The sequence below is a fragment of the Chelonoidis abingdonii genome, chromosome 25, assembly GCF_003597395.2.
Source record: "Chelonoidis abingdonii isolate Lonesome George chromosome 25, CheloAbing_2.0, whole genome shotgun sequence".
In the NCBI taxonomy this organism is placed as follows: domain Eukaryota; kingdom Metazoa; phylum Chordata; order Testudines; family Testudinidae; genus Chelonoidis; species Chelonoidis abingdonii.
Window position 1 is genome coordinate 9,805,312 of NC_133793.1, and position 70,245 is coordinate 9,875,556.

The 70,245-nt window shown below is 54.5% G+C and overlaps 2 protein-coding genes across 3 annotated transcripts in view; both read right to left on the minus strand.

Annotated features, from left to right (window-relative positions):
• CRYBG2 (crystallin beta-gamma domain containing 2) overlaps window positions 1–1,177 on the minus strand; it is a 24,567-nt gene extending 23,390 nt beyond the window's left edge. The window contains exon 1 of the mRNA XM_032802939.2: window positions 1–1,177. This exon is cut by the window's left edge and continues 3 nt beyond it. Within this exon, the coding sequence (XP_032658830.2) occupies window positions 1–983 (983 nt within the window). The 5' untranslated portion in view covers window positions 984–1,177.
• Window positions 1,178–15,966: 14,789 nt separating this feature from the next.
• Window positions 15,967–38,115, minus strand: ZNF683 (zinc finger protein 683). Of its 2 annotated transcripts, none has more exons than XM_032802937.2 (7): window positions 38,032–38,115; window positions 29,066–29,283; window positions 25,005–25,124; window positions 22,340–22,592; window positions 20,218–21,230; window positions 18,894–19,022; window positions 15,967–18,425 (listed from the first exon to the last, which is right to left on the minus strand). In XM_032802937.2, exons 2-7 carry the CDS (start codon window positions 29,234–29,236, stop codon window positions 18,015–18,017), a joined length of 2,097 nt encoding a protein of 698 aa, XP_032658828.1. In that variant the 5' UTR covers window positions 29,237–29,283; window positions 38,032–38,115; the 3' UTR covers window positions 15,967–18,014. The 2 variants fall into 2 exon arrangements, with proteins under 2 accessions (XP_032658828.1, XP_074916908.1); XM_075060807.1 differs by lacking the exon at window positions 38,032–38,115 and adding an exon at window positions 33,485–33,570.
• Between the last annotated feature and the right edge of the window lie 32,130 nt (window positions 38,116–70,245).

Consider the following 70,245-nt stretch of genomic DNA (forward strand, 5'->3'; position numbering starts at 1 on the left):
CTGGCCGGGGCTCCTGCCACACGGACGGCTCTCCCCTCCGCTACCAAGAGATCCCTGCAGTGGGACAGGTTCTGTTCCTGCCAGTCCCGTGTCTGCCTGGGGCTGGGCACTGATCCTTGCAGCGGTGTCACCAGGCACCCTGTGCCTGGGCGGACCTGCCTGGTCACCCCAGCAGTACCCTCCCTTTGCAACATGAAGTTTTGGAATTCCTTGCATGCTGCCAGCTGGGGAGCCGGTCTGGCTGGTTCCCCATGACATTGCTCATCCGTTTTCTGCAAATCAGCAACCTCCTGAGAAACTCTTGCTTCCCCAGCTGGCTTCGCGGCTCTGTGGGAACCCAGTCCATTCCCACATACTCTAGGCAGATCCTCTGCTCTGCTCTTCACAGCCTCTTCCTGCTCGTTGGTCAGAGTGATCATTACCTCGTAGCGGATCTTCGCAGGCCTCTTGGCAGGGGCAGGTTCAACCCCCCGGATAGTCTCCAGAGGCCGTTCCGGGCTTTCCCTGCCTATTGCAGGTTCCTCCATCCTGCTGATTTGATTATAGGAAGGACTGGCGAACGGACAGGTCTCGGGTTCAGAGATAGATCCCCTATGGCCATGGCTCACATGGTCTGGCTGTCCCGCTGCCTTAGGGCGGAAGGTCTCTGAGTCTAAATACTCTTGGAAAAGGCTTTCAGCCCATTCTGTCAGAGGCTCTGGGGCTCTGCTGGGTTCCTCCTGGGAGGCTGGATACTTATAGTCTTCCCCCTGCATCTTGGGGCTGGCAGGGAAGTCCAGGGAGGTGCTGCCAACGGAGACAGATTCTCCCCAGGAGCTCCCATCTTCTTTGTCCAGCAGAGAGTCAAAGGATGTGAAGATTTCCACCTGGCTGGGTGTGGCTGGCTTCGAATTCCCCGTGTCCATGGGCCAAGCAGATGGCTCTGGAGTCTCCTGCTCTCCGACCAGGTTCCCAGCAGAGCACAAGTCAAGCTGGCCTGCCATATCCAAATCACTGCCGACCGCAGGTCTCTGTAGCCGTGTGAAAGGCCAGGACTGGCCCAGTGAGCTCCCCAGATGACCCGTACTACCAGTGCCAGTGCCTGAGAGCGCCAGCTGGCTGCTTTGCCGCCTCCGCCAGGGCAGGGTCCCAAACGTCCGCAGGAGGCCATTCCTCCAGAGGTCGGACTCCGAGTAGCTGAGAGCATGCAGCTGTGGGGGGAAGGAGAGGGAATCATGAGCGGGTGCACGGGCAGGAGGCAGTGGAGGCTGGTAAGCAGCCACTAGAGCTCTCCATCCCCACACAGCAGCACATCCGTGCTGGCTAGCAGGAGCATCAGCGAGAGCCCCTGCCCTGAGCGCCATGGCTCACGAGGGAGGGATCCTGCACACGACTGGCCTAGAGGCTGGAATTCTGTCCCCTCCCTCCCCCCCCCAATGCTTGGGTTCACCTGGGCTCTCCTGGTTCTAGAATTGATTCACGTTCATGGGTTAGATCTGAGAAATATGGGAAACTATCGGCCGGACAGCGGCAGCATGAGCAGCCTCGCCCGGCCCTGCCTGTGCAACTCAGGCACTGACCCAGACAGGCCTGCCCCGTCTCCATGGTTCATTCAACCCTTAGCCTCCGCTGAGTCTGCAACACAAGCTCTAGTTGTGATGTAGCTTTTTCACAGAACACTGGACTCGCCCCCCCCGCCCCCTCCTTCCCCGTTTGCTTCACACCGATGGGGATGAGATTTGGTTTCTGGCTGGCTTGAAACTGGCAATTGAGAAAAGATTGAGAACCCAGAACCCATCTCCTGAGCCACCCGCTCCCTGATAACTGCATTTCCACAGTGCCTGGGGCTTGCCAACTCCTGCCTGTGGGTCTTCTTCAGCTGTGCATCGGGACCCCTATGCAGACAGCTCCCACATGGGGATCTCTGTTAACAGGGGCAGGCGGGCAGACCTGGTTCTCAGCCAGATTCTCCGGCTGGTGAAGGAGGGAAGCGGAAAGTGTGAGCTCAGGAAAGAGCTGGTCCAGCAGTGGCAGGATCAGAGTGTCCTTTACCTTGCTCCCGCAGCATCAAGGCAACACCAAGAAATGAACAAGAACTCAGGCCCAATAGGGGAGGGGATCCAGGAGGCTGGCCAGCGCCCGTCACTTTGTCTTTGACTGGCAGTTTCACGCAGCTGCCCTGGGAACGGCAGCGTCCATGCAGATCAGTGGTGCCGTGTTATCACAGCAAGAGGAGGGAGGGCCTGGTTCCAGGGACACAAGAGAAAGCCCTTCTCCCAATTGCTGGGGAAGTGGAGGAGACCCCACGAGCTAGGTGCTCCTGTCACTCAATAAGGCCTGTCCCCGTCCCATGGGTTAGGTCCGGGACTCCATGTCCCTGGGCTATGGGAGCTCCTAGTCACTTCAACTCTTAGGGAAAGTCCTAATCTCTGACTCAGCAACTTAGGCGCTGGTCCCTGCGTCACTGGATTATAGTAAATCCTGCTCACCAGAGGAGATCCCAGTCCCTGGGCCAATGCTGGAGGCCTGGGCTCCTGATCCAGCAGATAGGAGGTAACCCCTGTGTCCCTGTCTCTGGGGACGTGCTGGCTGGCAGCAGCAGGGATCTGACATGTAGCAGCAGAGTGAGCAACAGCCTTACATAATCCCCATTGGCCCCCACACCATACCAAGCAGCTAGTGGTTCGACTTGCCCCAGCTGAGCCAGGCGTTCCCCTGGGGCAAGGCGCTGGCTTCTGAGCAAACAGCCAGAGGGGCTCCACCCTCAGGAGTCACTGGTGCAGCAGAAAGGAGCTAAACTGAGCTATTAGACACAGGCCAGCAGAGCACACGTGTTCCACAGACACCTGGGGAGATTAGATCCACCACCTTCACACGTTCCCTCACCTACCCAATGGGCAGCTTCCAACGAGAACTGCGCTCATACCGGAGGTGATTCACGCGGCCCAGAGCAGGGACATGGGGGGCAGGTTTCTCTCTCTTAATAGACACTGTGTTGTTTTCTGTCCTGTAACGTTCCTAGGCATTCACTGAGCTGATGGGTTGGAGCCAGGCTCCGCGCAAGCTCCCTGCCAATGCCCCTCAGCCCTGATGAACGGGCCGGCGTACCAGTGCGTTTGCTGAAGTCTGAGGATCCCTGCACCATCCCTGAGCAAATTCTTCTCTGGAGTCGCAGACCCCTGCTCTGATGGAATGCAGGGAGCAGAGCAGGTGTGTTTCTAGCAGAGGCCTCAGGATGTTTGCCATGGGAACAGGCCAGGTTGTGGATACAATCAATGACTGCCATAGAGTGTTGCTTACTCTCATGATTTTATCACAAAGCTTGTGACATTTGGTGGTGTTCTTAAAGCCCCAGCTCCTGGAGTCAGGTGATCACACGAGATTCTCCGTTTCCATTAAAACAAAAGTAAGTTCCTAGCCCTTATGACTGCTGAGAAAAGCCCTTAAGCACGGACAGAGGGCCCATAAAAAGAACCCATTCTTTATTGGTTTTTAAAAATCTCATGAAAGTTTAAGCCCATCTCATGATTCTGGGAGGCTGACGTACGACTTTTGGACACTTGTGATTAGCAATACTGGCTCCTCTCTCTGGCTGTGCTCCAAACCAGCTGCAGTTACCAAACTACTTCCAGTTCAGATCTTCCCCCGATGGCATCTGCTCACCTGCTTGCATTGGCATCACAAACACACACAGAAGGAACATCATGGTGAGGCGGTTGCGGGCCCCATTCAATGATGGGAAAAATCCCTTCCTCTTACAACAAAGCACAGCCTATCATAGAATATCAGGGTGGGAAGGGATCTCAGGAGGTGTCTAGTCCAACCCCCTGCTCAAAGCAGGATCAACCCCCAACTAAATCATCCCAGCCAGGGCTTTGTCAAGCCTGACCTTAAAAACCTCTAAGGAAGGAGATTCCACCACCTCCCTAGGGAACCTATCCCAGTGCTCGGTTCCTGCCGCAGGGCCAGGCTAGGTGTCTTGCAGATATTATTCACCATGATGGATGGGCAGACAGGTGAGACACAGGGAAACACAGACACAGAGAGCTGGAGAAAATATATAGATGTGCACATCCTTTCCTCAGTTAGGAGAGCTCCTCCCTCCCCAAAGCTGTCCCAGCTCAATGGCTTTCAGTGGGGTTTAGTGATGGGCCCATCAGGACTGGCGCTAGGGTTTCTGGCACCCTAGGCGCCTGGACATTTCGCTGCCCCGCACGGGTCTCGCGGCTCCCTGACCCCGGGGGGCTGCCCGGCTGCGGCGGCGGCTCCCTGACCCCGGGGGGGGGGCGCCCTGGGCTCTCTGAGCTGCGACAGGCGGCAGCTCGCTGCCCCAGGGGGGCGTGCGCCTGGGCTGCCGGGCTGCGGCGGCCGGCAGCGGCTCCTTGACCCCAGGGGCGGGGGGGCGCCCTGGCTGCTGGGCTGCGCGGCGGCTCCCTGACCCCGGGCAGGGGGGGCGCCCTGGGCTGCCGGGCGTGCAATGTGGCGGGCACTGACTCGGGGCGCGCTGATAGGGGCGCGCTGACGGGCGGCGCCCTGGCCCCGGGGGCACCTTGGCGCTGCCGAGCGCAGGCAGCTGCTGCTGCCGCGCCAGTCAGCCCTCGCAGCAGCGCGGCTACAACCATTTTAAAATTTTTTTGGGGGGCGCCACTTTTTGGCGCCCCCAAATCTTGGCACCCTAGGCAACTGCCTAGTTCGCCTAAATGGTTGCACAGGCCCTGGGGCCCATGTGTTTCCCCCAGACCTCCCTGTTTATGGCTTTCAGATGCCAGCAGGGTCAAAGCATGGACAGAATTACATGGGAAACAGGAAATCCCAAGGCACCGCTCTTACTGTCATGTAGCACTCACGAGCTCCCAGGAGAGGGCACCCGCACCCCACGGGAAATGGCCTTCAGCCTGCTGCTTCTGCAGAAGTCAGTGAGATCAGCAGGAAGGAAGGCCCCAAGAGCAAAGATACCGTGAACCCCAAGGGGGTCTGGTAACCAGAGTAAGGGACGGATGGGGAGCCAGGACTGCTGGGTTCTGTTCCTGATTCTCCCCTGCCTTGCGCCTTGTGTCACCAATGTGCTCCTGTGCAGAGCGAATGTTAGACACAACCCGGTAACAATAGTGTAAATGACACTACGCAACTTGGGAGAATCTGGCCCCCAGGGTTGCTGACCCTGGCAAGTCATTTCCCGCCCCCGTGCCTTAATTTCCCCATCTGTCGCCGGGGAAATGAGACTGCCCCACCTCCATGGGGACAGGCCTGGGGCATCACTCATTAACGTTTGTGATGCGCTTTGAGAGCCTGGAGCATCTGTCTCTCTTCAAGCGCAAAATATCATTCATCAGTGATGCCCCATGCCCACATGCCTCAGTGCACCGACCCTCGCCCGCAGAAAGCAGCCAGACAAGCCTCTGGGATATTCCCCTCCCTGGATGGAGGAGGCCTCTGATGGGAGAGGCACAGAAGGCTGCAGTTCTGAAAGCAGGGTCTCACCTCCTGGGGATTTCAAGCACTATTATCCCCATTTACAGGTGCGGAAACTGAGGCACACAATGATTCAGCGACTTCTCCAAAGTCCCAGAGCAGGTGAGTGGCAGAGCCAGGAAAAGAACCCAAGTCGCTGGATCCCCTCTTTAATCACTAAACCACACAGCTGGAGAACCTGTCTCCTTAAACCTCACATGTGCCGGGGTGGCCGGCTCCAACAGCAAAGCCAGCCTCAGGCATGTTCAGTGGAGCAGACTGGCCATGGCCTTGCGCGCTGAGAGGCTTGGTGTCCGGGGTCCCTGCTGCCAGCAGCACAAAGGGCCGAGTGACCCCATGGTTACGAGCTAGAGAATCGGGCAGGCCTCTGGGTATCAGTTACCAAAGGAAGAAGAATGCTACAGCAACTGACGTCCCGGCTCAGCACAGGGGATGCTCACAGGCCCCTCCGGAGCTCCTTCTGCCCCAGGAGCTGAGCAAGCCCGCATACCCCAGGCCAGACACAGGTCCTTTCCACAGCCATTCACACCAGAGAGGCCTCACCTTCGAAGATGCCTTCTGGGGCCCGCTGGAATGGGGGGGCTTCTCGCTGCGTCTTCCCCCAGCTGAGATCTTGTCCTCCTCGGTCATCCTAGAGTGAAGCGCAAAGTCCATGGGAGACATTTGTGCTAGTGACAGGCCCAGAGCCTGATCTGCCAGATCTTGGGGAAAGCATTGAATCCAAACTGCCTGGCTCAGACCCCTCTCCAGACGGAAAGAGGGGAATACCTGGGATTTTCAGTTGTCTCCCAATGATCTCAGCCCATCATGAGAAGAACCATCTCAGAAGGCAGAACCCTCCAGTCTATGAGCACAGGCTCCCGTGACGCTATCTTGAGGGACTTTGCCTCCCAGTTCCCCATCCCATAGGGTAGAACAGGAATGCACCTTGTTTGGACTGGGTGTACTAGGGTAGGGAGTTGGCCTTGTGAATCTACAGCCCATTCTGAAGGGTACAGGCCGGACACCTTGACTTTGAGCTTCACATGGACTGAGCACCATGGATTCAAGCTATGTACAGACCAGATACTGCAAACACAGATCATGCTGACTGTAAGGTATATATGGACCAGGCAGTGGGACTGTGTCCCTTGTGTATGGACCAGATACCCTAACTGTGAGATGCACATGGACAGGATGTATTGACTGCAGGGTGTGTGTATCGACTGGATGTGCACTGATTAGATTCTGAAACCACCAGGTTGTATATGGTCTGGACATGGTGACTACAAGCTTGGACCCTAGCAGGCCAGAGAGCGACCCGTTCACACAAAGGAGACACAGGCAAGAATTCAGGCCCCTTCCTCAAGCGCGCCAGCCTAGGGGCTGCTCTCGCTTCCTTATGGGCCAGGACTGAAAGACAGACCCAGATCCTAGTCTCCTATCGAACCTCCCCAGGCTGACTCAGCAGCAGGCCTGCTTCCTGAAAGGGCTCCTGTAAACACACCAAGAGCAAAGGAGACACAAGCTGTATAGCCACCGCTCAGTACATCCCTGGGTGGGGAGGGTGTGAGGGGGATAAACATTCACAGCTAAACACGGAACATGCCCCAGCGCACACACACGTAAACACACACCTGTGTGCGTTACAATCGCAACATGCACATGGACAAATGTGCCCACCAGATGCAACACGCCTTATCAGGCACATGCAAAAACACACCTCTCCAGGCATGCCTGTCACAGTCGCTCACATGCATGCACAAACCCACTCGTGCACTGATGGGCAACCCCCCCCAAATGCCCACCTCCGGGGGGCTCACCTCTCCAAAGACCCCTGCAACTTGCTCCTCTTCTCTTTCCTCCTGTCCTTCCCTTTCCCATCCTGGTGGGCTGCAGCACCTGGGGCGCTGGGGCCATCCCTGATGCCCTGCTTCCGCTGCAGCTCCGTCAGGCTGATCTCACTTCTGGAGAAGAGCCGGGCGAGTCGCCTCCTGATGCCCCCTTTCTTGGCTCTGGGGGGGTCCTGCTGTGGGAAGCCTGCCTGGTCTTCGGCCCTGAGAGACATTAGCAACCGGAGGGCTAGAGGCCAGTGGAGGGCCCCCCACTCACCCAGCTGCCAGGGACAGACAAGCCTTCCCTCGCTCCTTTCTTAGCTAAGAGCCGGCATCCACGTCCGACCCACCTGGGAGAATCCGTGTGTGTGTGCTGGGGAGGGAGCGGGGAGTAACACCTGCTGCAGCAGTGCTGACAGATCCTGCCGTGCCCAGCTCGGAGCACTGCCAGAGCGGCCCTGGGAGGACTGTGGGGCCCAGGCAGAGGGCCTGTTTCCCAGGGTTGTTACCTGGCATTGGCAATTTGAGCCCGGTCACATGAGCATGACCGCAGCCTGGAGACAGGTGTGCAATGTAATCACCCAGAGAAAGCGGGAAAGCGTCCAGCCAAGGCCTCGGATGGGGTGGGCGGGAGGGTGCCAGGTGTGGGGCTGGAATTTGAGACTCAGTGGCTCTGGGAAAGGATCCAATCTGCTGCGTGTTTGTTTAGAGAACAAACAAGGCAGATCTCAGCAGCCTGGGTCCTTGGGGAAAGTCACCCAGGCACTGACTCAGTCAACAACAAACAATGAGACAGCAAGGGACCGAGCCTGGGACCGAGGGCCCCGGGGAACTGCAGCCTGGCCCATAGATTCACCGTCGACGCACCCCCCAGTTCCACCTTTCGGAGGCTGATCCAAAGGCTGGGGGCTGGATCAGGCCCATCTCTACTAAACAGGCCAGGGGAGATCGAGTGGGTGGTCTCATGGATTTTTTACATCCTTTACTTGGGTAGAGGAGCCCCCTCTAAGGAGCCCCCTTTCCCTGCATTATCAGGAGGGAAAGGGGGGTACATTTGATCATCGCCCCCATTTCCCAGATTTTGGGGTGACTTCCCAAGTCTAGTCTGAGACGCAGGACCTGAGAGGGGGTAAGGGAACCCTGGCTCCCAGCCCCACTCTCATTCGACTAGCCCTGTCTTCCAAACAGCCTATCTCTCATGAAGTGACAGAGCCTTATAACAAATCTTCAGTCTGCTGCTTCTCCATATTCCCCCCGGGTGGTGGGGGGGAGTGGTGCCCTAGATAAAGTCTGAGGAGGGGTCTTTGGGGCATTGTTAATAATAAATAATAACTTACATTTATATATTTACCTGAAGGAGCCTAAAGCACTTTATATACTGATCACTTCATCCAACGTTAGAATGCCACCACCTCTGGGGTGGAGCACAACAGCTGTTTAGCAACACTGCATAACAATTTAGGACAGGAAGTGAGGAGGAATACTGTATCCTTTCCAAATCCTAGGGGGATTTCGGGCGGCAGCCTGCAGTTTCCTGAGTTGGAATTTAGCCACAACAATGGAGTTAACATCTCCACGCAGGGAAGAAGTGCCTGGGATATTTTATGGCCATAGCTATGCAAAAGATGGCTCCTCCCACAGCACTGCACCCGCTCATGGAGGATGGGGCACTGGCTCAGCACCCACTCACAGGAAACAGACTCACCAACTTCAGTGTCTGCTGCCATGTGGGTCTCCCATCCAGGGGCTGAAACCCAGCCCAAGCCTCCTTAACACATAGCACCGGAGCGGGTCACACCCCAGGCTGATGCTATTGCACACTCACTGCATGGAATGACCATGTGGAAATTACCCCATGGGTGCAAACCATTGGATCTCAAAAATCGGGGTGGGGGTGGGGACTGGCAGCACGAAAGCCCCAGAAAATGAGAGCTAACAGGCCCCGGTTAAGGCGATCCAGCTCCCCGGGGCCCCTCTAGTGGACCCCACCCCTTTGCCAAAGCTCTGCCCCAGTTGGAGTAGAAGCAAGGCCCTGGGAGGCCTGTGGAGCCCAGGCAGAGGGACCAGTTACCAGGGCTGTTACCTTGAGCCCTAGGACAGGGGTCCCCTAGGGACACCCCACATGAGAGCCATCGGCCGAGCTTGTAGGGAGTTTACTACCACACCACTGTCGGGAGGCTGGGCTTTCCCACCCCTGCACTCCCCTGTGCGTAGGCTGGGGCTTGCCCTAAAGGTGGAGGATTTATCGCCCACCCACCTGAGCAGAAAACTCTGCATAGCATACCAGGGCCCTGCCAACTTCACCCCTGCAGGGTGACAGCAGTGAGGACACCCTCCCAGAGAAGTGGGTGTGGTAGCAAACAGCTCATTGAGATGAGTGATGCAGCTCAGCCTTCTCAGAGCTCTTGGTTCAGGCTCTCTGCGCACTCAGGAAGCCACCACTGCACTGGTTATATTCATGTCACAGCTTCAAGTTTTTCTTTGCCTCCATGAGGGATGGACCTACCACCGCAGCCATCAGACTGACCTGGCACTACTGACCCAAGTCACCTTCAGCAACCCAGATGGGAAAGACCCTGTTGGTCAGTGTCAGTCCTCTGACCCACCCAGAGCCTTGCTAACCTCTCTGGACTCATCCCTGCTGCAAGTCCTGGGATGGGGCTTGTGAGCCGTGGCCTCAGTCTGTCACTGAGTCCCTGAATTCTGTCCCAGAAGCCTGAAGAGGGGCTGAGAATCCAGCTGTCACGGAGTGTGGGGGAGTCCGGCCCTGCACCCCTCTTCCTGGGACTCACAGTGACTTTTAGCCAGCCAGTAAAACAGAAGGTTTATTGGACAACAGGAACACAGGTTACAGCAGAGCTTGCAGGCACAGTCAGGACCCCTCCATCGAGTCCTTCTGGGCTTTCAGGGTGCTTGGATCCCAGCTAGGATACCCTGAATTCTGCCCACACAGCCCCAAACCGAAACTGAAAACTACTTCCTTCCTGCCAGCCCCTTCCTTTGTCTACCTTCCCGGGCCAAGGTGTTGACCTTTCCCCCCCCCCTTACCTAGCTCAGGTTACAGGCTCCAGTATCGTCCATCCTCTGAAGTCCTCCCCTGCTCTCCCATTCCCCAATCAGACAGCCCCTACTCCATCACACCAGCTGAGAGATGGAAGGAGCCAAGAAACATCAGGAGGCCAGGCTGGGGCTGGGGTGGAGGCCAGGCTCCATACACCCCAAAGGCAGGACTCAATGGGGGCTGAATTAGGCTGAGGATGGGCTCCTGAGGGAGGCACTCCCACCACTACTGCTTGGGACTTTCAAAACCAGGCTGCCTCCTGCCCTCAGAGCCAGATCACCCTGGAGCTCTGCTGTACGCGTGGGCAATACAAGGGCATCACAGTGTCTGCAGTCGGGTCACTATAGCCCCATGAGACAAGGACAACGGGCAGCATCTTCTAAATCACTGAAAATCCCTGGCGCTCCTGCAACTGAGTGACCACGGCACTTTAGAAAACCCTTCCCAGCATCAGCCCGAAGCGCTCAGAGCTGGGCTGAGGCTGAGAGTGAAGGACCAGCTGGGGGTCGCCTTCCCCTGAGCCGGGGAAAAATAAGGTGCGAGAAGTCTCTGGAGATGGGGCAGGCCAGCAGGGTGCGGACACCCAGAGCCCCGTGAACTAATGGGAAGTGAATCAGAATCGGTGCAGGGACTGTAAAAGGGAGCTGAACCCAGCCTGGCTGCAGCAGCTGGCGTGTTCTAAGGTGAGACCCACAGCAGCTGGCACTAAGTAAAGGCAGGGTGTGGCTGTGAGACCCACCTAGCTCAGCATACTGTGCAGGGGGGGCAACTGTGCCTCCCTCCCACCAGGCTGAGCACTGGGCACTTTTCTAAAGGGACTGAGCAAAGACACTCACAGGACTGCAGGCTGGGAACTTCCCGCTGCTCTGGACTACAACCCAACAGAGCGTGAGAGTGGGAAACCCCACTAACCAAACAGGACCTACAGGCAAGACGGAGCATGGCTCCAACCCATAATACTGTGATTAACCCAGTTAACCCCGTGATGACCACTTGACTACAAGCAGATTGCCATGGGCTTTCACCAGTGCGGGCTGGGCTCTGAAATAATCCGGTGGTCTCACTTTATTCCAGTGGCTCTACCTGGAGGCTGGCAACCTCTCTCTCCACCGCAGAGGGTTGTGATGTGGGAGGGGGTGCAGGGTCCCCGTGGCCCCTAGGCACATGGGCAGCCAGGGAAGCTCCACACACTGCCCTCGTACCAGTAGGTGCCGTTCCTGCAGCTCCAATTGGCCGTGGCTCCCAGCCAATGGGAGCTGCGGAGCTGGCACTGAGGTCTTAGCCCTCGGTCCCCGCTGCACCGCTGACCAGACTGACCTGACCGGAGCCACCAGGGTCCCTTTTCTCCCAGGCGTTCTGGTTGAAAACTAGATGCCTGGCAACTCTATTGACACCCCCAGGACTGCAACCGAAGCCTGAGCAATGTAGCTTTGCAGGGGTCCCTGTGGCATGGGGCCCCAGGCACTTGCCCTGCTTGCTAACCCCTAACACCGGCCCTGGCTTTTCTATGCAGACAGCCAGTACTTGTGGCACAGGTGGGCAGTGGAGTTTTTATAGCATGCTGGGGAGCTCAGAAAGAAAAAGGTTAAGAACCCCTGCTCCAGACCACGGCAGGGAGATCTGTACTGCACCAGAGCCAGGCTGGCCGCAGCAAATCCACCCTCCTTGTGACAGACTGAGCAGATGCCAATCTCAGAGATGACTCCTTCTCCATGCCCCGCTCGCTGCCCTGGTCTTCCCTGTTGGCCTGCGTCTGCCCTGGCACTGGCTGCCCTCCCAGCACTGATGTATTCAGTAATCACTCCGCCACCGTCTCCTCCCCGCTCCGTTCTGCACTGGCTCTGAATCTGAACGCACCGCCTCCAGGTCACAAGCGTTGCGGATACAACCCCAAAGGCTGGACCCAACAGTTCTAACGTGAACCACAAGGAGGCACTGGGGGAATGTCCTTCAAGCCCCATCCTGTAGTGAAATGCTAAGCAATGAGCTATGTGCTGGTCGTGGGCTCCCCGCTTCAATCCCCATGCTGCCCCCCTGACTAATCCAGGGGGCCTGGGAACTCAAACCTGAACTCTGCTCCGCCAGATCAGGTCTGAAGTTCGCCCAACAGGGGGAACTCCAGCTGCAGATGAAGGAAGGGGAGTTGCAGGATGATGTATTAATTTAGATGAAATAACCAGGCTAAAGCTGTCAGCCTCACCCGGTCACTGTCCAACCTTACACGTTAAGTAAGGTCCAGGGGTTGGAAGTCAGAACCCTCTGCCTGCTCAGCCCCCGGCAGACACAGCATTAACAATCCTTCTAACCTTTGATTAAAGATACCGAAAAGGAGGAAAAAACAGTTCAAACCTTTGGAAGGTAAAGCTTTAAACTTAAGTAAGGCGTGCATTTCCGCCCATCCCTTGTGCCCTTTGCTGAGAGCCGGTTTTAGGAGACAAACCCCTCTGGTGTCTGACAGTCTCACATGCTAGCTCCCCTGGGCTGACACATCTCAGCTGCTGCTGAGGCTGAGCTGAGGACGCATGGAGCCCTGCCAGGTGTCTTTCCCTTCTCCCAGCCTCACTGGTTTCTTCTTCATCTCAGGAGGAAGCTTGTTCCTCGAAACACTCTGCTCAGCTCTCTGCAGAGTTATCACATCGGCAGCTGGCAGGCAGCCGTCCAAGCAGGCAGAACTCTCAGCGCGCTGCACCCAGGCAGGAGTGGGAATCAGGGGCCTTTCCCCACTGAACAGGCAGCTTGGAGGAGCCTCCTGAGCCCTGCTCCATACTCAGCTAGGGAAGGAGTCCCACCAGCCTGGCCTGCAGTCCCCACTTCCAGCACCAGCTCTGTGACACAGGGAGGGATATAACTGGTGGGGAAGTCACACTCTTCTTAACCTGAGAGCACAGATGAATCCCTCCAGACCAGCCCCTGGCTAGACCAAGGGAAATAAATGGCTTGTCTACCTCTCACTATCCTCATTTTAGAGGTGGGGAAACTGAGGCATGGAGCACTGACATGACTTGCCCAAGGCAACACAGGAACTGAGCCCAGATGTCCTGGCTCTGAGGTCTCCGGCTTAACCACTAGACCATCCTTCCTCTGGGCCTGATCCTGAAAGGTGCTGAGCAACCTTAGCTCCCAAGGAAATCTGAGAGTACCTCAGCACCTCTTCACCCCACAGTACTAGGCCACAAGAGAGAACACCGGCCCTGATCCTGCTCCCGCTCCCATCGAAGTCCATGACAAAACTCCTGTTGGTTTCAAAAGGGCAGGATCGGGCCCTGAGTGCTTCGTACTGTCACTGGGGAATGATGGGTTAATTCACTCCCGAGCCTGCAGCCTTGAGTGAGTTCTAGGAAGGTCCCAGGCCCTGTCCTTAGACAGCTGGGTACCTGCCTGCCCGCCCACCCTGTGCGCCATGCGGTGGGGATTAGTCACCCAGCCTGCTGGTAAATAAGGGGATTTCTCAGAGCGCAGCAAAGGCGAGAGAGCTTGAGGCTGCTGCTTCCTTCAGCTCTTCCTGTTGAAGTGACAGGCAGAGGGGCTGAGAGGCCAGCCCAGCCTTGCACACAGTATCTTCCCCCTCAGCCAGGGCTGGGGTGGGTCGTGGGGGGGAAGTCAGCAAAACATGAGTCACGCACCCACAAGACTCTTCAGACAGCAGCTGCCGGATGGCGAGAGCTGCCTCTGGGGGAGAGATGCTGGTGGGGGGGGATGTGTGTTATACAAAGGGGTGACACAGTCTCCATACAGCACGGGGAGCCTGTGAGCTGGGGCGACGCCTCCACTTCACAGGGGAACCCATGGAAAACACATTTCATCCCCCATTAGGAACCTCCTGCTTTGGTTGGAGCCTGAGGCTGGGACTAGAATAGGTGTGAGCTCCCCCACAGCCACCGCTCCTGCCCCATTCCCTACAGCGCCCCCTGCTGGGAGAGTCTGGGACTGAAATAGCTGTGAGCTCCCCCACAGCCACTGCTCCTGCCCCATTCCCTACAGCGCCCCCTGCTGGGAGCGCCTGGGACTGGAATAGCTGTGAGCCCGCCTAGAGTCACCGCTCCTACCCCATTCCCTACAGTGCCCCCTGCTGGGAGAGTCTGGGATTGGACTAGCTGTGAGCTCCCCCACAGCCAATGATCCTGCCCCATTCCCTATAGCACCCCCTGCTGGGAGAGTCTGGACTGGAATAGGTGTGAACTCCCCTATAGCCAATGATCCTGCCCCATTCCCTACAGCGCCCCCTGCTGGGACTGAAGTAGCTGGGACACTCCCCCCCACCAACCAGAGCTTTTGCCCTGCTCCCTACAGAGCCTCCTGGAATAGGCAAGTATGTGGGAGCTAGTGTCGTGGTGACACCTTTGTTGCAGCTCCTAGGGGTGAGCATGAGGCTTGTCGCTGAGGTTCACAGCCTGCTCCCTGCGCAGCCCAGAAGCAGCCAGTCACGTGACTGATTCCTGGACACTATCTCGCGGGTGATGTGCTCATACCAGCTGGGCAGGAAGAACTCCCTTCCCTGGGCTGCAATGGGGAACCCTGCTGTTTCCCAGGTTTGGTGAGGAAACAGGAAGCCAGGTCATGAGCAGAGCACTTCCCCTTGGACTTGAGTGGCAACCTCCCTCGTCACCTACTGCATGCAAGACCTCTCACCTCCCCACTTGGTTTGCTCAGCAGTTCTGGAAACACTTCCGAGGGCTGCTCACAGGACCCCCGAGACCCCCAAAACCCTTGACAAACAGATACTCATTGAGTAACCCCACCCCTTTGACGCAGGTGAGCATTGTAACTAATCCCTGGGCAACCAGGAAATTCACATCAACTTTGAGGTCAGAACTGAGATCCCCCTCCTGCTCTAAAAGCACAAGCCCCAGTCATTTGAGCTAAAGAAGAATCCCCAGTAGTTGTCAGCAGTATAGGGTCTATGATACACAGTTGAGCAGGTTTGATCCCAGGCAGCAGAGGGCAGTGGTGCACAGGGACACTAACCAGTCTACTACATTATGCCCATATTACTGGTGGAAAAATCAAGGCACAGAGAGGTAAAGTGACTGGCCCAAGGTCACTCAACGGCATAACCAAGAAAGGAACCCAGGAGATCTGGGTCCCAACACAGTTCCCTCTTCCAACCTCTCCATCATCGACTGCTTGCTATAGCACATGAGAACATTGGTCCACCTTAACCAGTATCCTGCCCCTGGCAGCAGCCACACTCCAGTTCTTTAGAGGAAGGGGGTGGTAACCACGCAACATTGAATGCCAGCTAAAAGTAGATTCCTTTCTGACCCTCGCAGCAATCAGCTGGTACTCTGATGTATGGTTGATTGCTGTTGGCCTGCCATGCAACGTGGCATGCTGGAGGCAGTCATCCACGCAGGCCACACGTCTGTATTGAAGTTGAAGAGGTGCCTGACAGGCTATATTACTGCCTGGTGGCCAAGCCTTGACCACCTGTGGCTGTGAAGAATCTATTGGTCAGTGGTTGGGGATGTTGGAGGAGGGGACCGCTGGCCTGAATAGAGCTCAGGCATCCCTGTGGAAATACAGCTCCCCAGAACTTACTCCTTGGGTAGCCGAGGCCTCTGCACAGACACATGGAAACCAAAAGGTCCCAGAAAACAGGTTTGTTCTTCAGAGAAATTTGTAAAAGTACGAAGGCAGAAAGTTTTATTGACTAGAAACATTGGAATCTTGGAATCACAACCCCCGGCCCTGGCCCCTTCCATGTTCCCGGGCGTTTCCGATCAGCAGACGTTTCTGCTGTGGCACCTGAGGTGGGGTTTGTCTGCTGGCTCCAGAGGGGTATGTGACTCGCCCTGGCTTGCAGGCTGTAGAGGGAGCTCAGTGGGTACCAGGGGGCAGGGAGTGGAGGGCCGGGCCTGCAGCTAGGAGGGATATAGAGGATGAAGGGTATCAAGAGGTGAAGAGGCAGGGGGCAGAACGCAAGGGGGATACAGGAGTGAAGAGTAGCGGGTCTAACGTGAAACACGCTGGCAGGCTGCTGGCCATGGAGGGTGCTGGGGAAAAGATGCGAAGGAGCTATGGGGTGAGGAGACACATCGGTGAGTGGGGAGCAGGAAAGTAGTGGGGTGTCCCATGGGGTGATCTGGGTTGGAGGGCCCAACCTATCCCATAGGGCTGGGCAGACATCCCAGGGGGGGCTGCACTAGACAGAAATCTAGCTGCTAACAGGTGCAGAACGTGGGCATGGGCTAAATGTCCCCCCACACCAAGTGCCACCTTCCTGCCCCCAGGATCAGGCCCTCGCTGGCCCCACTTTCTCACGCCCTCCATGTCGGCACTCTACGCCTGCAAACGGCCCAAGAAATACACAAAGGCCCCAGCCAGGGCTGCAGCCGGCTGAGAAAGAAATAAAAAGACCAGGGCACAGACAAATGCGAGGACGGTGGCTCCATCAGGGATACCTGAGAAGGTCACAGACCAGGAAGTGCGTCATAGCCCAAGATCGGTGGTGGGGGGAGGCACATGAGAAGTTAAAGCTCTTTCCATAGGCCAGGCTGGGGTCCCTGGCTCGTACTGAGTGCAGCTCCCTGCCCCACATGAGGGGCACTGGAGAGACTAAAGCTTTCTATAGACAGGGTGAAGTCTTGCTCCTATACACCCCCACCCCACAGGCAGGGTGGGGGACCTGAGAGGTTAAAGCTCATTCCATAGACCAGAGAGAGGAGCCCCTTGGTTTGTACCTTCGAGTCACTTGGATTGCGCTCCCAGGGGCTGTGGGCACGACCAGACGTGGCACTTGGAGGGTTCATCGCAGATTCCCAGGCTGTGACCCTGGAGGTCAGGCGAGGAGACCGCAGGAACCCCGTTCGGGCACTGAGGCTGCTTTGGAGCTGGGATGGGCTTGGCGGATCCCAGGTTTTGGTATCTCTATACAAGGCCTGGGGCCCGGAGGCTGCTGTGGTGCTGAAGGAAATCAGGTCCCACGGGGATGGCAGAGCTGACCAGAGTTGGTTCCTGGCCAGCCCGGGTTTCCTGCCACCCAAGCCTCCTGGTGGGCATGGTAGGGAGATAACCCAGACCGGGCAGACCGGGCAGCTCCCGAGTTCTGGGACAGAGTGAGTCTTGGCCTGCACCTTACCCGTGGCCTGGAGAGAGATCCCAGGAACCCAGGGAAGGGCTGGGCTGGGCTGTCCATGTTTACCCTGGATCCCTGCAGGGCGTCCTACAGGCCCTTAGGCTGAGGGTGCTGCTACGGGGCTGGAGCTCATTTAAAGCCCAGATGTCAGCCTGCCCGGTCAGTGCTGAGACTGGGGAGGCCAGTGAGAGAAACAAAGCCCCCTCCCAGCACTGCCTGCAGAGCAGGAGGTGATAATCACAGCTCCCTGGCACCCACTTCACCCTGCGGACACATCCATGGCCCCTATCAAAATCCCAGGCTTCTGTACCCCAGCCCAGGCCCTGGCACCATGGGCTGGGTTGTGGGACCCGGACGGGAAGCTACAGAGCCCACGGGAGTCTGTAAGGGCTTCGTCGGTTGCCTAGCCCTGGCCCAGAGGAGGCCAGGAGACCATAGCTAACCAAAGGCAACCAGTGGGCATGGCATCCAGTCCAGTCCCAGCAGAGCGAGCAGCTCAGGCCGGCTGCAGTGGGAAGGCTTCCTGCTTGACAGAGACACTGTAGTGGGGCAGGGGCAGGAGCGGCAGCTGTTTGTGGAGGCCAGGCGAGCAGGGGCCCTTGTCCCTGGGGAGCTACCCACGCCTGCCTGTCTCCAGCTCCCTCAGGATGAGATTCTCCAGGAGCCAGGGAGCCCGGGCGGGGTCGGCCCCTTCCCCCTCCAGGCGCTCGGTGTCCAGGTTGAAGTCAAAGTGGTCAATCATGGCGTTGAAGTGGCTGAATTGGGCGGGGGGGCCGGCGGCACCAGGGGCCAGCGGGCAGTAGCCGCGGCAGTGCAGTGCCAGGCTGAAGGGGTGGATGTAGGTCTTGGGGCAGCTGGGGCAGCGGTGCGGGCGCTTGCGCTCGTGCAGCCGCTTGTGCAGCTTGAGGTGGACGTACTGGGTGAAGCGGCAGTGGCACAGGTGGCACTGGTACGGCCGCTCGCCCGAGTGCAGCCGCAGGTGGGTCTTGAGGTTGCTGGTGCTGCTGAAGCGCTTGTGGCAGACCTGTGGAGGGGCAGACGAACTCGTGTCAGACCCACAGCTGGCTGCCTGCCAGCCACCACAGCCCCCGGGCTCAGCCCCCAGCCTGTCCCCAGGCATGGGCCTGCTGCAAGGATCAGCCTTGCTGGGGGCGACTCCAGCCCAGTCAATGGAGCTGGGCTCACTCAGCCCAGGGTAGAACTTGGTCCTGTGCCTTGGGTTCAGTGTCCAGCTGAGTCCTCGTCCCCCTGACAGCCATTATCCACCCTCCCACTGCCCAGCAACCAAGTCCCCCCTGGGTCTCTGCCCCCCATGCTGATGCCATTGCTCCTGCTTCAATACCACTCCATCAGGCTGCCCCAATGGACAGTGCCCCACATTCTCAGACCTTAGAGTCAACTGCCCCCACGCCGCCACGAGCTCCGATGGACCTGGGGGCCCCTTTTCCAGCACCGGCGCCTTTAGCAGGAGGAAGGAGGGAGCATCACCTACCAGACATTTGTGAGGCTTCTCGCCCGTATGCACCAGGTGGTGCTTCTGCAGGTGAGCCAGCTGCGTGAAACACTTCTTGCAGATGTGGCACTGGAACGGTCTCTCGCCGCTGTGAACTCGCAGATGGACCTGCAGGGGGCAGGGCAGGAGTGGGGAGGGAAAGAAAGAAAGAAAGAGCGAGCATGGGAGGAGGTCAGGGGTTTGAGAAAAGCAAGAGATCAAAGGAGAGAAGCAAAAGACATTTCCATTAGGCGATGGAGCCTCTTGCTCCGACAGGCGACTGTCCCTCTGAGTTGGGCTCCCCTCATCTGGGGGATGGATGAGCAGGGATAATGGGGGAGCCTCCCTGACCAGGAGGGAGGGCCCTTTCCTGGGCTGGCTCTTCCCTCCTGCCTGGAACTTTTGGGGCAAGACGGGGAACATCCTGGCTCCCCTCATCCAGGCTGTGCTGTGCTAATGAGAGAGCCTGGGAAAATTCTCCTGCCATGAGATCCAGGTGCCAGCTCCAGGACAGGGAGCCTGCCCCGAGCTGCTGAGATAACACAGGGGAAGGGCAAAGACATCTGAGGGGACTCTAGTGACGTCCTCCCAGACCCCACCCGTATTCATCATGGGGATCCTGATCAGCTTGAAGCCCACCCATGAAACACGATCCTGGGTAGCCCAATGTCTGGCTATTAACATAATGGAATATCTTCAGCCACAATGATTTGTGACTGGGAGACCTAGAGGGTGGGTGAGACGTGACTCAAAAGCAGTGGATCTCAAACTTTTGTACTGGTGACCCCTTTCACATAGAAGCCTCTGAGTGTGACCCCCCCTTATAAAGTAAAAACACTTTTTTATATATTTAACACTATTTTAAATGCTGGAGGCAAAGCAGGGTTTGGGGTGGAGGCTGACAGCTTGCAACCCCCCCATGTAATAATCTTGTGACTCCTTCAGGGATTCCCAACCCCCACTCTGAGAACCCCTGCTCTAAAGCTGCTGAGAGGGTTTGAGACTGACTGATTAAGGAAGATGCACAGGAGGGTATTTACCAAATGAGGAGGTACTTTTCCTCCATAGTACTCAAAGCAGAGGTGAGTCAGTATCATTATACCCATTTGACAGATGGGGAAACTGAGGCACAGAGCAGGGACGTGACTGGCAGGTAGAGTCAGGAATACAACCCGGGTCTCCAGACTCTCAAACTAGTGCCCTAGCCACTAGACCATGCTGCTTCTGAAGAGGCTAGCAGGAGCATACTGATGTGGGTCAGGAGGGGCGAGGCTGCTGCTGACAGAGGAGGGTGGGAGAATGGCCTGAGGTGGTCCTTTGGTACCTTGAGGTTGGAGAGCTGCCCGAAGCTCTTGGCGCAGATGTTGCACTCGTATTTGATCTTGCCATTCTGCTTCTTCAGAGGGTAGGGCACGGGCGTGGTGCCCAGGCGGCTGGCCGGCGGGCAGAACTTTGGTGTGCTGAGGTTGAGGGCATCCAGTGGGTGGGCAAGCAGGGAGGTAGGTTTCTGTTGCTGAACTTCAGTGGTATATGAGGTGCCCCCAGCAGGGGATGAATACTGCTTTGGTTCAAAGTCCAAGCCTGGAAAGGAGAAAGCGCCGCTTTGGAGGGAGATTAAAACATCCTGTGGCTTCTGGAGCTCGTGGGATTCCTGTTTTCCATGAGGTAAGACAGTTGCGTAGAGGCCTGGGGATGGAGATATCCCATCTCCCTGGGCACGGGCGTATACCTGCGATTCCTGCGAAGGCAACCCCAAGGAAGGGACTTCCCCCACCCTGCTCATGGGCGGTGCTGGCAGGAAGGGCGTGGCATGGGGAGGCAGCGCAAACCGGTGGTAGTGGGCAGGGATGGTGCCGTAGGCATAAAGATATGGCTGGGGCAGGTGGCCCGTTGGCAAATACAGAGGGCAGGAGGGGTAAAGGCTGCTGAGGCAGCGCTGCAGCTCCTTGCACAGTGAGGTAGTTGGGCCATACAGGCAGCAGTTGAAGACTGGCTGGTTCCTGGGGCTCGCGGCACTTTGGTGTGGAGGGCTGGACTTCTCGGGCGCCCCTTCCTTGCCAGTGGCACTGGGGAAAGGGCTAAGCCCCAGGGACCACTGTTTGGCTTCCTGGGGGAGCTGCCCACGCAACGCCATGTGTCGGCATCTTGCTGGGCTCGGCTGCAGGCCTCTGTCCAGCGCTTCCACATCAATGCTCTCATCTTCATCGCCCTCTGCCACCTCCTTGCTCTTTGTGAGCTTAGCTGTGAGGTTTGGGTTGGCGGCAGAGCCCCCGTGTGGCAGCTGAGGCCCCGGTGTGGTGGGAGCTTTTGCGGTAGATTTCCAGATACCATCGTGCTCTGGAGAGAAAGAAGCAAGCACACGTTACCACACAGTCTGGGTACTGGCTTTGCCAGGAAGTGTCACTGGCAGGGTAATCCCACCCCTACCCCTTCCATCCAGGCACTGTGAGTGACTGTTGATTTACCTGGCTGTTTATTCGTATCCTATCCTAGGCTCCCATCCCAGGCTCCAAGTGCCTGAGACACTTTAAATGCAGACAAGTCCTCAGAGCCCTGCAGCTGAGCCTGCCGTATAGACAGAACCCAGCTCCTGTTCTGAGGCAGTTGAGTTCCATCTGGTGGAAATCCCATCATCGCCAATGGTAATCTCCCAAGACCGCAGGTTGTGGGTGAGATTTCCACCCTCACAGGACCAGCTGCACCCCTCACGCCTTTCACCAGCGTTAAATTCACTTTTCAGGACAGTTCCTCAACTGGCCTGGAGCAAGGCCGATGACTAGAGATGGCCAGAGATTACTAGATTACTAGAGATGGACAGGTCAGTTTGGGTGAAATAAGGATTGAACTGGCCCAGACTCAGGCTGAGCCCTGATTGGAAGATCAACATTGGTTCAGCGAAGGTTGTCTGTTTCCCTGGAAGCAGCTGTGCATATGCACGGAGAGGAAAGCTGGGCTGGAAGCCTGCGCCCTTCAACTTTGCCTGCTCCCCTGTCACTCCATCACCTGGGGGACCAGACCTGCCCCTACTCCTCCCTCCCTTGCAGAAAACTTACCTGCACTTGATGTCCCTCCTCTATTTCACTAGGGATCAGCTGGCACCTGGAGCTCACCTCTACACCCACCCACAATCAAGGTTCAGGGCTGGGCTGGCACCCAGTCACTGCCCCAGTGAGCTGGTGCTCCTGTAATCAGCTGAGCTCCAGAGCAGAGTATGCGCTATCCATGGGCCTGGCTTAACTGGCAGGAGTTCTGTGCGAACACAGACATGTGCAGGATAGCAGACACATGTGCACAACCCCACACGCCAACCCCTCCTTCGGGGCACAGCCCCCTGGCATGACTCACCCTCCCTCCCATTACAGCCAGATTCTCTCTGGGGCTGCAGTACATCTCAGATACGGAGGCACACCAGCCACCCCAAGACCCCACCCCCAGATGCTCCTCACCGAGCTCCTCGGCCAGCTCTCCCGGCAGTGGGCACTGCAAGCGCTCAGCAAACTCGTGGTTGTACCATACCAGGAGCTCGGCACCTGTCACAATGGGCTTCAGGGTGTAGAAGTAAATCTCCAGGCCGTTCTGGCAGGCCACCAGGTTCTGGGCCGGGGAGTCAGGGGTGGGGTTGACGTAGCGCATCCAGTTACTGTGGCGGGGGTCACAGGCGTCGATGAAATGGTGAAGCTCGCCCCGCGGGGTGTAAATCTGTAGGAGGCAGAAGGGAAGAGACAGTCCAGTTAGCCACAGAGCTGGGGGCGCTTAGCGAAATGAGCATCCCCTGCCAGTGCATCTGTCAGGAGGTTTACGCTGCCTCTGGAGCCTCCTGGGTGGTGCCCACTAGATTTGTCACTGATGGTGATGGGCTGAGCTGTAGGGCACAGGGTCACCTAGTTTTGTTTAACAGACACTGGATGCTGAGGTAGAGAGGAGGGAAGTGACTTGCCCCGTGTTAGGTCTACATGGGAAAGAACCCAGAAGTCCTGGCTCCCAGCTGCAAGTTCAGCGAGCTCTCTCCCAGAGTCAGGAAAAGAACCCAGGAGTCCTGACTGTCCCCAGCCCGGAGTTCCATCCACTGGAACACAGCTGCTCCTTTTGCTTTCACATAAAGCCAACCGCTCGCTGCCAGGGGTCAGCCCCAGAGGACCTTCCGCAAAAACGGGTCCAGCTCAAAAAGCTTGTAAGAACCAATGTTCTGAGCACCTCAGCTGTGGAGCATCTGCGCCGTGACCAGCTGCTGAGCGTGAGGAGGTCCCAAGTACTTGCCACACCGTCTGTGATCTCTCTCCCTGTGGGGTTCTCATGAGTCACTACCGGAGGACTGGGCACAGGAGGAGCTTTATCCCAGCCCCTGCTGACATCACCCCACGTGGGGAGAGTTTTGGTTTCAAACTCAGCAGCCTCGACCTTTTCCTCTGTGGCCTTTTTGGCACCAGGCTCAGTTCTGCCTCCCGGCAGGAGGGCTTGGGCATAGCCCAGAAACCGTTCCCCTTGCCGCTCTGGGAGGCAAACAGCTGAGTGCCGCCTGGTGCTTTGAAGAGCAGGAAGAGCTGACAAAGGCCGGAGGGCTAAGTACAGGCTGGCTCGCAGCCATGGGATTATTTCCTTTTAAGAAACAAGAAAAACGAACCAAAGCAAAAAAAAAAAAAGAAAACCCAAACACTCCCCAGCAAGCACTGAGGCATGCTGACTGCCACCCGAAATTCCCAGCACAGATGGGAAATGCAGAAAGGGGCTTTTGCTTGCAGTCTGACCAGCAAAAGTTCCCCTCCTCTGGGCACGGGGAGGGGTTACTCTGTGTAAATAACCTAGGGCAGGGTTGTCTAATGGTGAGAGCACAGGACAGGGATGGGGGAGGGGGGCTCCTTTTCCGAGTTCTGTGCTGTGCCTGCCAGAGTTGCATCACTTTCCTGCTCCATGCCTCAGTTTCCCCATCTGTAAAGGAGGGCTAGCCATACTGCTCCACCTTGCACCGGGGACTGAGAGACTTAATTCCCTCATGTATGTAAAGTGTTTTGAAGGAAGGTGCAATACAAGAGCAAATGATCACTCAGAGGACGTCGGTCTTGTGGGCACAGGGCGTGACCCCAGCTCGGGCAGATGTTCCAAGCTAGTTTTAGCCCCAGGGACTGGAGCAGTGAAACCGTGGCAGCCCTTCAGCACAGGCTGGCCCTGCAAGCAAGGACCTGGGGTTTGTACTGCCGCTGAAGCACACCCGGCTGTGGCTTCCTGGCTCTGGAACCAGAGGTAGCTCGGGTGTGGTGGCTGGAGCTGCAGACACATCCTTAACCAGCAGCCCCTGGATGGACTCCAGACCCTGGCCAGGTGAGGGGCTCTGGTCAGGACACACAATGGCACCCAGATGTGAAGCATTCTCCTCAGCCACTGTCTGCCCGACAGCATGCTGGGGCATTGGTACAGCACCTGCTTGCGGAGACACTGCTTCCGGCAATGCTGTAGAGCGTTCCCTGGACTCTTCCCTGGCAGCCATGAGATCCCAGCCTATATGGCTACATGAGCGGAAGGCAGCGCCCCCAAAGGCCCGGCTATGGCGCTGGGGGACCAGACTGGGGATGGAGGCAGAGCGCTCTGGAGATAGCAAAACCTTCCCGCAAGGAGGTTCCCTGATTGGAGTGTCTTCCAAAGACTGCGCCAGAGGCAGGCCCACGCCGTGCCCAGCTCTGGAAAGATGCCAGTGACACTCTCTCCCAGGCACTGGCCCCCTCGCTGAGCCAGCCTGACCCCAGGAACCTGGCAGGCGACTGGTAGGAGCCATGGAGTCCTGGCCTAATAGGACAGGCTGGGGCCAGTGGAGCTGAGCAGGGCTTGGGAGGAGCAGAGGGCCTGGCAGAAGCTGGCTGTCCCAAGCCTTCTAGGGAGGGTGCTGCTTGTCTCCGTTCCAGGCACCCTTGGTAGCTGACTGTTGGAGCAGTCTTCTGCCCCCGCAGGAAGCCGCCTGCTCTGGCTGGCTACCAGGAGCAGAGAGACGTCTGGGAGGAAGGCTGCACAGATAGCCCTGAGCAGTGGGTGAAAGCCCTCGGAGGGGATGGCCTTGGGGCAGTGGAGAACACACCGACTCCGTCACCCTCCCGGCTGGCCTAGAAGGGAGCCGTTACTCACTCTCCAGAAGTGCTTCCTGTCTGCATTCTTTGGCACGTTCTCTTTGGTGTAAACCTCCCCGACCAGCGGCCCAAAGCGCGTGCCCGGCGGGATGTACTCTCGGCTCAGCACCGCCACCACCTGCAGGGGCACCAGCATGCAGTCAGCACCGGCCAGCTCTCCTCCCACACCTGGGAACAGGCTCCAGGGAACATCCCAGAAGCCTCCTTGGATCCTGAATCTTTACTCCCCACTCCCCTGTGACAGGTCTCGCCATCACCTCCAGTGCAACCCAGCTGAGGAGACCAGATTTTGGACAGCACGGTGGGAATCGGTCTGGTGTTAATTAGGCCAGGGCCCTGACACGTTATTCCCTAAACGGGATTAAGCAGATACTTCATGGCGGAGGGAAATCAGGACAGATCAGCCACGTTAGACTGTGAATGAAAGTTCTTCCGACTCCCATCAGAGTGTCAGGAACTGGCTCCTGCTGTCCCTTCCTGGGGCCAGAGCCTCCCAAAGATCCCCAGAGCCCCCCCCAAAACACTCCAGTCTTGCTACACCCAGAGACACCTTCAGTCCTGCCGTGAGGGGAGACGGCTGCACACAGGGCAGTGTCTCTCTTCCAGCAGGCCCAGAGACAGGCCTGGGCTGGAACAAGCCGGATCTGGCCTCCCCCGGCCCAAAGGCTGGTGAGATGCAAGGGCTGGATGCAAACTCTGCCTGTGCGACCGGGCCAGGAGGAATTCCAGCTGCCAGCAGGCCCACACTGCGAGGGGTTTGGACTGGGATCTGGCCACTCGCACCTGTAGCTGGCTCATCGCAGGAACGCACCCTCTTCTGCCTCCTCCCGCTGGGCAAGGGCAGGCACTCGTGGCCTCAGCATCGGCCACCAGCAAATGCAGCGTCTGTGCAAGCGGAGCCTGCAAAGGCAGCTGGCGTGGGGAAAGCTGCCCCTCCGGCCTAGCAAACGGGCAGCGTGGGAGTCGAATCCCCTCCCTTTGCCGCACTCTCCCTCTGGCTCATTCCTGACCAGCGTCCCGCCCTCTCCTGGACTGCCCCTGGGTGCACAGAGCGGGGGGGGGGGGGGGATTTCCTCCACATTGGAAGGAGATTGTACAGGAGGGAAGTTTGTCCTCTGCTCTGGTTCCCCATCCCCCATCTCTCCCCTTCCTCCTCCTCCTCCTGCTCCCGATCCAGCAGCACCCCACCCTCCCTACCCCCCAGCACATGAGAGCCGGGAAGAGGAGCAGGCATATGTGTTAATCAGAGCACTCCCCTGGTGGGTTCCCAGCTGCAGACCCATGGATCGGGCAGAGCAGGCAGCGGGAGTGGGGGCAGGGGAGGAGTGGGGGCAGGCTCAGGGGTGGGGGACCAGCAGGGGTCTGGCTAATATCTCACCCCGGCTTGTCACTATGGCTTCTTGCCCCTTCTTTCCCTCTCCACCCCTCAGCTCCCTCCCTGTTCCCCACCAGCCACGTGCTTGTTGCACAATGGGACGGCCAAGCTTGGTCAGTTGCCTCCTTTTAGCCTGGGAACCAGCAGCGCCCACAGCCCATGTGGGCTCCGCTCATCTGCAGGGGGTGAGCACGGCTGCAAGGAGGGAGGGGCACCTGCCCAGGCAGGGGGCAGGGTCCCGGAAGAGGCTGATGGGGGGCCTGCCCCAGTTCACTCCATGGTAATTTTGCCGTTTGACCTGGTTGGGCCCAAGCTGCGTGAGGCTCCCATCAGCTTGGCTTGGCATGCCCAGGACTATCACTGGGTGGCAGAGGAACTCCAGCCCATGGGAGCATCCCACCGGAACCTATCCCAGCTGGGCACATCAATGCACCTCCTGCCCCAGCTGCGTCAGCAAGTCTGGCGTAATACACCAGGGCCTTTCTCCCATGGGAGATGCAGGAAAAACCCAGCCTGGCCTTGCTCGGATCCCAGTGCAGGCCTGGCTAGCTCACCCCTTCCACCCGGGACAGCCTGACCCCGCAGGAAAACCCCAGCCTGGCCTTGCTCAGATCCCAGTGCAGGCCTGGCTAGCTCACCCCTTCCACTCAGGACAGCCTGACCCCACAGGAAAACCCCAGCCTGGCCTTGCTCAGATCCCAGTGCAGGCCTGGCTAGCTCACCCCTTCCACTCAGGACAGCCTGAACCCGCAGGAAAACCCCAGCCTGGCCTTGCTCGGATCCCAGTGCAGGCCTGGCTAGCTCACCCCTTCCACTCAGGACAGCCTGAACCCGCAGGAAAACCCCAGCCTTTCCTTGCTCAGATCCCAGTGCAGGCCTGGTTAGCTCACCCCTTCCACCCGGGACAGCCTGACCCCGCAGGAAAACCCCAGCCTGACCTTGCTCAGATCCCAGTGCAGAACTGGTTAGCTCACCCCTTCCACCCGGGACAGCCTGACTCTGCAGGAAAACCCCAGCCTTTCCTTGCTCGGATCCCAGTGCAGGCCTGGTTAGCTCACCCCTTCCACTCAGGACAGCCTGACTCCGCAGGAAAACCCCAGCCTGACCCAGCTGCTGGGAATGTCCCTGCTCCCTCGCTTTCACTTCCTCTGCTCTCTGCCTTTCCCAGCTCCTTGGAACCTTCACTCCCCCCTCGACTCACACCGTTCCTCCTTTGCATTTCCTTCCTTCCCAGCAGTAGCCCCCGCCGCTCCACCACCACCTTCCCCAGAGCAGCCACCCAGCCCACGTTCCCAGCAGCACAGGAGATGCCCTTCCCCACCCCAACCCCCTACTCTGCCTGTCCCTAGCTCCAGGCGTGGCCTATGCCCTGGGCTGGCGCTAGGCACCTGGAAATCTGCCACCTCCGACTCCCTGGGAATGGCAGCAGGGTCTAGTCTCACACCCCGGGGGTGGGGGATGCACTCAGCACCCCCACCCCTCACCCCGGATTGATAGCTGCCAGGGCCTCCACATGCCCCTGGACCTTTGTGGGGACAGAGGAAGACAAGGTGGCAAGTTCTCAGGGCATTTCCTGGGTGAAGGCAGAGGGTTAACACTGATAGGGTGACCAGATAGCAAGTGTGAAAAATCAGGACAGGGGTGGGGGGTAATAGGGAACTATATAAGGGAAAAAGACCGAAAAATCGGGACTGTCCCTATAAAATCGGGACATCTGGTCATCCTAAACACTGAGGGCACGGGAGCATCAGAGTCAGGGAGCCTGCGAGACATAACCAGGCTGCCCACTGCCATGATGTGCCACCCCACCACCACATGGGCAAACTGCTAGCGGTGCAGGCCTAGGGGTCTGAGCACTGTCGGAAGGGAATGACCCCCCCGGCACACACACCACCAGCTGGGCACCTGCCTCTAGAAGGCCAGGCAGCAGGGAGGAGAGGGCTGGGAGGGAGGGGAAGGTTAATGCCTTGGTGGCTGAGTCTCGCTCTCCTGCTTTGATGGGAGGAAGCAGAGCCCAGAGGCTGTCACTTGGTGAATACCACAGGCAGATACAGCCCTGGTGGGGCCTGCCTGGGAGCTTCCTCCCTTGCAGTCACACTCAGGAGGCTCAGGCGCCTTCAGCTCTCACCGCACCCGCCCAGCCCCTGCTGCTTTCATCTCTCCCCGCAGGAAGCAGAGAGACAGGAGCCGGCCCGTCTGCATGCAGGCCTGCTGGTGTGCCCCCGCTGATGGTGTGCGATAGGAGTGCGTGGCAGATTGCAAGTGATGAGCAGGTTCGATCCTGTCGATGACTGTGGTATGTCAGCGTTACATGTCCACACACGTATGTGTATGTGTGTGAGCATGAGCACGGGTGTGGATATGTGTGAGCACGAGCATGAGTGTGGATGCATGTGAGTATGTGCAGGGGTATGCATGTGTTAGTAGTTCACATGCATGCGTATGAGCACGAACTGGTGTGTATGCACAGTCACATGTTCACTAGCAGGTCCACGTGTATGTTCATGGGGGGGGTGTAGGTATGTGAGAATGTGCACAAGTGTCTTGCAAGTGTGCAGTTTATCTGCCTAGAGGAATGGGGAGAGGGCACAAAGGCTACCTCAGAGCCCCTCTTCTTGCCCCATTGCCTCTTGCCTGGGCCAGGGCTCCCAGGAACAGCCAAACCCTTGGTGCCTGTGACTCACCTTGTGGCTGCTGTTGCACCGGAAGGCCAAGTTTCGGGGTAAGGAGGCTTGTGCGCGAGGGATGTCGGGGCATGTGAGCATTTCGCAAGGCTGGTCCTTCACGATGTAGGTGCATCGTTCCTGGAAATCCACCTCTCGCCATTGCAGCATGGCGCGGAGCTCCCCTCGCATTGCAGCTCGCTCGCTCCCCTCTCAGTCTGGCCACAGCATGGGGGAGCCTGGCACAAGGAGGACAAGAGCAAACTGCTCACTCAGCACTAGGGCCTGGGGCCACGCAGTCACCGGCCGAGGGGGAGGGGCATCACTGTCCCTGGGGGCTCGGATCAGACTCATCAGGAAGCTAGACAGGGGGTTCACACATCACACCCTTCATCCGGACCCGAGTGCAAAGAGCCGGAATCTCCGGGTGTAAATCAGGAGTAATTCCCCTGACAGCAAAAGTTACACTGGGGTAAATCTAGTGTAACTTGATCAGAATCAAGCTCTCCAGCAGAATTACTCACTTGCTGTTTTTCTCTCTCTTGCCCCTCGCCCGGCCTGCAATTAACCACCCTCAACTGCGAGTGGCTCAGTCATCTCCAAGGAACCAAGCTCAGAGATCCCCAGGGACCACTCTGGGGTTGGCAATGGTGAATCTGAGCTATGCAGCATCCTCACCCACTGCTAAATTAACTGGGGTGGGTCCCTGTGGCTCAGATCAAGCGTGGTTGCTTAATAGCAGGTGCACCTGAAGGGAACCAGCTCAGTGATCTGTGATGACATGGGATGGATTTTTTCCACCTCTAACATCCCTGCCCCTAAGGCCCTCTACACCCCTGTGTGTTCACTTCTTTTTAGATCTTCCCCTTCACTCCTAGGGCCAATGGTCACAAAGGAAATGCTAACTGGGATCTCCAGCCAGGGGCTCGTTAGCGCCAGCTAGGGGTGGTCTGCGGTAGTCGGGAAGAACAGCTTGTGCTGTGCAGCAGGAAGAAAACACAAAAGGCCTGATCCCCCTCTGAGCTCGCAACCTTTTTCCAGCCACTCTGCGCTCATTTTGCCCCAGGGGAATGACTGCATAGGCCACAAGGCAATGGAGAATCAGGGCCAAAGAATCTGCACCCTGCAGTGCCAGAACTTGGGCACGATCCGTCATCCACCCCTTTCTCTATCCTGTGTCCATCCCTGTAGACAAATTCGCTTGGACTGATGCTTTCCCCCCCGGCACTCTTACAAGTCTTGGCCTAAAAAGACTGCAAAGGACACTGGAAAGTACCCCAATGCCAGCGGGTCACTGACCCACCATGATGTCTCACAGCTGACGGCCTGCATGGCTAACACACACCATGACATGCAGACACCGGGCAGGAGCATTAGCCCTCGGGACTAGGGAGTCTGAAAACAGAAGCTGTGACTGCAAGCCGATGGAAAGTGCTTGTGGGAACCACCAATGACAATTTAACCGCTGATGGGCGCAGGGCCGGCATGACACAGCTGCCATCTCTACCTTTCTAGCTGTCCAGCTTACACCAAGTGTACAGAAGGGAGGGGGAGTATTTGCTCATAAAAATGAACTCCTCAGATCCATCCCTCCAGCCAGGGCAGGGCTGGTCCATACAATGAAAATTTTCTTCTGCTGTATCCAGTCCTGTTATAACTGTCTGCAGCGCTGGGGCGTGCCCCCTTCCCTTGGGTGGCTATTCCACACTTGTCAGAAAGTCCTGTCTTGACAGTCCACCTCAATTCTCCTAGTTACACCCCCTTGTTCTCCGGGCTCAGATCAGAGACGGTGATTGTCTCTCATGCTCATGCACATGGAAGGGCCAGATATAGGCACCAAAATAAGGTCCATTCAGGCTCTTCTGAAAATCTGTCCCAGGCATCAGTGTTGAGATCTTAGAACTAGCTCTGAGCTTTCCAGGAAATCTATTACCTTGCCAGGCCTTTGAAATAACCACTGGGGGGATAGAACTGATTTTGTTATTTTGGAGTGAGCTTGGGAGCGGACGCTCTTATTGCGAGTAAAAGCACCTCACGTCAGTTCAGGCAATGACAAGTGACGAACCACTTTAGACTAGGTCAGCTTGGACCACGTCTAGGCCAAATCAGTGTGTCCAGACTTGCTCTACCAAGCTAAGTAGAGTACTCAGGAAAAGGGGCAGATGGGGAAAATTCCTAAAGAAAGTTGCTCCGAAATAGCCAGATCAGTGTCTCTGGGGCAAGCCCGTCGTGTCTACCAGATTCTGGGGCTGCCAAAGTCAACTGATTGCAACAGGGAGCAGAACTGAGGGTCATTTTTGTGCCTCTTGTCTGAGGCCGATTCATTTTACCTGCCTCTTTCCAGTCCCGACGTGCCCAGAGCTGGAGGTGGAATCCCAGCTGTGCTCTCTTACCATGATCCCAAATCTTTGTCCCCTGCAGGCTCCCAGGACATTGGGGAGCATGGATGGGGCTAGCTGCATCTCCTGTCACGTGGCCATCCAGCTTTGCTAGCCTGACACCGACTTCCCAGCCAGTGCCTGCATCTCCCTGGGACCCCTCCACACTGGCTGGCACGTGACAGAGTCCCATCGAAGGGAGGAGGTGCAGTAGCCGGTTGGCGGGTCTCAACAACTGAATCTTATTGAGGACAGTGGGCGGGGAGTGGAACTGGCACTAGGGGGCTGCAGCCAAACAGACAGATGGGCAGCAAGAGCCCCCAGGAAATGACACCGAAAGTCAGGTTTAATTCAGTTCTAGGACATGCTTGTTGCCAGCCTCGAGGCAGAGTCACAATCAAATCGACAACAGGACTCGTCTCTCAAACAAATGTGGACTCACAGCCCAGAGTGCTCCCGTCTCTCCCCCAGCAAACAGCCCCTTCCCAATCAGCCTCCCCGGGAGCACGCCCTAAAGCAGCTGAGTGCTTCTGTCAGACCAAGAGGCCTGTCTAGCCAAGGGCGCTCCTCCGAGCGCCTCCCGGCCCTGCATGCCAAGGACTGTCAGATCCAGCATCCCCGTGGACCCTAGCAGGAAGGCGGAGATGGGAACCCAGGACCTCGGTCCTGCTGCTCACCTGGCTGGGGTGCCTGACAGCAGAGCTGGGTCCAAGTCTCGGTCCCAGGCTGGAAAGCAGCACTTACCTGAGATCACCTCCTCCTCCACCCAGCACAGCTGCGGGCAGCCCTCGCCGGCCCTGCCATGCCCCCCAGCCTCCCGCCTCAGAGGTCCTTCCCCATCTCTTCTGGCCCCAGCTGGTGCGCTCTGCTCTCAGGTCCCCAGCATTGGGGTGAGCAGCTCCTGCAGCAGGATCACGGGCAGCAGCCCTCATTCTGACAACCTGTTTGTGGAACGCGAGCTCTCCCAGGGGCATCACGTGCTGGGGATTACCGGGGATTAGCCAATGGCATGCAGGGAGATGGCCCCTCTTTCACCCCTGCCAGAAAAAGAGAGTCCAGATGGAGGATTTGGTAGCCCTCCTGTTAGAATGCAAAAAGTACCAGGAGGAGTCACAAAGAAGTAGGGGGGGCGGGGAAAGTCGCCTTGACCCCTGCATGAACCGGTTTAGTGGGTGGAGGCAACATGGGGAGGGGATCAGGAGAGATCTGTGCTGGGGGGCACCTGGCCTGCTTTGTGGGACCTCAGATTTGGCCTTTCCTATCAGTGAACTGGCTTCAAGCTGGGAAAGACGCAAGGCTTTTCCCAGGACCGTAGTTACACCCACAGGAGTGAGTTTGTGGGAGTGAGGGAGGTCTTCATAATTCCCCATTTTCACAGCAAACGAGACTCCACCTGGCCAGATCTCCCTCTCAATACAACACAACGGGGTCTCACACAGCTGCCAAGGTGAAATGATGGGGTTTATTAGGTTTCCCTGGTTTGACTGATTGATTGATTGATTGAATTAACGATCACTTTTAATGATCTAGGCTCGGTTCTGCAGCAAAATTTTCCAGAGTGCAGCCCAGCAATACGACAATGGCCAACATGCATGCACCTCCGCGGCAAGCTGAGAGCAAAGATCTGGGTACGCCACCCTGTGCGAGCCTCCACAGCAGTCCAGCTGCTGAGATCCAGACCTGGGCTACCCCTGTCTACATACAGCTCCAGAACCGCTTGAGTGCAGAGATCCAGGTAACCCCATAGGCAAGCGCCTCCATGACAATGTGACTACAGAGATCTAGAACAGGGGTATTCCCGCAAGTAAGCACCTCCACAGAAAGCTGCAAACAGCAATCCAGAACTGGAGCACAGACGTGTACAAAGAAATTCATTGATTTGTTTGGCAGGCAGCTTCCTGTCACAGATCTTCACCCAACCGCAAACAGCCAGCCCACCCCACCGCCCGGCGCTCACCCACTAAGGAGAGCAGGTCATTCACACTCCTGCAAACAGCCTTTGTAACAACCATAGACCATCGCTGTTCTGTGCATGCAAGAGAGAGAGAGAGAGAGACCTCACCCCAGGACTTCAGCAAACCACCAGCGACCCCACTCCTTTGATGTGGCAAACACCAGAAAACTGCACAGTACCAGAGTCATTCAGAGCCCTTCTGTTGTTTTACGTCGCTAGGGTATTGAATTTGGTTTCGTGCATTTAACAAATACTACAAATATGGGCCAGGCTTTGGTGGGTGTAAATCAACAGAGCAACTTCTGTGCTGCTTTACACACACCGAGGCTCTGGCCCTGGGTGGGGTGCAGGAGCAACCACTGTTTGGAAGCTCAAAGGAAGCACAATTCTAGTCCCTGCCAGCAGCAGTCACTGCAGGGACTGGGACAGGCCCACGGGCCAGAGGGCAGTTTGCAGCTAGTGCAAGCCAGGCTCACCCAGCAGGGGTCACTGATGGGTAGTGTGTTAGGAGCACAAGCCATGAGGAAGCGTCCGGCTATTTGTAATGCATAGATGAGCCGTGGTGTAATGCAAAGTACATGGCAGAATTTCACTCAATGGCCTTTTGTTCCTCGTGGCTGGTGAACAAGGGCGGGAGTGTGCGAAGGGCTGAGGCCTCAGTGCCCCCGGTGCCCAGAGACGTCAGTGGGAGAAGAACCTGACACCACACTGCACAGGATTGAGCCCTGGGCGGCCCAGGCTGCTTTGGATGCTCCCTGCGGGAGGATTTCCAAAGATTTGGTTGAGAAGGAAGACTGGGAGGAAATATTTCCCCAGCTTCTTGTCAAGAAGGAGCAAACTCCATCAGGGTGAGGCCAGGGGCAGGGCCTCTTCACACCAGAGTCTCAAGCCGGCAGACCTCACCATCCTTGGGAAGGCTCAGCTGGGGCCCTGGGAGTCTTTCCTCTTCTCCTCCAGTGACAAGTAGCAGGGAGCTGGGAAGTTTGCCTTCTACGGGGAGATTAGAGACACTAAATGGGTATCACTCTGGTAGAAGACGGCCGAGGATACCCACATGATCGCAGCCCACGTGTATCTGAAGAGTCTAAATGTCGAGGAAGGATAGAACCCGCCACAGCCAGCATCCAAGGAGGTGCATCCAAGGGGTCTCAATCCAAACGGACTCCAGTGAAGTCGGTGGGAGTCGTGGGTGCTCAGCACCTCTTCAGCTCAAGCCACTGGTGCCTAGTTGAAGCACCCACCTTCTAACAGGTTGGCAGAGGTGTCTCCTCCCAATCCCCCCACCCCACCAACAGCTTCTGCTACAGAATAGGAAACTCACTCCTCCATGGGGCAGTCGCTGAAATTCAGAGCATCACTTTGAAAGAACAGTTTCCTCTGAGCTGCCAGCTACAGCAAAAGGTCTCAGAAGCTGTGACGTCCATTAGCGCTCTTTGGAGCTGGTTGGTTTGTCAGCTCTGCTCCTATTTGGGCTTGGTTCCTCCTGGGTCAGGAAAGTGGATAGCCTCACCTGTGATACCACGGGCAAAGGAAACCAGTCCCAGGTGAGGCTAAGGAGCAGGATCACATGCCCTGATGTGTTCATGCCACACAGAGCTACATTACAGCTGTGCCAGTGGAGCCTGGACATTAAACAGATAGACACGCTGCCTGAGGAAGATGGAAAATGCATTGGGAAAACTGGGCCACAGGCGGCTGTGAGCCCAGAGTTCCTGCACAGTGGCTGTGACAGTGTATAAAAGCAATGCTGGGCTGCTTCCATCGAAGCACCCCAAAGCACTTAACACTGCAAGCTAGGAAAAGGCTGTTAGAGCCATTTCACTGATGGGTCAACTGAGGCACAGAGAGGTGACGTCACATAATGAGTCGCTGGGACACTGTGGTGATGAGAGGGCAAATAAATGCCCTCTTAGATATATAGATTGGATTACACTGGATCCAGGAATAGAGTCCAGAAATTCTTGTAATTCCCCAAATCCAGAAATTCCTTCAGCCTTGCGAACAGTGAGGGTTGAGATTCATGGGAACGACAATGTTTTCTGAATTTTTCTATTCATTTGGCTAATAGTTTTTGGACAAAATGACTTGGAATGGCCCTTCATTGAAGGAGGTGACCGATGCTTTCTCGTGTCCCTCGATCTGCCCAATGCCAGGCATCATGACAGTCAAAACATGGGGAGAGGTTGGCATTGACTCGTGCAAGCAGCACCTTGGGACAGCAGGAACAGGAAAGCTTTTAGAGAATCGCCACTGTCGGGAAAACTAGAGACAATGCAGCAATGCTGCGTCCTGGAAGGTGAAGGAGAAGACAAAACCATGGTGACAGAGAATGTGTTTGTCAGAGACATCTGGACTGGACAGGGCTACTTCACAAAAGTGAAAGGAAACTCTAGGACCTGGTAAAATTATCCCTCCTCTTCCAAACACCCCTGGGCCTAGGGAGGGGGTAAGCATGGGTCCATGTGGGGTATTTGATGAACAGAGAGTAAGCGACTTCACATAGAGAGCGTGCGGCAAACCTGGCAGCAGAACCCTGGTCCTGCAGGCAGCAGAGCTGATGTTATCTGCTCATGCACAGTATGAAAGCACCAGGGCCATGCACAGCATTCTTAATGGCCAAACTTCTCAGCTTGCTGAGAAGCATTGAAACCTGGTGAGCTGGGCATTGGCTGCAGAATATGGGGTCTAGGCTTGAGCTGGAGCTGAATTTGCCATGACAGGCGAGCACATCTTTACAACATGGGGGCCTGGACTACACTAAAAAGTGTTTGCCAGTATAGGTATGCTGATACATTATACTGACAGCTCCTCCTAGTGGAGACACAGCTTATCCTGGCAAAAGCACTCTTTTGGTGAAATCGTGTCTACACAGGGGCTTTTGCCAATATAAAAACATCACCTCCCTAACTGACATCAGTAAGTGTTTTAATGTAGGACCTAGCCTGGGAGCGAAGGCAGGTTGTGCTCAATATGTATCTGTGGTTGCGTTAGGTGCCGATCCTGCAACAAGTTCTTCTGCGCCCACGAAAGGCCCCACTGAAGTCAATCAGGGGGTCTGCCTGCATGGGATTCAGCACAGGATTAGGGCCTTAGCTATGCAGGGAATGTGTGTATTGTATCAAGCATGCACGGAATGATCCAGGTGGGAGCCGCTCTTAATTTAGCCAGGACCACTCCCTCCCTTTAATCTGGTGAACCTTCGATGCTATTAATAACCAATGTTTTAAATTGTGTCTTCATTCACCTCCACACCCACCAAAAATGGAAGATGTTGGGGAAAAAAATTGAAAAACTCAAGAAATTCCAGAACCAAAAACTTTGTTTCAAAATCCAGGCCAGGTTGCTAAGTGACAGCAATGTCATTACCGATCCCATCGGTACATATTTACAAAATCCAAGCGTTTAAAGGGAAAGGAAATGAATAGTCAGGGGCATAAGAAATCTTCCCCCGCCCACGTTAACAAACAAACCAAATAGAAACTAATGCATCTTGCATCACAACTCATGAGTTTCAACTCTGGTCCAGCATAAATATGTCTCTTTTGCAAGTAATCCTAAACTATAACACGACACAAAACATTTCTGAAAATGAAACGTCAAAATGACATCCTAGTATGGGAACATTAACGGTACATATTGATCAGCCCCAGATGCAAGCCCACAAATATCCGAAATAGATAATGTTCTATACTTTCCTATTACCCTATGTACATACCATGAGTCCACTTAAAAAGATCATTCTGGGTTTCACTGTATTCTCAGTTCCAGCAATATTCCCTGGGCTGAACATGAGGAACACAGATAAAAATGGTAACATTTCTAGAACTGCAATGAACATTTTTAAGAGCGTCTATTGGATAACTATAGTCTCAGGAGCCATCAATTATATGGAATTGACCAAAACAGTCTCCTGTCAGTTGATACGCTTATGAGGTAACAATATTTTCCATGTAACAGTATCTTGTAAAAGAAAACACTTATTTACTGAACTCTAGATAACAAGAATAATACTTATAAAACTCACAAACAATTCACAGATCAGAGATAAGGTTGTTGTGCTGCAATGAAATATGCATGTCTTTATACATGATAAAATGATCGTGTCTTCAGCTATTAGGAGGCAAGAGTTAAGATTTATGATGTCCTTAGCTGTTTGTTTCCTTGCTTTGAAGAGCTTGAGTTTTTAAGTGACATGCTGGGAAATCACCCGGGCGTCTCTTAGCAACTTTTGCTGGTTTCTAGGAGAAAGGTATTTAGGCTTCGTGTAGAGATGGGTCTGAACGAACAGCCAGAGGGATGGTAACACCCTCAAACTTCGAGGCAGCTCCGATCTAGGACTAATTTTGCACCTGGTCCTCCTCCTCCTCTTTTTTTTTTAAACTGGCCAGTTCAAAAACCTGAATCTGCGCAGCCCCTGGGCTTTGGGAAAGTTCTGATCCAGATCTGAACTTTGCATCCCTAATAATCAATGCCCAAGGTGAGCATCCCAAGGCTGCTCTGCCTTGGAGCGGTTTGCACAAGAGGCAGGTAACAGCACCAGGAGAGGGAGCTTTCAACAGGAGATTTGGCAAGGGAGACAGAGGCAGAGAGTGAAGGAAGGAAAGCAAAATCGGCAGAGAAAAGAGCAAGAGAGACCCCAGAAGGGCATTGCCTACCTGGCCTGGGCAGCTGCTCCTTAACCCTGATTCCAGAGGCTGACAGAAGGAGAGAGCACCCCAGCCTCTGGGGATTCTCTTTAATGTTATGATTCAGCGGCTGTGCTTGAAGTGAGTTCATTGACAGGAAGCGTCTCTCGTTCAGGGGCTCTTGCTAAATTTGGAGAGGCGAGTCAAAGTAACCTCTGCATCAGCTGCACCATAAGGGAGGAGGAGGTGACAGCTGGGTTCTCTGATAAATGAAGCCCAAGGAAAGGGTCTTCACTCCTCTCTCCTACTGCACCTGCAATCTCTCCTGCCCTTGGGAGCCTTCCTCATCCAGTGGAGGAAAGGACCACCAGCTAGGAATCATTTTTCCCTAGTCCATTCTGTGCTGGGCTCCTCTCCCTAATGCCACCAGCCTGTCAGCCACTCGAGCACTCCCCTCCGGGCTCTGCCAGCCCTCTCTTTGCCTTGCAGGTGACCAAGAGGAGCACCCCAATCCCCAAGTCCCTTAGAAGCACTCTCCTGTGACATCCAGTCCCCGACACTGGCTACTCACAGAGCTCCCAGCTTCTGTGCCCCCAAAGGAGCCGGGTACCCCTGCTCCTGCCTCACATACAGCACAAGTGAGCCCGTATAACAAACCAGTAACAGGTTTATTTAAGAATAAAGATTTAACTGGCAACAGGAGAGAGCGCTGGACACAAAAGATTCTGATACAAAATAAAATCGTGCAACTCAAATTAAGGCCAACGTTGATCAATGGTTCCCTTTCATAGCTAATAAAGTGGGATTTCCCCCCTGCCAGCGTTGAGTCTGTTGCAAAGCTGGCTGGTTTCACAGGAACCAGGATCCAAATTGTCATGAAAACAGCCCCGCTCCAGGAGACGTGTCCTCGGGGAATGGCTGCAGAGGGCCGCTCCCCACTGTCTGTTCTACTGAAACAGTCTTTACCCATCAACCCGGGGAACCTGTCTGTTGTAACGTTTCCACCTCCACTTGGTTTCTATCGTTTGCAGTTGTCGGTTTTGCATTAACTTTTCTGCAATGGAGCAACAGTAAACACTTGAACCTTGCATGACATCACTGGCAAACCAGGGAGAAGTGGCTGCTCCCTCCTGCATGACTAGGCCGTCACCGAGTTGTATTTCTCCCCGGTGACTCCTCTCAACTTTGGGGGCATCAGCTTCAGTATAGTCACTTTATGCCTTAACATCATGCCACGATTAGAAACCGTGATAAGTTGCCAGCTTTCAATATGGACCTTACACGTTACCCTTTATGGCTAAACAGCCTGGAAGCAATGTATTTGATGAAGTGAGTTTGTCGGGTCTGAGACGAAAAGTTGTTTGCAAAGAACAGGGGAGCTTTGACAAGGGTTTTGGTGTCACACCTGGCTGGCCTGAACGTCACAGATCTTAAGCAGCTGTAGCTCCCATTGGCTTCAGTGGGAATAGCAGGTGCTCAAAATCACTGATTTTGGTACCTGAAAGTGGATATATTGGCCTAACTTTAGGGACCCAATTTGGATATTTGGAGGCCTCAACCTCTCCTTGCTTCAGCACCCCCATCGGTAAAATGGGTCCAATAACTCTCTGGCGTTGTGAGGCTCAGTCCATTGGTGCTTTGAAATCCCAGGAGCAGAAGTGCTAGAGAAGGGCAGCATGCAAGACTGGGTAAACTCAAAGGACTGGGATAAAGCAGATGACAGAGCATGAGACACGTTACTAACACTCCATCACATCATAAAGGAGACTGGGACCCAGGGGTTAATACCCAAGGGATCTGTATCTAACCCCATTCTCAACTCCACTTTCTCCAAGCTGCCTACCACTCTGGAATCCTGCAGCTCGACGCAGGGGAAGGCACGTTAGGAAGTTTTTCCCTTATGTCCAACCTAACTGTCAGAGTGGTTAAGCACTGGAATAAATTGCCTAGGGAGGTTGTGGAATCGCCATCACTGGAGATTTTTAAGAGTAGGCTGGACAAACACCTGTCAGGGATGGTCTAGATAATACTTAGTCCTGTCATGAGTGCAGGGGACTGGACTAGATGACCTCTCGAGATCCCTTCCAATTCTATGAGTCTATGACTCCACATTAAGGACCAGATCCTCAACCAATGTAAATCAGCACTGAAGCCAATGGTGCGTGCCTGATTTACACCCGCTGAGGACTTGGCCATGAATAACATCACCGGTTTGGCTTGTCCAACGCCCAGAGCCACTGAGAAAGGAAAAACTTGCCCTTCGGCTATCGTCGTCCCATGAGAAGCCTCAGAAGAACCAGTCATGTACCAACGAGTGAGTCATATTCTCTGGGGAAGGCTGTTCCCGGAGGCCAGGGAACCCTGGGCAGATGGGCAAAAGTCCCAGCTCCAAGGAACTCTGTAGAGAAACTAAAGAAGCTGCTGCCTAGAACACAGAGGGTGGGGTGTGCCTGATTCTGGGCAACTACCCCAGGGTGGGGAGGGAGGGCTCAAGGGAAGGGAGGCTGCAGTGTGGTTCAGGAAATGACTCCAGAGACTTCAGGGGAAGAGAGGATGTGGCACTAGTTCTGGGCATCAGTGACTTATGGGGCTTGTTGGGTGTTCTTGGAAAGTCCCTTCACCTCTTCGCAATGTGCCAGCCCATCCATGGATCATGTGGGGCCCTTAGCCCTGGTACTCAGAGAGGTGGGATTCAGGGGATTCAGTGCCGTGAGTTTGATGGTGTGTTTCCCCAGCACAGCTCTCTCTCTGGTGTCCTGTCTCCAAATGTGCCAGCCCCGGCTGCTCCAGAGGAAGGTAGAAGAAACTCTACAGTGGGCAGTTCTGGAAGAACAAGCTCCCCAGGGCAGGTTTCCTTCTGATGAAACATCCCTTGTCTGAACGATGGCTTATTTCGAGGCGTGGTGTTAGATCGTGTTAAAAACTGCCAAGCCCCTAGGCAAGGCAAGGCAAGATTTGCTTTGGGGGTGAGGCTAAGGTATGGCTAAAGCCTAAGCTTTAGGCAGTGTTGGCTTGAAACCCTAGCCCAGGCCAACCCTAAGCCTTGGGGGCCAGGAGGATATATTGCCTGGAAGCAGAACAGACTCTGGCCCCCGGCTCTGAGTCAATCTGGCAGTTCCCCTGTTCCTATACCCCTCCTCTTCCCGACTCATTTTGGTGAGAACCCCCTTCCACTCCTTCCCTCTCTGCCTCCAGCCCCATGGGCTGCTCCTGGCCCCAGACTAATTGGAAGAGAAATAGGAGCAAATTAAGGCTGTGCGGGACCTGGGCCAGGGAGGAGAGTGGAGAGATCGTCCCTCCTCGACGCTTCAGAGAGCTGGGACAACGAGTGAATCAAAGACCTCTGGGCCCAGCGGCCTGGGTCCAAATACGATGGAAGGGATGGAGTGGTCATTCTACACCTCAGGAGTCTGCGCCGCCACATAGTTAACGATGCACCACTTCGACCTTGCCCTGAGCTGCCCAGGATCACCAGGACAGGCAGGAAATTCCCAGCAGGAAAGATGAGTAAAGCCGCAGCTCGTCCACACCTGCACTGCACACTCATCCCATCACAATCATACTCCCCACTTTACCTGCACAGGATCACATGCACACTCACCCCACACACACACACACACACCACGTTACCTGCTCTGCGTGCGCAGCAGTGAGCAGAAACGTTCCAATTCGTTCCAGAGCCATTGTACCCCCTGCCCTGCCCTTGGGAGTTAAGGTTTGTATTTTCCCATCGCTAGGCACACTCAGTGTCCAGTGACAGCGGTTGTGATGGGAAATGCAGAGCTGGGCAGGAGCTCACATGGACCTGTGGTTAATTTCGGAAGGTGACTCACCAGCTGCCTCAGTGACACAGTAACAGGCCAGTTCTTCTTTCCAGCTGGGCAAAATGCAGAAGTCACTGGAGATCCACGTAGCCTCTGCCAGCAGCAACCCTGGACTGCCTCTCTGCTGGGCCCAGATCCATAGAACATGTGGCCAAATCTCGCGATGTGATCGAAAGTCTCATGAGATTTGGTGTTTTTCTTAGCGCCCCAGTGCCTGGAGTCACGTGAATTCATGAGAATAGATCAGTAGGTTTTCAGGGACCATTATGACCCCCTGGTCTGACCAGCGTAACACAGGCCAGAGCATCTCAGGTTTCATTTTACTATGTTTCTTCTCCAATAGCTCCTGTCAACCCTCCGCAAGAGTTTGTCTGTGCCCTGCCCCCAATTCCTCCAAGAGATTCACTCCCAACAGCTCCAGGTTCCTTCTTCCCCCAAAATAGCCCCACCCCACTCCAGCTGGGGCACTGACCTCCGCCTCGCTGCTGCTCCGTACAGCGAGGAACCGCTCGGGGAGCAGAGAGCAGCCAAACTGCGTGACAGCCCAAACTCTCCTGCTTGCCCGGAGTGTCGCTCAATGTGCGACATTCCTGCTGGCCGGCTGGAGTGTGTGAGGCCCGACCTGTGCGTGTGAGTGTCACACGGCATGCCTGACGCTTGGCCGAGCTGGGATCTTGGAGTAGGGGCTCATCCGTGTGGGTTTCCACCCAAAGCCACTGCCTTATTTATTCAGCTTACACTACAGATGGCAGAGGGCACATGGGAATGACTAGAGCAGAGACACAGCATCAGAGCAGCTTGTGCCTGCGCCTCCTGCTTCTCCTGGCAGGAACCATGCAGCCAACGGCTAGAGAGGGAGAGACCGGGGCGTCATCCCCAGCCTGGCTGCTGAGTCTCTCTCCTATTGCTGAAAGCAGACGTCACCCCCAAACCCCATGGCTAGGGGTGCATGAAAGTAGCTGGTGGGAGCCTCTTGAGAGCTAGGATTAGAGGAAACTGATTTTGTTTTTCTGGGGGAAGAAGTTTGGAATCTCTCCTGCATTCACCCTGGCCTGGCTCCTCAGAGTAGGGTAGCGTGGGGGTGCAGCCTTCTCCTTTCCCCTCCTATCGTCTGTGTTACTCCCTTCCCCCTCTTACCCCCTCCTGCTCCTGGGGACCTGCAGATTAGATTTTTCACCTATAATATTACCCTCGGTCCACTGACCTTAATCCTCAATAAGCCATAACCCAATCCTTCCCCTGTAATCACCTTCCATTTATGTCATCAGGCACTAATCCTGCTCTCGCTCCCAGCTGGAGTTCACTCCCTTTCTGCCCCCAGTGAAACAGAAGCCCCCGGAGAAGGAGAATACAGTATCTCTGCTAATGCTACGTTAAGACCAATTAGCTTCTTTGTATCAGGAACAAACAGGGAGTCAATCCAGGCAGCGGGACAAGGGGGGCAGCAACACAGATGTGCTTTTCCCCCCTGCTGGGGCTGCTTCTCTAGCATAATTCCTCAGCAAAACAGAGCAAGTGAGAGCTCGGAGGCTTGACGGCTCCAGAGAGGAGCTGCACCCATGGGGCGAGATGCAGAGTGCCCAGCGTGAGTCACTGGGAATGCAGGAAGTGTGGTCACAGGCTGAGCCAGAGAGAGTTGCCCCGTCCCATGTTGGACCCTGCAGCCCAGCCAGCTCGCTGCTCCCCACTAGAGCTTCTACCTTTCCCTTACCCCAGACACTGCCTTCTCCCAGAGCACATGTGCCATAAAGAGGGAGGGACTACAGGAGATGACTGGGCATAAAGACTCCTGGGATTTAGTCCCAACTCTGCTGACTCACTGTGTGGCCGTGGCTGAGTCATTTTGCCCCTCTCTGCCTCAGTTTCCCCCTAATACTTAATCCCTTCGCCCAAGGATGTTGTGAGGCTTAATGGCACTTGCTTTGTACATATATAGTGCCTCTGATCCCAGCGTTTGCAGACTTTATTTCCAGTTGTAGGGAATGTGTGCAGGGGGGGGCGTGGTATCTACAAGGAGGGTGGCAGTGAAAATTTTGGGAGCCTCTGAGCTGTAAAGTTACCCTTTCTCATCACTCCCTCACAACATCAGAGGGTGCATGCGCACGGTGGGGGGGAATTTGGGCAGTATGCCAGGTATATGCTATTTGAGGGTGCATGTAGAGTTAACCCAAGACTTGCTGTGGCAGCCACCCCTGGGGACACGACTGCGCTCCAGAATCTCAGCTTTCATGTCATAAAATGATATTTCTGGTACAGATGCTTGTAAAGATAACGTGAAAAACATGACCTGGCTGCAACTGCTGCAGCGCCATCTGCACAAGTCTGCTGACAGCCTGAAACAATAGGTCTGCTATGAAGCGCCCCGTTCAGCGCAATGAAATGTTAACTCTGAAACCTAAAGATGTCCATTGAAATGGCAATATGGTTAACTGTTTCACTGCTGGATGTTTTGTGTCTATCCTACAATCCCAAACTGCCTTCCATGCCTTTCCTGATGCAAAACCCACCCCCACTCCCACTATTCCATACCGAGCTTCCCTCACCGCTAGCTGCAATTCAGTTAAACCCGGTCAATGAAAAATATGCAGCAAATGGAGAACGTGGGGACAGCATAAAGGAAGGCCTTGTTTACAAAAACATTTCAACTGCACTGGACTAGTTAAAGCAAAACATCCGCTGAAGTGTGGATGTAGTTAACTGAGCCGAAGGTGTTTACATCAGTAACAGAACTAAGCTGTACCACTAGAAGGCACCTTCCTGCCAGTAAATCTGTGCGTGTGGCTCAGGCCAGAATAAACAACATGAAGCTGCTGTGCTGCTGGGATTATTCTTTCTGACCCTGAATTCAAGAAAACCCTCCCAGTTTTAATGGAAATGCAGCTGGTGCCGGACGTGGGAGCCTTGCTGCAGAGCTGAGCATCTCCTCCTATCTGTCTGTATATTAGCGTGTCCCTGGTACAAGGCATTGCTTAGATCCCACGCTGCTGGGCACAGCAGATTAAACAGCCAGCCTCAGAGTCGCCGCACACAGAGATGTGGAAGGATTCGACTTCGTTTTTCCATTCAGGAATTTCCCCTGTCAGCTAAGGGCCTTCGCTAGATGAGCCTGGATTCAAAATTACCACATGTGCCAAGCCCAGAGGGAGGGAAATATTAAGCCACTGCAGCTGGCACCAGGGTCACGGCTTCTGGCTGAGCTGGGAGAGGGACTGAGCATTGACACATATTCCTCGCAGGTTCTAATCCGTGTCCTGGCCTGCTTGCAGGTGCGGCCATACAGGGAGAGGCCCCGCCTCTTATTAGGGCTGGTTATGCTAACGGGTTTAATTGCACTGCATAAGCGAAGGGGTGGAACGAACAATCAAAAAGAGGTCGTGGGGAGGAGTTCCTGGGAGGGAGCATTTACTAGGTGGATTTGGGCCCAGCCCAGTAGAATAATAATAGAGAGAGATCTGCTTCTCGTTACAAGTCCCCAAGATTTTTGAATGCTCGGGGGAATTCCTTCCATCTGCTCCCACTGGCAAAATTCCCACGGACTTTAATGGGAGCTGAGGGTGCTCAGCACTTTACAGGATCAGTCCCTCTAGGTCAAGGCTAGAGATGGTGACTTCTGTATGCCAGGACCAGTCTCTCCCACCAAGGGCACCACCGTGTAATCCTCACTCCAGCAATTCATCCCCCAGAATGAATGGGGCTGGCCTTCCCTGGGAAGAGGGGGATGAGAGGAGAGGGCATGGGGTGGTCTTGGGAAAGGGGGTCTTTGGCTAGCACTTTAGGGGGGCGGTTGTTTAAAGATCAATAAAGTCATATGGTTTTAGGGACAAGGTCTGGGTCAATGTTAAAACCCAGTCAATAGCGGAGAGCTACAGAAGGATCTTCTCTTTTTTCATATTACCATTTATTCTGTATATTATGGTAGCAACGCCCATGGACCCCCCTCAGGATCAGGGCCACACTGCACTGGGCACTGTAGACATACACAGGGGGAGGGGGGATGACAACCCCCACCTCCAAGAACATTGACAACTGGAAACAGGGTAGGGACGTGCGGTTTAAATGACAAGTTCTCATTCCCCAGCTGCATGCACAGCTGATCCACCAGCCCACATGGCCTCCACACGATGGGATTTCCAAAGCAGCCTAAGGGCACCAGTCCGACCAAATGGCAGCTGAGCAACTTCATCCCTAAGGCTCCTTGGAAATCCTCTTCCCCTCCCACCCTCCCTCTGATTTGTCCCACTCGCCAACTGCGGCTTGTCCTATACTTCTGCTGCAAGCTCTTGAGATCAGGATCTAGGAAGCACCTAGGATGCTGTGAGATCATCATCATTGTACTATACCCCGCAGTGGGGACAGCATGGGGCGGGGAATTCTCCAAGCACAGACAGCAGGATCCAGCCCCAGGCATTTACCTGCTGCTCCCAGAGGAGCCGGGAGCTGGAGCATTTAGTAGCTGGCACCTGCATGAGACGGACATATTGGGATTTGGCCTCTAGCCCTGGATAAATCTCCCACTCGGACCATTAGCTAAGCAGTTGGCTCATTATGCTTTTCTTTCCCTAAGCTTTGCCAGACTTGCTGCTACCGCGCAGCCCTCTGTTCAGCAGGGATTTCAATCAGCGACTGGGCTTATCCCATATTAAAAATGATTTCTTAAGTATTCTGACCATTTTATAATTCCCTGCCCCTTTAATACCATGGAACCCCCTCACCCTGCAGCCCCTCGCAGATCAGAATGACTGACACCAGCCAGCGACCGGGGCGGGGGAGGACAGAATCCTCTCAAGCCTGACACTGCAGATCCTCCACACTCCCTCTGCCCCAGAGCCAGAGGTGGGGTGATGGGGGGGTCCCCACTAGCTGGGGCGGGGGCCTCGAGGCATGAGAACAGGATCCTCCAAGGGTGTCCCAAGGCAGGGGGGCTTCTAGCCCCGTCAGCTACAGTGGCCTCAAACCAGGATCGATCTCTCCCCACCCCAGAAGCGGCTGCATTTCAGTGATGGGAAGGGAAGTAAGAGTGCAAGAAAGAGGGCCAGAGCCAACACATCACTGAATTCAGGGAGCATCTTTTCATTGACTGCAGTGGGCTTGGGAGGGAAACAGAGAGAAAGTGCATAGTGTGCCTGAGCAGCAGTTTATACACTTGCTAGATATCACTAGTCGTCACCCATGGTCTTAGCTGGGGCTGTCCATTCACCTAAGCCCTGTCCCTGAGCCAGAGCAGCCATTTTTCTTGGGCACTGAGGCTTAGCGGTGGGAAGAGGAAATATTTATGCGCAGCGCTGCTGGCTGCCCACGCCTTGGGCTAAGCCCAGGCAGTGATTATGCTGCCCATCATTGCATGGGCAGAACAGGAGCCCTGGCATATCTAGCCAGAGGCACGGCTGCACTTGCATTTTTCCAAGGCAGCCAGTAGTTTCTCACCTAACCCAAAGGGACCCAAGGCCAAGACAAGCCCCTGGAGAGCACAATTGCATTGTCAACCCAGCCCAGCTTGCCTACTGTGCAAGGCTGTGCTTACACACCCCATTCACGGGCCAAATTGACTCTGATTCATCAAAGAGCCACAAGCCAGGCTCTGGTTTCCTCCTGCCTGCAGACTGGTGCACTGAAGGGCCAAGGTTTGGAAGTCATCCTGCTAAAGTTCTCCTCAACGTCAGAGAAAGAGGAAGCCAGGTTTATTTTTACTCTGCTCAAAGACTGCTGCCCCCTCACCCCCACCCCAGTCCATGTGGTAAAGGGACCCAGTCTAGCAGATTGAGTTGAAAAAGCAGGGACAGACCCCCAGTTGGTAGCAATCCATGGAGCTCACCAGCTGAGCAACAGGATCAGGAGATTCCATGTTTTCCTTGGTTTGCAGCGTTCTGGCTGGGATTTTAAAGGGAATCAAGGGGGTTGAATGTCAGTGGGGGTTGGGTGCTTAGAACCCCACTTCTCAGAGGTATTTAGGCACCTAAGTCCCACTCATGTCAATGGAAGGTAGAAGCCTCAACACCTCTGAGGCTCTGGGCCTGCATCCATTAGGCATTTCTTAAAATCCCAGGTGCTGCGTGGGCCACAGAGCAGGGCAGCCCCCACCCCCTGCCCCACCAGCACATCCCGCTTTTGAGCACCTCTACGAGAGAAGGTCATTTTTCTTCCACGGCCCAGTCAGCCCTGGGCCAGCCTGCTGAGACAGCTAGGAGAGGGTGGCACCGCAGCATTGTGACGCAAGCACCTATCCAGTGGGAACTGCGCGGAGACCATTTCACACAGGCCTCCCGAGAGGATTGCTAGTTTGAGTCACTCACCTGCACTAGATTTGCACCACTCACCTTGCTTGGGGGCTGCATGAAGCTTCAAATGGAGAGAAATAATGTCAGAATTTCAACGCCAATTAAAGCTATTTGGCAGCGGGGCTGGGTTCTCACCGACCTCGTGTGATACTGACAACCCCAGGGCAGGGCCAGTCGACCCAGAGAGGGAATCTGACTTGGAGCTAGACCAAAGTCACTAGTTCTGCCACGGGATTTGCACAGCGCCAGCAATACAAAGCAACCACTAACCCCACTTAAACGAGTCTTGTTTCACTCAGAGCCACGTGATGAGCACAAAGCAAACAAACAGAAGAGATGATGAAAAGTGCATCGACACTTCGAAACTCTCCCTTCCCATGATCCCAGGTGGCACTAGAATGGCAGGGGAAGAGAATTTAAAATGAACCAAGTTGACTTTGGTCTGCCTGGGGGCCCTCAAATTCTTCCACTGGAGCAAGTGCCTCCCAGGTGTAAGCCTGGCAAATGACACCGGGCCTCATTCTGATCCCTGGCATAACTCCATGAATTCCAAGGCCAGACAGGATGACTAGTCTGACCCCCCGTGTAACACAGGCCATAGATCTGCCCACAGTAATTCCTAGAGCAGATCTTTTAGAAAAAAGATCCAATCTGGATCTTAATGTTCCGTGATGGAGAATCCCTCATGACCCTGGGTGAGTTGTTCCAATGGTTAATTACCCTCATTGTTAAAGATTTACGCATTACCAATCTAGATCTGTCTAGCGTCAACTTCCAGCCATTGGCTTCTGCTAGATGTTTCTCTGACAAACTGAAGAGCCCATTATCAAATATTTGTTCCCTACGCAGGTGCTTTGTGATCAAGTCACCCCTTAACCTTCGCTCCTTGATAAAATCACCTCTCCAAACCTGTTCAAGATTCCTCAGTTTATGGATCCAGCCTGCATTAGCCTTTTTGGACACAGCATCACACTGGGAACTGATGGTCACATGACCCCCAAATCTTATTCAGTGACTGCTTCCCAGGATACAGTCCCCCATTCTGTACATATGGCCTACATCTCTTCCTCGATGTATACATTTACCTGTATTAAAGCGCATATTGTTTTCTTGTACCCAGTTCACCAAGAGATCCTGCTCGCTGTTTATCAGAGACTAGTCCTCTTCATTATTTACCACTCCCCCAATCTGTGTGTCATCCGAGACACAAAACACTAGGTCTGATCACTATCTGCCTTTCACCCTGCATTGTCATTTAGGCCTCTGCAAAGGGCGTGCAAAGTGCAGGTCACAAGGGCAGCATTGTGCACCCCCTTTGCAGAGGTGTGAAGTGCAGGGCAACAGAGGGGGTTGGTTCTTTTACACCATTGCAACCCCAGGGACTCTAGTAGTGTCACTCCTGATTCATACCAGCATATGAGATCAGAGACTCAGGCCCGCTGTTCTTAACAGCTATGAGGAGTTAAATGGGGTGTGGAGTGGGGGGAAGCTGGAGGTGGGGAAACTGTTTCTCTCACTGTAATTAACATTTTGCCCTCTGCATCAGTACAATTAGGGCTTTTGCCTGCTATTGATTTTCTTCTTCGGTACAGCAGCTGCTAGACACTGTTAAATAGCAGACAGACAAGGGGTGGTTTTGCACATGTGCTGATCTACATTCAACTGCATGTGCAAAACCACCCCTAACATCCATGAGAGGCTGGTGTCATTTTGCACATGCAATTGAGGCGGGTTCAAGGCCTATTTTGCAATTGCGCATCCTGTTAGACACACAACTCATCTTGTTAAAAAAAAAAAAATCCCCCTTTCTAAGGGGCCTAATCAAAAAAGGGAAAATTCTGCCACACACGATGCAGCGGGTGAAGAGAGCGCCAGCCTCCAGGGCGCAAGATGCCAGCTTCCAGGAAAAAGTAAACAGCTCACTGAACTGATCCAACTCAACCCCGGCCTATGTCACAGGGAAGAGGAGATGTGCAGCCCATCCGTGCTTTGAGATCCTCGCAATGGAACGCACCGCAGAGATGCCTAGGACAATTCTGCCAGAAATGAACCAGAAGCTAAACTGATCACTTCACGATTTGTCCGTGGACATTAGTTAAACATCTCACTCTAACACAGCCTTGTAGCCATTATTGTCAAGGCAGCTACTGAGTGGGGAGCGTCGAGACCCTCTCTCTGTAATCAGAAATCAAAGGGCTGTTTATGAACTCTTTCTGTGAATGCCGGGGAGTCTGCATATATAGGGGATCAGGGCCCTAGAGACATCTCTTTGGCTAGATAGATTTGTGCCATAACACTGTCCCCCACTTTTCTCAATTGCCACTTACCCGTCCTAGAGTTCTGAGCACCTGGAAAGTCTCTTTCCTCCAAAACCGGGAGAATGACTTGGGGTTCAGGTTCCAGCCCCTGCTGCAGCAGGAACTTGGTTCTGATGTCACAAGGCGACCTGCTTTGTACCACTGCGCGACCCTTGAGAGACAGAGCTCCCCACTCGAGCTCCCTGCCTCAGCCTGACACTTCCTGCTCCAAATGTAAATTCACAGAAGGAGCGAGTGGCCCCCGCTGCTGTTACCCTGTGGTCAACTTTCTAACCTCCTCCCTCCTGGCTATTTCTAATCAGCTGCCTTTGATGTGAGGCAGCTTCCTGTCTCTGAGCGGGTTCAAGCTAAATGTGGGACTTTGACGAGCTGGCCTGCCAGAGCTGCAAGAGGAAAATCCAGCAAGTAGCCAGAAATCAGCCCTGGTTGGAAGCCAGCTGTCTGCTGGGGATGGACAAACTGATTTGCATCAAATAGGAACCAACTCAGCACTTCGCCCCAGCCTGAACGAAATGCAAACTGAGCTTTGTTTAAAGTTTTGAATCGGTTCTTTCTGCCTAGCTCTGGTGCTCATCTGGCCTCCATCACTATAGTCTCTTGCTGCCTCAGTCCGTGATGTATTTATTCTCTCAACACCCCGGGCGGTAGGGCAATGCTGTTACCTCTCTGGGGGTGCAAGGTTCAAGGGGAGATGGACGGGTGGGGGGAATCCAAGGCCAGGAGGTGCAGAGACAGACTCCATTACCTTTTAGCATGGGCGACTGTATGCTACTTTGCCCTTATCCTGGCTGTCCCAGCAATAAGGTGTAACAAAGCCAGAAGGGATCCTGGCAGATCTTGGCTTCCTATGTACTGAGCAATGCCCAGAGGAATGATGGGAAGGGAGGCAGGTCGGTACAATCTGAAGGCTGATGAGGCCAGAGTTTGACTCGCCTGCTGTCTTGCTTTCCCCACTTTTGGGGTGACATCTGACAGGCCTTTCTGATTCTCTGCAGGACACGCTCCCAGCTCTGTCATGGAGGGTGGGAGAAGGGGCTTTTTATCTGGATTTTTTGTTTTAAATTCATCATTAAAATATTTGGCACCTGCTGAACTACCCCTCCCCACTGAGTGCGACCGATGGACAGCAGAGCGCTCTGACAATGAACAGGAGAGGGTAAACGGGGAGCGAGCGGAGCTTGGAGTCAGCCTGGCTCTGGCCTAAAGGTTACATCAACCCTCCAAGTTGAAAACACCAGCTGCCGATTTCACGGCTGAGCAGGTTTCTGGGTTATCCAGGCCATGCGGGGTCCTTGCAGATCTTGTTAGGGCCCCAGTTTCGTTATCCAAATCCCTGGCGAAGGCAGCGCACACCATGATTCCATGAGAGGCCAGTGCCCTGCTCTTTTCGTTCTGATTTAGGCCAAGTTAATCTACAGCAGGAACTCGAACTGGGAAGCCAGGCTCCATGGAGAGCAATTTTGATAGCCGCCACCATGTTCTGCCAGCTGCAAAGCCCACCACCGCCAGAGCAAAAGAATCTGGGATGCCTGTGAAGATGGGAGGCATTCTCTGCTGTAATCTCCTTTAGCTTGGAGATGACACCCTTCTCAGCTGGGTGACACCTTGTCAGCACACTTCAGCCTCACCCCAAACATTTGTTAACCTCAGAGTTGCTTTGATTCAGGGTCAGTGTTATGCAAAAGTGAATCGGGAGGCATGTTGGACCAGCTGATTTAAATTGGCACTGCTCTGTTTCTACCTTGATTTACCCCAGCTGATAAATCGCAGCTATGCTACCCGAACGGATACATCCAGCCCTGGTTTTTACCCCGCAATTTATCCTTAAAGGTGATCTGCACAGGAAAAAAACAAACAAGAGTTGTGCCTTTTCTCCCCTGAAAGGTTCCCTCTCACCCTCCACCCCACTTGTTTTTTTACCTTAACCATTCAAGTTTTGTCTGCCATGGTTTTCATGGAAGACTCTCTAGAGGACTGGTAATATTCTGAAATCACAAACAGAAAAACCCAGACAGCTGAGAAACTGAGTGGGAGGAGATTTTCAGACCAATCATTTAAAACCCTTTGTTTTCATTGGTTTGATTCCAACCTATCTAACTCAAGACACCTGCCAAAGAGCTGAGAGGAAAATTCTCCTTGTGACAATCTGAGGACACCTGCATGCAAGTTCCCAGTCCACTTCTCAGGTCTGCCAGTGGAGACTGTTCACAAAAAACAGAGAAGGCCAAATGCCTGGTACTTTTTTTTTTTTACTTTTTTTTTTTTTTAAGGAGAAAAAACCTTGTCCGGCTTTCTTTATCCATCATTAACAAACAAGGACACACCCACAAGTCCTATTTCCTTGGCAGCCATCAGGAAAGGAAGAGTGTATGGTTTACACTAAAGGTCTCCTCAGGGCTCACTCATAACTAGAACTGGGCCCAAGTCACAGCAGTGGCATCTGGACTTCAAACACCCCCAGATCCTAGAGTGATGGGATTCAGGGTTTCCAGTCTGCTCATTCCGCACCCAGAAGCCAGAGAAAATGTTCAGTTTGGATCCAAACTTCTCCAAAGGGTGAATCACGCCCCTGAGCTTATAGCACCACAGCCACATGAGCAGAGATTCATAGATCAAGCTGCCCGACAGGGCCAGGAGGTTCATTGCCTGCGCAACGTGGGCCACAGAATTGCATGAGGAGGAGCTCCTGCCGCACAGGGCTTGTGCTTTCCTTCTACAGAAGTGACACTACCCAGCCCAGTAACCTGGAGCCGAGCTAGAACTTGCCTTTTGGAACGACGTCCACTTAGACGCCGAGCGACAATCCATTTCCCTCTTCCCTCGGTGAGCTCTGCTCGGACATTAACCACGCGTCTTATTTCCATTGCCCCAGTTTAGTGCCAGAATCATAAGGCCCAATCTTCCTCACAGGCTACGTCTACATCAGACACCTCTGGCAGCGCCACGTAGCTCCACGCCGCAGTGAAAAGCGGGCTGCTGTGTCCACACTGCGGTGCATTAGCCACACTCATCAGGGAAAGGTTCTGGCTGGGGCGAGGCAGCAGGCCACTATGTTGATAAAAAGTGCAGTGTAGACAGGGCTGGCACTGCTTAGGCACATAGAGAGCGGTGCAGGGTACGTACCCCAGGGTTCAGGTACGTCTTTACCCAACTCACCTAACCCATCTAAATGAGGCTGTGCCAGAATGCACTGAATACAGTGACCGCTGGACACCATGCCCAGCGGCCTGAAGCAAAGCCCATTGAAGTCAGCGGGAGGACTCCCATATCGGCTTTGGATCAGGCCCCAAATGATCAGGGACCCAGGGCTGCATTCGATCTCCGGGAACGGACAGATGTTGAGAGCTCTGGCCACCCAGGCACTGTCCCAGGCCATGGCCATCTGAGCTGTGAGTTAATCCATCCCTGCTTCGGTCCCATGAGCTGCAGTACACCCAAGGGGCTGGAAGGGTGCAGCTGCCTGTGACACCCTGGAGGGCCATATCACGCCAGCCTCACAAGGCAGAGAGAGAGAGAGAAAAAAAAATAAAGGGATGGAGGGAGAGACAGGGGCAGGTGGAGCGGGGAAGCAATCTGCCAGGGCTGAGGGGTGAGACAGGCGCTGTTCTCTCTTTCATGTTCCTCTTCCGTTCTCCTACACACAGAAATGGGGCAGCACCTGGAGCCAAGCCCATCGCTCTGCTGCACGGGCCAGTGCTGCAGAGCACACTAGGACAGGGCTCCATTCTGCCATCCCCATTCCACAGCAAGATCCAGGACTCCCACCCTCACCCCCAGGTAGTGGGGACCCAGCCAGGATCGCCTCCCAGTAAGCAGCGTGGGGAAGGGCACGGTGGCTAGTTCACAGCCCTTACTCTCGTATAGATTTAAGAAGGGCATCTCCTAATTCCCCGTTGTGTCACCACCAGCAATTGAGGTCCCACCGTAGGAACATCACTGGGACCTGCCGATGCACAAAGCTGAAAAGACTCCTGGAGAGGTGCCGGTTCTGCAGTTAACAGGCGCATGAGGGCTGGAAACTAGGGGCATGGGGGCTGCTGCAGCATCCCCCGACTTGAAGTGGTTTTCATGATATACAGGATTTGCAGTTCAGGTCAATGGCTCATAGCATCTGTACTGTAAAAATTGTTCCAGCCCCCGTGAACAGGAGCGAGGACTTGTTTTTGCCAGGGAAGCTGAGGGCCTGTGACTCAAACACACCCAGGGAACAGACCTGTGGAGGACAGAGGTGCCACTTTGTTACCCACTCACTTTTCTGACCATCGCTGCCTTGTCCGGAGTGTTGAAACCAGCCCCGGGCTGAACACCTTGTGTGCAGCCCAAAACAAACAGAAAGGGGCTTTTCGACACACGTCAGCTCAGCGGGCAAGCCTTTCACTTTTTGCCTCCCCAACAGCAGCACGACACTGAATCTGCTCGAGGGGGAGGCTGAGGACGTGGTGGGAGCCCAGCTCTGCATGGCTGTTTGTGCATGCATGTAAACGGAGTGCTTCTGCTTCAAGGAACTGAGAGCTCCCCTGCCGCGTCCCCGCTCTCGATTGCGCTATTGTTCGTGAGTTAGTTCCTCTGCCCAGTGCTGACTAAGATGCTGGAGGCCAGATCCTCAGCTGGTGCAGTCACTTGAGTCAATGCAGCTCCCCCCCGCTGAGGATCCAGCCCAGAGCCATTCTGGGCACAGTGAGCATTAAATGTTACCAGATCAGGTAACATTAGTACAGGTGCGAATCACAACACAAGGTGCCAAGCAAGGGAGAATCAGCCACTCAGTTGCTGGGGTGGCATATCAGGGCCACAGGCAGCTGGGCACAAGTTAGGGCACCCCCAGGACCCCTCTACACTGATCCAGGGACCAAAGCAGCCCCCCTCATCTGTCCCAGAATAGGGGACCCCCCTCTCCAGTCCTGCGTGGAGCTCATCTCAGGTACAGTGACAACTCCCACCCACTGATTCCTTCAGAACAGCGTCCCAGCTGCTGGCAATGGACTTGCAGGTTCGCTGATGGAGCCCATATATTCTAGGCGTGTGTATCTGTGCTCCATTCCTACAGGGTAGACAGGCTCTGCAGCTACCTTCCCTGAGTACAACAGAGGGCTCCAGGCCCCAGGGTCACTTCAGCACCTTCTGCCAGCACTACACAGCATTCAACCCTTGAAACAAATTGTTACCAAGAGTCTCCCTCTTCTAGGAGCTGCTGGGAGAGCCTGACTAAGTGAGGGACAACTGCTGCTCAGGAACAGGGTTGGGGGACGGGTAGAGGAAGATAAACTCTGAGACTTGCAGCTAGTTTGTGTCAGTAAATGACTATTTAAGCCAGGCTAAATGTGTCTCCACCCAGGGGTTGCATCGGTTTCAAATCTATCTAAACCAGACAACTTTTCTCCTAAAGGCAAGGCTGGCAGCAACAAGTTTGGGTCTGAATTCTCCCCAAACCCACAGCTATTTGGAGTGGGTCTCAACCCACTATGGATGCAAGAGCCAGATGGAATGAGATCCAGAACATGGGGGATGTTCAAGGACGGGATTTTCGCTCCCAAGGACAGTGGTTGAGGGACACGGGGATGTTGGTCAGCGCTGAAGTTCGAATCCAGATCCCAGCTCCCCGGATTGAACTGGGCTCTGTCTCTGCCATCAATGGAATGAGAAAAAAAGGAAGGAAGGGAACATTTGAAGAGAAAGGAAACTATAGCAAGAGAGAAAATGAGCTAGCAGAGGCAACCGGGGGTGGGGGAGGTGTGAGAGGGAGGTTGGACAGTGAAGTGCTCCAGGCATCTCATCGAAATCGCCTGGCGCTTCTGCAGCCTGTGTCTTCTCATGCGCCTTTTCTTTTGTTATCTGCACGAAACAGGAACAGGGTCTGCCGGGTCTCGTGGCACCTACCACTCCCTCATGGGAAACTGTTCCCTTAGACACTGCTGAGTCAACTCTTCCCCTTTTCTCTTGGATATGACTCAGGCTGTTGCCATGCAGCGGTCTGGGTAAGGCTGAAGTGTCTTTTTCACCTCCAAGTCGCTGGTTCGAATCCAGCACGGGTTGGTAGGGCCCAAAAAGGTAACTATCCGAAAGCATTCAATGTCTCCCACCAACTCCCCTGCTGACATATCAGAACACACCCCCCTTTGTTGCATGGCCTTCTGGGTGCCAATTCCACAGCTCCCCAAAGCAGTGGCTGGTGGGAGACTTAGCAAGACCTTCTGGAAGCCCAGGTGAATTGTGGGAGAAGTAACGGCCACACTGGGGGAGGAGTAATTGAAGGCTGGGGCCTTTATGCTGGCGCTTTCTGCCCGTGTTGACTCTGGGCTGGGGAGCGATATGCTCTGACCCAGTGGAGGAGCACATGCATGCTGTGGGGTGGTGGGAATGGTTCTGTGCACAGAGGCGAGGGGCTGCCAAGGCTGGTTGTTGCACCAGTACAGACACTGCCTACTTGCGAAAAGCACAGGGCTCCCCACCAAAGGGAGCGGGACCTCGAGAGGGCAAGGAGAAAGCGGTGGAGCTAATGGGGAATGCAAGAGCTGGAGGCAGAGAGAGGGATGGGTGGATGGGGGAGAGCAGGGCAGAAGAGATTGGTGAGAAAGGCAAGAGCACAGAACCGCAGTGGGAACTCACCACTTCCTCCACTTCAAAAGGAGAGCGGCGGGTGTGCTTCCCCCGCCCGCGCTCCCCACACGGCCAGAGAGCAGACTCAGCGCTTTGCTCAAGCGCCGGAAGGATGGCTCGCATCTGACTTTGGGCAGCAGTCCCATCAGAAGCCTTTAGGCAGCTGCAAGGAACCTGCTGGATTCTTTGGCAGGACCAGGCGTTCCAACTGCACCTGCTGGCCGTGCAGGGTCCTACATTGGCAACGCATCGGGGTCAGGCTGGAATCCTACATGCTCCTCTCCACTCACCGTCAGCCTGGCTCCCCCAGGACTGTCCCTCTCACACCTAAGGACCAGCCACAGAGCTCAAATGCACTGACCCTGGCCACTACCAATTTCCAAAGGCCTCGTCCAGTTCTTGCATGCATTCGCACCTAAGGCACATGTCTCTGAAATAAAGGCCTGCTCGGCCCTGGCCAGGTGGCTGTGTCCTTCTGTTCCCTTGTCTTTCGCAATGCAGGAGGATCCCCAAGTCTTACTGTGCAGGCATCCAGCGGTGAAGGGGTTACACGCCTGGCCTGCACATTCTTGCTCCCCAGTGAATCACAGAGAGCTGGAGCAGCTGCAGAAACAGCTCCCTGCCCAACCTGCACGGAGCCCTGCAGCACTACCTGGTCTGTGGTTTACACCTTCAGTGCAATCTGCATTCACTCTCTTATCTCCCCTCCTGCCCCCTGTCAGACTGCAAAAGGTGGTAGAGAAGAGAAACCAAAGTCAGAAGGTAAAGAAGATGCTTTCTCCAGAGAGACAAACCAAATGGCAGAAAGCCTCAGCATCTCCTCTCCAAAATTTCACACCTCCCCTACCAGAACGAGATGGCTCAAGATAGGCGGATGCCCTCAGCAGCAGCAGCTCAAGAGCTTCATCGAGTGCAAGCTGCAAAAGAACACAGGGTGAGACGCACAGCATCCCTCACCAAAGAAAAATGGTGTCAAGCAAGATCACTGGATCTAAAATGCTACAGAGAAATTTAGGACCAAGCTGTAACCCTTTGGCAAAGGATGTGGTGGATTCCCCATCATCTGACATCTTTAAATCGAGCTGGGTTCTCCTCTGATCTGCTCTAATTTAACCACAAGTTATTGGGCTCAATGCAGGAAGCACTGACTGAAATTCTTGGGCCTGCATGATGCAGGAGGTCAGACTATGATCACCATGGTCCCTAAAATCGATAGGGCCATTTGTAGTTGCACATGCTAAGGCCAAGCCACCCTTATGCTTCAGGGTGCATCTCGAGCATCCACAGTGGTCAGGAAGGAATTCGCCCCATATGTTTATCATTGTACAATTGGTTAATGGCCTAATTTTCACAGGGGCTGAGCAAGCACAGTATTGGCCACTGTCAGAGGCAGAATAAAAGGCTGGGTGGGTGAGGGTTCTGATCTAGCAGGTGTTCCTAAACAGAGCAGTGTCACAGTTTGACAGAGTCCACCCAATAAAACTAAGTTGATGCTGGAAAGCACAGGCAGAGGGACCCAGCTCAGTGGGGATCAGCTGGTGTTTGTTAATCAGAGTGGCGTTACTTGCCACCACCAATCTATTGGGGAGCAAGCTGACCAGAATATGCCTTCCCCTAGAGGAGAAGTGTGCTGCCTTTCAGCCTAAGTGCATCATTAGTTACTCTCTAATGTGAGCAGGTCATAAGGACATAAGAGTGGCCACAATGGGTCAGACGAAAGGTCCATCTAGCCTAGTATCCTGTCTTCCAACAGTGGCCAATGCCAGGAGCCCCAGAGGGAATGAACAGAACAGGTAATCATCAGGATTCATCCCGTCGCTCATTCCCAATTTCTGGCAAATAGAGGCTAGGGACACCATCCCTGCCCATCCTGGCTAATAGCCATTGATGGACCTACCCTCCATGAACGTAGGTAGTTCTTTTTTTAACCCTCTTATAGTCTTGATCTTCACAACATCCTCTGGCGAGGAGTTCCACAGGTTGACTGTGTGTTGTGTGAGGAGCTTCCTTTTGTTTGTTTGTAACCTGCTGCCTATTAATTTCATTGGGTGACCCCTAGTTCTTGTGTTATGAGAAGGAGTAAATAGCACTTCCTTATTTACTTTCTCCACACCAGTCATGATTTTATAGACCTCAATCATATCCCCTCCCTTAGTCGTCTCTTTTCCAAAATGAAGAGTCCCAGTCTTATTAATCTTTCTTCATACAGCAGCCGTTTCATCCCCCTAATCATTTTTGTTGCCCTTTTCTGAACCTTTTCCAATTCCTTTTTTTTTTTTTTTTGAGATGGGGCCACCACATCTGCACACAGTATTCAAGATTTGGGTGTACCATGGATTTATATGGAGGCAACAGGATATTTTCTGTCTTCTTATCAATCCCTTTCTTAATGATTCCAAACATTCTGTTCGCTTTTTTGACCAGCTACTGCACATTGAATGGATGTTTTCAGAAAAGTCAGGCCAGAGGCCGCTGAGAACGGAACATGGCAAGGCCTGATGGGTCAATACAAACTCTCAATAGCTTCCAGGGTGCGCTTGTGCATGAGATGGAGAGCCCCAGACACATCCTGGAAGGTCCCCACCTAGGAGCAAGGAACTCCAATCCCAAGCAGCTCATTTCCAGGCCAGCAGGGCCTAGGAACAGTTGCACTGTGCTGGGGGAGGTGTGACCTCATGCTGTAGCAACGCTTGTCTGGCCAACGCATGGAGTGGGGGAAGGTGCATAGTCCTGCCGCCCATCTCCTGCCCTGGTCAGTTCTTTCAAGGGTCTGGAGAAGATGTGTCAAGTCTGACAAGGGCCAACCCCACCCCTACCCCATTCATACTGGGCTTCCAGCTGGCGCTTTGCTCCTTTCCCAGCCCTGCTCTTTGGGCCAGCACAGAGCAGATACGATCAGGGTGCCAGACAGATTCCTTACAGGACGCTTCTCCCCACCTCCCAGAACTTGGCCTCCAAGTCTCATTCTAGCCCATTAGAGACAAAGGATCCACTCGCCACGTTGGGAAGTGGCTCCAGGCCAGCTGTGGAACCTCCTGCAGTGTGGAGGAGCATGCAGGGCTGGGTTCTGGGCTGTTACCCATCTGCGAGGGAAAGCCCCGCAACGGAGCCCTGCACAATGAGCTGGAATGGGGAGGTGGAACTGCTTCCTCAGAAGCACCAGCACTGGTTACAGTGGTGGGCAGGCCGCGGACCAGCTGGAGCGCTTAAATAGGGGCTGAAATTAAGCAGGGGCTGAAGTCAGGTCAAGGGGCAGCCCGTGCAGCAACACTTTGATGAATCGGGGCCTCGTGCTCCCCGCCCAGGGCCATGTAACTGGTTAATCAAAATGCCCTTTCATGAGCCCCCCAGGCTGTCACATGGGCTCTCTGCTCCGGTCGCACTTCCTACTGCGCGAAGAGCTCTGTGTGGAGGAGGCTGCACTCCTGGCTTTGCACACAGCCTCAACTTTCACTTCAGGCCCAGTGCGCCCTGAGGCTGTGTGGTTTCTCTCACCGGGGTTTCTCTTGCTGACACAAGCGCATCATCCCACCCCAGTGACTGCAGGGCAGGGGGAAAGGAGACTGGGGCAGTGGGGGAGGATAGGAAAAGAACATGTGACCTGTGAAAATGAGACTGTCTCTGCAGCCAGCGAGGTGAGTGGCCATGTGCGAGGGCGCCTTTCAGAAACTCCCCCAGCCCTTCCCTAAGCTGTCTCAATTCTCTCTCTCTCAGGGTTTCCAGGAAGGGCCCCAGCAGTTTAAAATAAAACCATGGGGTTTCTAAGAAATGGCTCTGGGGCCCAGCCACTCATCAGCCACGGGGACAAGAGAGAAATGCCAGTGACCCTGTCATTTCTCACTGTGGTGCTGCTGGGAGATCAGCCCACGGGACAGGTCTGCTCTGGGGGCACAGACACCCCCCCCATGCCTCCAGACGCTCTCTCCATGGGGGTGGCATGATTATTGTTATTAGCAGAGCTGAAGTGCAAACTAAACTCAGGACTGACCTCAGCAGCAGCTCCCACCCACCCCCTGGTGCCATCAGTTACCCAGATGGAAATCTGGAACGGCCATTGGGCTTAACACCAGAGTATCTGAGAACAGAGTTTGCCTAGGGAGGCTACATTTACTTAGCTCATAAGCTCTTTGGCACTGGGACCGTCTTTTTGTTCTGTGTTTGTACAGGGCCTAGCGCAGTGGGGTCGTGGTCTGTGACTGGGTGCTACTGCAATACACAGTCAGCACTAATGCTCCACCAACACATCTAAAGCACTTTACACAATGCACGTCAGCATCACTATCTCCATTTTACAGATGGGGAGACTGAGGCACAGAGAGGGGATGTGACCTGCCCAAGGCCACCCAGCAGGCCAGCTGCAGCATTGGGAATAGACACATGGTCTCCCGACTCAAGTCCCATTCCAGTGCACTATCCACTGGGAAGTGCTGCCTCCTTTACTCCCAATAGCTCTGTCAATATAAAAGCTCACAAGAACGACCGCGCTGATAAGATTTCTGGCATTGTGAGGCCAGCATTTCGGAAGAGTTTGTCTCCATCTAATCTGGACCCAGATCTGAACAGTATGCCCTCAACCTGCCTCTTCTCTCATAGCCTGGCCTACTCCAAGCAGCACCTGGCCACCCACTCTTGCAGGGAGACAGGAATAGCTGCCAGGCTCAATCCTCTTGCCTGTAGGACAGTCAGTACACAGCAGGGAACCACGCTGCGCTGGTGGAGAGATGGTTTAGAGATGACCAAAATGGATCTTTCCCACCTAGCAGAAGGGATTTTGCTGCTGTGGGAGCAGCCCAGGACAAGAGCCAAAAAGGTTGAAACTTATACTGCCTTGAGAAAAAACAGGAGTCCTTGTGGCACCTTAGAGACTAAAATTTATTTGAGTGAAAGCTTATTCTCAAATAAATTTGTACATCTAAGGTGCCACAAGTACTCCTGTTCTTTTTGCGGATACAGACTAACCCGGCTGCTACTCTGAAAACTGCCTTGAGAGAGGGCCTTCGGTGGGAGACAGTGGGTGCACTGCAAAATTACAGGGGAGCGGTGCCCCCTGCTGGTAAAAATCCAAGCACACAGTCAAACCCAACCAAGTACCCAAACTTCCAAGCCGTGTTGCACTAGCTGCAGATTCCAGTCTTAAAAGAGCCTCCCGGGACAAACACACAAAACTGTTTGGAAGCACCTCAGAGCCATGAGAAATATGAATACAAATAAAACTGAAAAATAGGCCACACTACAGAAGGAAAATCCTCTGAGCTTTAACCTGAGACTGTGCTTAGCTGTACCCTGCTGTAGTGACACTGGACATCAGTCCAGGGTAATGAGTTTGCAAGTCTCAGCCCTCTTGCCCCACTGAATATGCGTAAGGATTCCAATCCCCAGATAACAGCACTAGAGTGTCATGTGGGGGAAATCAAGAGAGCCAGCTGGACATAGATGTGCCTACAGGTTTATTGTCCTTTACCCAAGAAAGCTTAGCAAAACTGCATCCTCCGGTTTCCACAGAGGGGCTAATCTTGCAGAGACAAGTGGCTACAGTCACCTGAGGCCACAGGACTCCCATATGGCTCAGGAGCCACTGAAACCCTGCACCTTTGGAGGCATATGCAAACCAACCCAACAATGCACAGCAGATATGCCTTTAAAAAAAGAAATCAAAGCCTCACACAAAACCAAAGGCCCAGTTGTGACCCTCTGAGGAAGTGGTGTGAATCCAGACTAAGTCCTTTGACTACAGTGCAAGTGAGAACACAATCTGGCCCTAGCTCACGGATATTGCATATGGACAGCTGGATAGCAGGATAGGCATGCAAGGAGAAAGCAAACATTAAAAAGCTTCTGGTGTCCAGTGATTGGCTTCCAAGTGAAGCACAAAAATATATACAACACATGTGAGTACTCTCGAAGGATCATGTGTTTTAAGTATTGGACTGGTAAGAGTTAAATTATGTCTTCATATGAATGTGAGAGTGACCCCTCTTGTATATTACAGGCCAGACATCCATGACACACTGTCTACATATCTGAAACACACGTGCCCTTTGAGCATGGGACCGCACCCCCTTCCCCACTTACCAATGGTCTCTGAAATCTTCAGACAACGGGGCCAGTCCTGCACCGTGGCCATCAGTGGGAGCATTGGCACTGACTGCAGTGGGGACAGGTCCAGACCCAAGTCTATTTTCTGCTGTGCCAAGGAGCATTGCTGATGAATACAAGGGGCCTAAATTAGCTGCAACTTGTAACGTTTTGTCTTCAGCAGGTTACAGGGCACCACAAGCCAGACTCAGACATTTTGAAGCATCTCTCGTCAGCCTGTGTCCCCCTCCGGGCTGCTGGCAGCTCTTGCAAGCTGTAGCATTCAGAAGTTGGAATGCCCTCATGCAATGCTGGACAGGCTCAGGCAGCATTTACAGTGCTGCCTGGTGCCCCAGGGCAAGCTAGCCACAGGTGCATTGAGGCCTATAACTCAGTTCAAATTAGAGCTAGAATCCTACTGGCTCCCAGAGCTTAAGCCATGAGTCCTCCCTGCATGCTCTGGTATAGCTCTCCCATCCAGCTCACAGAAGGATCATGAGGGTCCTTGTAGGGGAGTGGACTCAACCCTGAGGCACCTCCTGCTGGTCATCCATAGGAATTAGTTCTTCCAGCATCCTGGAGTGCTTCCTACAGGCTGGTGATCCACCTTATCGCTGCCCCCCCCCATCCCTCCCAGGACCATAGTGCCCCTTTCTCTGGGTTGCTGTCCCCCTGGCAGTACCCCACACTCTGGGCCTCCCCACCAGGGGAACCCCCACCTGACCCCAGTGTAAGGCTACTGCCAGTCACCATCTAGCCCCACTCCCTGCGGCAGACTGCAGTATACACCACTCATCACAGGCAAGGTTGAGTTGGACCTGCTGCCTCTCTCTATCGCTGGGCTGCCCCTCTGCAACCCTGGTACTGGTCTAAGGCCCTCAGCTAGGCCCACAGCCTGGGGCTTTCCTAGGCCAGAGCTCGACAGCTCCTCCAGCCTTCCCCAGCCCTGCTCCATGCCTAGTGCCCTTTTCAGCTCCCTAGCAGCCAAGCCCTTCTCTCCCAACAAGCAGAGAGAGAGTCCTGAGCTTCTGGCTGCTCTGGCCTTCTTATAAGGCCCAGTTAGTCTGTTTGGGGCATGGCCCCAGCTGCAGCCACTTCCCCCAATCAGCCGAGGCTTTGCTCCCATCCCCAGCCCTAGCCCTCTGCAGGGCTTTTTCAACCCCTTCCTGCTACAGTCCCTTAAACCTTTCCTTAAGCCAAGGCTCCCAAGGCAGCTCATCCAAACCCCTCGCTCCCCAGTTCCTCGGCTGGAGAGAGCAGCTGCACAGACCGGGAGCTGTAACAAGCAGGCTAGGCTGGCTGTTAAGACATAGGTGTGGGACTCAGGAGACCAAGGGTTTCTTCCAGGCCCTGCTAGTGACCTGCTGCATGATCTTGGGTAAGATGCTTCCCCTTTCCCGTGTGTCTGGTTCCTCAGCTGTATAATGGGGGTTAGTGGTGCCAGGGGCGCTGCAGGAACGTACTTATGGTTCTGACTTGCTTTGGGAGACCACACAAATCAGCTGTCTCATTGTCATTATTGTTACTAAAAAGAGAGTGGCTGTGGGCAGGCTCCCTGCCTGCAGCTACATAGGGTGTGAGGAAAGCAGAATCCCAGGGAGGTGATGGACCTTATCCCGGACACTTGCCTCTGTCAGTAGCTGGAATGCCATGGGGAGGGCAGGCTTTGATCCCAGCTAGTTAATAGGAGGCAGGGGATATTTAGCATCTCATTGGCAGGCATCAGCCAGTCAAGAGGGAATAGTTCAATCCCCTCCAGGGGCCAGAGTGACTGCTGGACAAACAGAATCCACACGCACATGAACAAACCTCCACCCTGGCCCTTTTGCTCTCTCCTTAAAGTGTCACTTGGAAGTTGTGGTGGGGGAGGAAATATCGTTTACCGGACCAGCTGCTGTTGGTGAGAGAGATGAGCTGTTGAGCTTACACAGAGTTCTCGCGCTCGTCTCGCTCACCAACAGAAGTTGGCCGGATAGAAGATATTCCCTCCCCCATCAGGTCTCTCGAATATCCTGGGACTGACACAGCTCCAGCAACACTGCCTGCATGGAAGGCCATCACCAAGCAGCAAAGGGCTAATTCTCCTCCTCCAAAGGGGCCACACACCCACTTTCCTGCTGGTTCTGCAGCCATCAGCCAGGGCAGTTTTAAGGCTCAGGTTCCTCTAATTTACGGCATGTCAATTTTGCTCCACCGAGCCAAGGGAAACTGTATAGAGGGGGAAGGGAGACAGCAGCTCACTAGAGAGGGACGTTGCATGGAGAGAGAACTGTACAGGGAGGAGTTTATACATTACTAGGCCTGGGAAGTACACTGCATAGTGGAACATGCAAAGGGGGTTATATCTGGCTCAAGAAGAGGGTGCATACATGGAAGCTGAATAAATGATCCCACATGTCACAGTTCAGGGCAACTGCACCTGCCTTCCCCCTCCAGGGTCCACCAAGGGCACCTACTTAAAGGTTTCCAGCTCCCAGCCATCACCTCTCTTGGGTGGAGACCCGCATCTCGCTCCCACCAGACCAAGGTTTTTCTAGGCTACATGGTTCCCTGCCTACACTGTAATATCCCCAACAAGCCAGACTGCATTAGAGACAGGTGCCTGCACTTTGCTTTCTCTCCAGAGGCTATGCCCATTGTAATGCCCCAGGTATAGGCTACCGCACAGCTCTTTCTAAGCAAACACCTTTATTCTTCAGGTGAAAGCATTACAGAAAGAACAGCTTTAAAACACTAAAAGAATCCACACACATGCTAAAAAGCTCCCGTTCAGTGCAGAGGGATAGGCCTAGTGAGCAGCCGGACTCACACCCTCCCCAGCCTCAGCTCAGATAACAGCCCTGTGCTCCCTGTACAAGTACAAAGCCTTGCAGATCCAGACTGGAAGGACAGAAGAGGGAATTCCATTCAAAACACAGTCTACATCCCTCAGTTCATTCTGTTCCCTCTTCCTCTCCTCTTTACTTCACCCTCCCTCCACTAGCCTTCCTCCCTATTTCTTCTCCTTGCAGACCTTTTCCTTCCCCACTCCTTCTATTTTTCCTGTCAGAAAGATATTGCCTGTTCTAGGGTGATGTATTAAGCAACTGCCTTTGTTCTCAGGCCGGACAGAGTAGATTCATGTGAGCAGGTGGCCTTCTCCCTCTGCTCCAAGCATGATTACCAGATAATAGCAGGTCAGAATTTATTCCTTCTCAGGGTTTGGGCTTACTCATAAAAGGAGCTCAAAATAAAGTAATGCACAGCTTCTCTCCAGGTTGGGTTGATCCTCCCTCAGGACTGTTCAGCCCACACCCTAGATCCACTCTTCCCAGAGAAACCTTCTTTGCCCCACTTGGATATATGAGCCTCCTGCAATGGTGAGTCAGAAGAATAAATGTAACAGTTTTCAGCAGGATCATCCTGTGCGGACAAGGTAGGGTCTTCAGGCAGCCTGTTACAGATGAAATAGCCCCATGATTGTTTGGTGACAGCAAATCTAGACTGTAAGGTCTTCAGGGTAAGGACTGTCTCTTTGATGTGTGTTTGTACAGCACCTGGCATAATGGGGCCCTGATTCCTGACTGGGGCCTCTTACTGCTGCTGTAGTACAGATAAAATCATCAACATAAATGTCTAATGAATGGGAACCTGCAGGGACTGGTTGGTCATGAAAGGTCCTAACAGACCTTCTCCACCAACTTTCTCGCTAAGCATCATCCGGATTTGTCAGCCAACTAATCCCCCTCCTCACAGGGTTGTGCCGAGTGGTGCAGTAATCGGAGGGCAGTCACCTTGAATGAGATGACCCATGTGTTCAAGAGGCTGGGGGTAAAGAGTGCAGCTGGAGGAGTGGGGCAGCCAGAGGGGTTGGGAGGATGAGTGATAACAGGTCATGTCTCAAGACAGGTGGGTCATGTGCCTAAATTGGGCCTTCTGGGGCAGAGGTAAGGACAGAGGCCTGAAGAGGAACCAGGGGAGGCCAGACTCCAGGCAGGGAGCCTGGGAGTTGCGGCTGGATAGAGAGCAGGAAGACAGAACTTCAGGGAGGAGGGGCTGGGCCAGGCCAGGCCAGAGACTGGGCCGAGGACTCTTTGTTTGATATTTTGTTTTGGATCTGGCTGCCCCCCGCCCAGGGACGGACCTTTTGTTAATGTGATGAGTTAGCTAGAGGGCCAAGTCCCAGCAGCAGACATTCTTGTGAAACCCTTAGAAGGGGGAAAAGTGAGGCAGGGGCACCCGCTGGGACATCCCATGCCAGAAGGGCTCGTCCGGGGGCTGATCCTGCTATACTTGGCCCTGGAATAAAGACGGTGCTTCCTGCGTGGCAGGATGCCAGCCCCGCGCAGGGCAGGAGGCAGGGCTTGGATGAACAGCAGCGATGCCAGCCCCCGCCCTGTATGGGGGAGCAGGCAGGGTTCGGGGGGGCTGGGCTCAGGCCAGCCCCATGCAGAGAGGGGGGAAGCTCGGCCAAGCCTCACACAGTGTCCTTGGAACACCCTACCTTGGTACCCCCAGTGCCTCTGCCCCTTCCCTCCCTCCAGGAGAAAGGATACCCATCCCCAAGAGCTAGAATCGTCATTTTGCTGACCATCAAGCTGACACAGGCGGCCACGTTAAGTGTTACTCTAGCTTTTGTGCCAGAAATCCTATGGCTCCAACATGGCTTCCCCCACCAAGCCTCCTGTAAGCAATTTTCTCTCCTGTGGTGCCTGGGTTTCACGCTCACTGTGAGGGGAACTGGGGCTGGAGTATAGGGGTGGGAGGAGGTGAAGGAAAGATTGCGAGACGTGCTTGCAAGCTGCCTGAGTAAATGGCAGGCAACTTGCAGGCAGGCTCTGGGACGGCTGCAGCCAACGTAGAGGTTGTGCTGCAAGGAATCCCTCCTCCAGCTACTGATTGCCTTTATCAGTTAGCAGGGATATGTTTGGGACAGAAATCCTGATCGATCCCTGCTAGCCTCCCAATCAATCAGCCTTCACCGGCCAAGAGGCATGGGATTCAATGGGCATGCACAGCAATCAGGAACAGGGTGGGTGGTTTGTTCCTCCCCAGCCTGTCCTACCTATGAAGAAGTTGTACGAAGAAAGAGAAAAGAGGTCATGTTTCTATACCACATTGCCAGCTTCCCAGCCCTACCTGGGCCACTGCCCCACCCCCATCCACCAATACCGCCCTCGATCGCAATGGGTCCGTCTCCTAGAAAAAGTCATTGGTGATAACGGCAGGATAGGACGCGCCTGGCTGGTCGGCCGGGGCCAGGAGTTGAGCTGTAGAATCTTCAAAACCAAATGAATGAGGGAAAATTCATAACAGCCACTGAATGTGGCCGTCTAGGTCGGGGTTCTCAAAATTCATTGCACTGCGACCCCCTTCTGACAACAAAAATTACTACACAACCCCAGAAGCGGGGACCAAAGCCTGAGCCCTGCCCAGGGATGAAAGTAATTTACAGGACTAGGGAGTCCTCAACAGGGGCGTGGCCTCAACCGGAAGAGGCGTGGCCTTTAAATACCCCTTTAAATCAAGATTTAAAGGCCCAGAGGTTCCAGCTGCAGCTGGGTGCCCCTGGGCCTTTAAAACACCCCTGGAGCTACCAGCTGCAGAGGTGGCTGGGAGCCCCAGGCATTTTAAAGAGCCACCCGAGCCCTGGGGCTCGGTAGCGAGGCTTGGGAGGTGATTTAAAGGGCCCGGGGTTCCGGCTACTGCCCCTTTAAATCGCCAGCCTGGGGAAGCCGGTCCGGTCTGGCACGGTGTACCGCACCATACCGGCTTACTTTCACCTCTGGCCCTGCCATCCCAGTGGGGGGTGGGGAGGGGGAAGGGGCAAGCCAAAGCCCAGGGGCTTCAGGCCCAGGCAAGGGGCCTGTAACCTAGCTCTGCTGTGATAGGGCTCAGGCTTCAGCTTTGGCTCTGGGCCCCAGAAACTCTAAGCCAGCCCTGGCGAGCCGATTAAAATGGGGTCCTGACCCACAGTTTGAGAACCACTGGTCTAGGTGAATCGGCAGAGTGGGAGCAGGTCCTTAGGCCAACCAGAAGAGAAAGGAAGCATTTCCAAGGGGGCGGAAGGGGAATTTGAGTTGGGAGCCAGTGGGTGTGGGGGGTAAAGCGACAGGCTCCTGACTGAGTGCCACATCCAGAAGACTGTATGGGGACACACCTGTGTCTCTGGCGGATCAATACATCAACTCCAAACCATTTCCCCTGACGGTGGGAGGAGGTGTCCACCTGACAGTTCCTCAATCACTGCCGAAGCTCATTAGAGTCACTGGCTGGTGCCCTGGTCACTCAGGGGCTCCCATGGGATAGGGGAAGTGAGACCATGGCCTCCGATATTGATCTCCTTGCAGCCAAAGGTCATCAGTGGGCATGCAAAGATCAGGGGAGGTGGTGAGGGGAGCAACGTCAGGAACTACCTGGCGGGGGGAGCAGTCCAGAGCCTGTGCATGGAGCACAGCATGAATGCACAGCTTTTGAGGGCAGGGCTGGTTGCAATATAGGTGAATTAACCAGTGCTGCTCTTCAGAGAAACCAGGAGAAACCACTACCTGTCAGCCTCCCTCTGCAGCTTTTTCAGCTTAGACCTCTGCCTACACCAGCCAGCTGTGTATTAGGGAGGCAGCATGGGCTGGTGCACTGGACTGGGAGTCCGGAGCTCCGCCGCTCACATGCTGGGTGACCTTGGGCAAGCCACGTCCCTACCTCTTGCCTCAGTTTCCTCATCTGTAAAATGCAGCTAATGATACAGGCCTGCACTTTGAGATCTGTGTGGATAAAAAGCGTGATCTAAGCACCACGTATTATTCTGACTAGTGTGTGAGTCTGAAGGGGAGCATGCCGTTGTTCATTAGTACACTGCTTGATGTTATATATGGACTGAGAGAAGTCTATGTTTTTGTGGATGTACCATTGTGTTTGTGAGTGCATTTTTGTGGGTGTTTTCCACTGGCTGTCACAGAGGAAGATGTTAAAGACACCAAATAGAATTTTTGACCTATGAACCTTTCAGAGAACGTGATGTTAGTCACAATTTGGGCAAAACCCGTGATTTGTCACCAGCCACATACACTATTGTGACACACTGCTGGCTACTTGCTATTTTTCGGTACCTGCCCTGCTGTTAGCTACAGTTAGAGATCTTCCGAGTCAGACCTGACCTACTGTCAGCCACTGTTA

What these genes read in the sequence shown, in the direction of transcription:
- ZNF683 (XM_032802937.2), bottom strand. Translation starts at nt 29,236, where the DNA reads ATGCGAGGGGAGCTCCGCGCCATGCTGCAATGGCGAGAGGTGGATTTC. An exon ending in GGTGCAACAGCAGCCACAAG is followed by an intron (nt 25,125 to 29,065) that starts GTGAGTCACAGG and finishes GTGCCCCTGCAG; the next exon opens with GTGGTGGCGGTGCTGAGCCG. An exon ending in AGAGCTGGCCGAGGAGCTCG is followed by an intron (nt 21,231 to 22,339) that starts GTGAGGAGCATC and finishes CTTTCTCTCCAG; the next exon opens with AGCACGATGGTATCTGGAAA.